Source organism: Quercus lobata, chromosome 5 (genome assembly GCF_001633185.2).
Source record: "Quercus lobata isolate SW786 chromosome 5, ValleyOak3.0 Primary Assembly, whole genome shotgun sequence".
Classification (NCBI taxonomy): domain Eukaryota; kingdom Viridiplantae; phylum Streptophyta; class Magnoliopsida; order Fagales; family Fagaceae; genus Quercus; species Quercus lobata.
The window spans coordinates 45,769,610-45,841,698 of record NC_044908.1 but is presented as its reverse complement, the minus strand read 5'-3'; the positions used below and the strand labels follow the sequence as shown (position 1 = coordinate 45,841,698).

Sequence of the window (72,089 nt, the reverse complement as noted above, 5' to 3'; positions counted from 1 at the left end):
CAATAACTGTTACTATTGGCATTTTTAAAGCTGGTTTTTGGGTGGGCATTGAAGATTGTAAAGTTGTGATTTACAACGATGTGTTTTGTTGGCTTTTATTCTGTGCCAAATTTGATTGTAATTTTATTCAATCTTTTGTACCATGTATTTATTGTGGGATTTGAAAGGGTTGTGTGATAGAGAGAGAGAATGTGAAGACTGAAGCAATTGAAGACTAAAGAGTTTTCGCAGGTAGATCATGACTAAGCATCCCACAAAGTGACCCATGTGACTTGCACATGCTGGAATGCAAAGAGTCAGAACAGGATGGAGACAGCTATGTTTCGCAAGTATCTCACGGGTAAAACCTTCCTATGAGACATTCTGTTTTGCCAGACTGTCCATTCTGATACACACTTTCTATGCCTACACTATTTATACCCACATTACCCACAAATGTAGAGGAGTGCTTCTGAGAGAAAACCCTAGTCAAACACCTTAAAAGTTAGAGATTGTTATACCCACAATTCTCTATACAATTGCTTATGGATTTTCCTCAACTCTTACCTCTCCATTTCCATACCATTGAGAGGTTAATAGCCCAAACACTTACTACACCCTTTCAAAGTGTCAAGTGAAGTTTTGGTACTGTTGGGAAGCATTGGAAGAAGTCAAGGATGGCAAATGCAACATGGAGCTTATTGCGGGATCCAAAGAGCTAGACAAGACATGGTTTCAAGAAGCCTTGTTAGAGTAGGAGCTTGGAGGGCTTAGGTACATTGGGTAGATTAGGCTTGGAGGGTCTCTTGCTAACCCATGTATCCCAACTGATTGTCTAGTGGATCAATTTCCGCTTGGAGGGCGGCGGAGAGATTTTTTGTCGAGTTCTTTGGTTTCCTCTTCGATAACACATCGGTGTTATCTTGTATTTACATCTTTCTTTCCTACTCTTTTACACTCCATTTTATTGCTGTGTTGCTTTGATTATGGATTAGAGTAGCTTGTTTGTTTATCCGCTTGCATTTACACTATTCCGCACTTAGTATTAAGTTAGTGTAAAATCAATCGAGCCATAACTTTAATTTGGGTGTCAAAATAGCTCTTGTGTTTTCAAGACATTTTCGAGTATTCAATTGGTATTAGAGCGGGTACACTCGCTATGGTTTAAATACCTGAGTGTGATCCTGGACCCCTTGGTGTGCCATGAAAAGTGATTTGGCAAAGGCCAACATGGAGCATAGTAAAGGTGTTTGTGAAAATGACTCTATGAGCATATTTGGAGACTATTCTAGTAATGAGCATTTAGAGTTATTCAAATCAAAGAAACATGCTAGAATCTTTATACACATGCTGAAATCTTTAGTTCATAGGAATCATGATATTCATAACAGCTTGTGTGAGTCTAATTCCTTAATTGATGAATATAAGAGAAGAAATAGACATTTGTGTGATAAACTTGATTTTCTGAAAAGGAAGCTACACTCATCTATGAATGAAGTAAAGAAAGATGAGTCGTGCTTTGATGGTCAAGAATGCCTATCTCATGCTTGTCTTTTTGTTCATACCGCATTGAAAGTATTTAATTCATGTTTGTGGTACCTTGACAGTGGTTGTTCAAGGCATATGACTGGAGATAAAACTTTGTTCAAAAATATTAAAGAGAAGGAAGATGGTTTTGTGACATTTGGAGATGATAGTCACTCACAAGTTCTTGGAAAGGGAACTGTGGATATTTCAGGATTGCCTTTGTTAACTGATATGCTGTATATTAAGGAATTGAAAGTGAACTTGCTGAGTATCACTCAGATTTGTGATGAAGACTTCTTAGTCCAATTTTCAAAGAAAGGATGTCTAATCCTGAATGAAGAAGGTGTTTAAGTTTTAAAGGGACTAAGGACCACCGACAATTGTTATGGGGTCATTCCTAAACCAAGCATAACATGTAGGAGTGCTCGAGTGAATCTTTTGGAGTTGTAGCATCAATGACTTGGACATGCTAATTATAAACAAGTGGCAAAAGTCTCGAAGCTTGAAGCTTTGGTTGGTTTACCAAAGTTTGGAAAAATTAAGAAGAATGTTTGTGGTCCATGTCAATTGGGAAAACAAACAAAGTCAAGCCATCCTAAAGTAAATGTAGTTGCTTCTTCTCGCCCTTTGGAGTTACTACATGTGGATCTAATGGGTTCAACTAGAACAAAAAGCATGGGTGGAAAGCATTATATAATGGTGGTTGTTGATAATTTCTCAAGATATTCTTGGGTGGACTTTCTTAGAGAGAAGTCGAAAGCATGTGACGAGATGGAAAGGCTATGAAAGAGGCTGCAGAATGAAAAGGGAGTTCCTATAGTTAAAATCAGAAGTGATCATGGGAAGGAGTTTGAAAATACAAAGTTTGAAGCATTCTACAATGAACACAGCATTAAGAAAGCATTTTTAGCTCCAAGAACTCCACAATAGAATGGGGTGGTTGAAAGAAAGAACCGAGTGATCCAAGAAATGGCTAGAGTAACGTTACTCAACAAAAACATTCCATAGAAGTTTTGGCCTAAAGCAGTGAATACTTCGTGTCACATTGGGAATAGGATTTACTTTTGAGCAGGAGCAAAGAAGACATCGTATGAAATTTGGAGAGAAAAGAAGCTGAAGGTGAAATATTTTTGAATATTTGGAAGCAAGTGTTACATTCTTAATGATAAGGAGAATCCTGGAAAATTTGATGCTAAAAGCGATGAAGGGATATTCCTAGGCTACTCTACAAATAGCCGAGCATATAGAGTGTATAATAAGCACACTAAGACGGTGATAGAATTGATAAATGTGGTCATCGATGACACTATCTCTGAAAAAGATATTGATGATGATGATGATGAAGGACCAAATCTTAAGAAGAATGAGGGTGATGACAACATGTCTCAAGGTGAGGATGCTGAGAAAGAATCACCGGAAAAGGAGTTTACACCTTCTATATCAAGAAAGGAGAGTAGATCAACTCAAGGATCTTCTAATCCACTAACCCCTCTGGAAGCTCAACCTCCAATCTCTAGTGATGAGGAACCTTCCACTTCCAAAAGACCATCGTCACAGGTAACTCTCAATCATCCCTCAAGCAATATCATTGGTGATTTAGATGAAGGACTTCGGTTGAGAAAAGGACCAGCTTATATTGTGAATCATGTGACATACAACTGCTATCTTGCTCAATTCCAAATAAAGAAAGTGGAGGAAGCTTTGAACGATGAGAATTGGGTAGAGTCCATGCACTAAGAGCTGCATCAATTTGTTAGAAATGATGTATGGGAGTTGGTACCAAGGCCCAAGGATACACATGTCATCGGCACCAAGTGGATCTTCAAGAACAAGATTGATGAAGATGGTGAAGTTGTCCAAAACAAGTCTAGATTGGTGGCTCAGGGATATACTCAAGTTGAAGACATAGACTTTGATGAGTCTTTTGCTCCAGTTGCAAGACTAGAGTCAATCCGAATTCTTCTCTCCATAGCATGCATAATGAACTTCAAGTTATATCAAATGGATGTGAAGAGTGCTTTCTTGAACGAGTTCTTAAACGAAGAAGTGTTTGTTGAGCAACCAAAGGGATTTCAAGACTTTCACTTTCCGGACCATGTGTTAAGGCTGAAGAAGGCATTATATAGGCTGAAACAAGCACCAAGAGCTTGGTATGATCGCCTCACCACATACCTCTTGGATCATGGTTTCAAGAGAGGTCAAGCCAATCGAACTTTGTTTGTCAAAAGAGATGAGAGATCTCTTCTTGTTGCTTAAGTATATGTGGATGACATTGTTTTTGGATCCATAATCAATCACCTAGCTCATGAATTTTTAGAAGAAATGAAAAGAGAGTTTGAGATGAGCATGGTGGGAAAGCTAAACTATTTCCTAGGGCTTCAAGTGAAACAACGAGAAGATGGGATATTTATCTCTCAAGAGAAATATGCCAAAAATCTTGTAAAGAGATTCGGCCTAGACTCTAAGAAGCACACTTCCACTCCAATGAGTTCCTCAGCAAAACTAAGTCATGATGCAGCAGGTGTAGAAGTGGATCCAACACTCTATCGAAGCATGATCAGTAGTCTTCTTTATCTCACTGCTAGCAGACCAAGCATTGCTTTCAGTGTAGGAGTATGTGCTCGATTTCAGGCAACACCCAAAGAGTCACACTTGACAGCAGTCAAACGAATTATCCGCTACATAAATGGCACATTTGATTATGGAATTTGGTATTCAAGAGACTCGAATGAGTGCCTAGCTGGACATTCTGATGCTGACTGGGCTGGTTGCAATGATGATAGGAAAAGCACTTCCGGTGGTTGTTTTTATCTTGAAAATAACTTGGTGTCATGGATGAGCAAAAAGCAAAATTCAGTTTCTCTATCAACGGCTGAAGCTAAGTACATTGCAGCGGCAAGTTGTTGTGTACAATTATTATAGATGAACAAGCTTCTACATGATTATGGAATTACTCAAGACACTATATGTGTATTCTGTGATAACACAAGTGCCATAAATCTGTCCAAAAATCCAATTCAACACTCAAAATCAAAGCATACTGAGATTAGGTACCACTTCATTCGAGATTTGGTGGAGGAAAAGACTGTGCATTTGGAGTTCATCAACACTGACAACCAGAAGGCAGACATATTTACTAAACCTCTTGATGGTCCGAGGTTTGAGTCTTTGTGTAAGACCATCGGTGTCGGTATCATTCCTTGAACTCTATCTCATGTGTGAACCTATTTTGATCTTTGTTACATACCTGTTGTATAGGTTTCACATGTGTAGTTAGATCATGTTTCTTTTACAAGCTTTTGCTTTGTTCTTGTTTTTGTTGATCTTCTTTTCTTGTTCTGTTTTTTAGTGTGCTCAAAAATTCAAAAACCCATAAAAAAATGAAAAATCTTCAAAAAGTTTGATCACTTATGTTGTGTATATCACATGTGAGTTTGGCCTGGTACTTTTGTACTAATGGAGTAGTGTATTTACGAGCTTAGCTTGTTTTGTATGCACATTTATCTGTGTGGAAGAAATCTTGAAAACTATGTGTGATTGTTGTAAATAGATCTTCAAGCTTGTCATGAATGATTGGTTAATAGTCTTGATGGTCTTGATACTTGCATAGACTTGTGCTTATGTCTCTTCCCACTTTATTTTTATGTTTTTAAAAATAGAGCTCACCAAATGTAAATTTCAAAGTGAAAAAGAGATCTTGAGCTACAAAAGCCTGTCTTACATACTAGTATTTGACTAGGAAAAAGGGAAAGCGATTTATGTTTTAAATTGTATGGTGCTCAAAAAGCCAAAGGCTAACTCTCAATGTTGAAATATCAAAAATTTCAAGCACTGATCTCAAAAAAAAAAAAAAAAAAAGTATTATCCAAAAAGGATCAAATGTAATGATTTATGCAGAAGCCAAATGAAAAGCTTCTAAGTTTTGTAATCATTCTCTAATGGAAGGTCATATATGCTCAATTCTATAATTGAGATAGTCCACTTGACTTAGTACTAGTTGTGCATGACTTGATTGAATTGATCATTGAAGCTTCACTTTGGTCTAAGGCTTATTTCACACTTGATACTCACCCACAGCACACAAGTCTTTGATTCAATTAATGCTTATCTCATTTGTGTGATTGTACATGTTCAAATGTGATGTGTATGCTCAAATACTTGCTGATCAAACCCAAAAAGATTTTTGAGTATTTTATATGTTTTTGAAAGTGATTTTATAATTTCATGTCTTTAGTTTTTGATCAAAATGCATTTTTGTGTATTTCTCCAAAAAATGGTTCAGAGGTTGTTTCGCGAGAAGCTCGTAACTTAAAGACTATCTCGCGACTTGTTCACGACTTAAAGCTTCTCACGAAAGCTTTTGAGCTTCAGTGGCCATTCTCACGACTGTCACACTACTTCCTAACCCACGAAAAACGCGTGTTTCCAGTTTTTATGTAGTAGATGTGACAGTTTTTCAAACACTTAGACTTTCCCTCGCACTGCCTCTCTTGAACCCCTCACAACCCAAAATCATTTTTCACTCAAACTCCATCATTTTCAAGCAAAAATCTCTACAAAATCACTTCAAGGTATGTTTTCCTAAACATTGCCTTTGTTTTTGTCTTAGATTATGCAGATTTTAGCTTAGGGTTTTAAAAATTGGGGATTTTCGAAAATTGGGTTGGGGTTCTTTATTTTGTGAAAATTTTTTCAAAATTTTGATTGGGCTGAGTCCCATTTGCTATGATTATTCTTGTGTTGGCCCCTTGTGGCATATTTAGCTTGTATTGAGGCATTTTGCACCATGTTCATGCATTGTTCATAGTTAGAATGCACTGTTGCATGTTAGGTGTTTGACAAAATGTCCAAGTGACATTTCTGTGTTGAATTGGACCCAAATAAGTTCCAATACTCGAGTTTCCTTTTGATTGAACATGTGTAATGTTTTGGTCAATAGGTGTGTGTTTACACATTGTGTGCCTCTCATTGCCATGCCATGCATCACCAGGCACACCCAATGCACCTCATGCTGCATCCTCATGCATCAGCTCATGCGCACACATGCACACACAATCACACTTACTTAAATTCATGCATTGTGTTTATGTTTACATGTTTTAATTGTTATAACATGTTGTTTTGAGTTAGTTTACTCTGTTTTAGGTAGTTTTTATCGTTGATTTGAACTAACTTGAATCTAATCAATTTTTGTGTTCTGTTTTGTGTTTTTGCACTTGTTTCTTTTCTATTCTATGTTACTTTGTGCAGATGTCTCTTACCAAGCATTTTGCAACCAAGAATTCATCAAAATGTGCACGCACTGATCCTGATAACTTCAAATCTACTAAGGCTGATATGAAGTATAATGACTACTACAAAAGAGCCATGATTATCATGGAAAGGGTTGTGCAATTAGATACCTTTGAGGACACCTTCATACCAAAGGTATTCAAGGAAAGAACCTGGACAAAGCTACTGAATCTAGTTGTAGTTGTATACTTGGAGATCATAAGGGAATTTTTCACAAATGCTAGTGTGGAAGAGGATCATATAGATTGCTGGGTGAGACAGAAGGAGTTTGTGATTACTAGGGAAAGCACACAAGAATTTTTGGAAACTCGTCCACCATCACAGCCAATCACAGTCCAATATGAGGATCATTTGGGCTCTACTGAGGAGATGGTGAAGATACTTGGTGGTACATCTAAGGAAACCTCCATGAACACAATCCCATTTAGTCTAGAGATGAGAACTCTAGCCTATGTGATGTCCATAATCTGTATCCGGTCACCAACTTGACTACGTTGTCTACTCTAAGGACAAAATTTCTGTATGATCTCTTTACCCACAAAAAGATAGATATTTGTGGACATATTTTCCACATTTTGAAAAAGAGCATCGAGAAGCAGAATTCAAGGACTGTAAAGCCCTTCCCCACTCTCATTATTGGCCTAATTGCAAAGGAGCAGCTCAAAGTTCCGAGTGGCCTCTAAGTGGTTTAGAGGGACTATCCCATTGGGGAACATACACTCACTAGGAGCACAGCTCACATCAAAGGCTCCAAAATCGGTGTGCATACGATATCACAGGATTGTGTTGAGGATGAGGGTGGAGATACAGAGGAGGAGATTGATAGATTCACTTCTGCTCCAGAGACTTCAACATAGCCATCCTCTTCTGCACCAGCACGAGGACTAGACAGACTCGATCGCCTTCTAGATAAAGTGGACTAGATGTTTATCGTGCTTACCTCCCATGTGCAGCACAAAGTGGACCAGTTTGCATACGTCCAAGGATAGATCACTACATTATCTTCACAGATCAACGACTTGTCCATGGCTCAGGGATCAGATTCAGAGTCTGATTAATTCTAGCCCTTTTGGCCATTCCAGTCAAAAAGGGGGAGAAAATTTTGAAAGGGAGCAGAGCATTGACATAGCTTAGGCTTAGAAACCTTGATTCATATAGGCGGTTTAGTTTTATTTATGTTATGGTTTAAACTGTTTCAGCATTTCTAACTCTTGGATAGTTATTTTTTATTGCTTTCTTTTAAAGCTTTAATACTCTGTTTTTAATTTCAGTTTATATTTAGTAGTTGTGTTTATCTCTATGCTTTGTAGCATTTTTTGTACTTTTAAGATATTGCTAATATGTCTTAAGTATCTCACTCTTGTGCCTTTAGTAGGATTTTGTATCCTAGATGCAAATACTTCACGTATTTTACATTGGTTGGACATGTAATTGATCTGTGGGATTGTTCTTAATTGCATTGCGTGTTTGGATGAGCATTTACTAGCTAAATGTTCATTGTAGTCATTCTTTAATGACCGTTCTTGTATGATTAAGATATGCTTACATGTTTTGTAGTGTTTACAAACTTGATCGCACTTTACTTGCTCATGTTCATACCTTGTGTTTAACTTGTCATAAGCTGAATGAAAGTTTTGTTTGTGTGCAAGTGTTTCAGGTTACAGGTATATATGTGCAAGTGCTTCACAGCTTCTAGATTAGGTGTGAATGAGTTTTGCCACTATTCCCAAACTCAGATTTAAGTCTAGAGTCTGTTTTAGGGGTTTTGTCACGGAATAACCAAAGGGGGAGATTGTAAAATTGTGATTTACAACTATGTGTTTTGTTGGCTTTTATTCTGTGCCAAATTTGATTGTAATTTTATTCAATCTTTTGTACCCTGTATTTATTGTAGGATTTGATTGTAAGGGCTGTGTGTGAGAGAGAGAATGTGAAGACTCAAGCAATTGAAGATTGAAGAGTTTTCGCGAGTAGATCATGACTAAGCATCCCACAAAGTGACCCATGTGACTTGTACATGCTGGAATACGAAGAGTCAAGACAGGATGGAGACAGCTGTGTTTCGCAAGTATCTTGCGGGTAAGGCCTTCCCGTGAGACATTCTGTTTTGCCAGACTGTCCATTCTGATACACACTTTCTGTGCCTACACTATTTATACCACATTACCCACAAATGCAGAGGAGTGCTTCTGAGAGAAAACCCTAGCTAAAAACCTTGAGAGTTAGAGATTGTTATACCCACAATCCTCTACACAATTGCTTGTGGATTTTCCTCAACTCCTACCTCTCCATTTCCATACCATTGAGAGGTTGATAGCCCAGACACTTACCACACCCTTTTAGAGTGTCAAGTGAAGTTTTGGTGCTGCTGGGAAGCATTGGAAGAAGCCAAGGATGGTAGATGCAACATGGAGCTTGTTGCGGGATCTGAAGAGCTAGACAAGACACGGTTCCGAGAAGTCTTGTTGGAGTAGGATCTTGGAGGGCTTAGGTACATTAGGTAGATTAGGCTTGGAGGGTCTCTTGCTAGCCCACGTATCCCAACTGATTGTCTATTGGATCGATTTCCTTTTGGAGGGTGGTAGAGAGGTTTTTCGCCGAGTTCTTCAGTTTCCTCTTCTATAACACATCAGCATGTTATCTTGTGTTTGCATCTTTCTTCCCTACTCTTTTACATTCCATTTTACTGTTGAGTTGCTTTGATTATGGATTAGAGTAGCTTGTTTGTTTATCCGCTCGCATTTACACTATTCCGCACTTAGTATTAAGTTAGTGTAAAATCAATCGAGCCGTAACTTTAATTTGAGGGTCAAAATAGCTCTTGTGTTTTCAACACATTTTTGAGCATTCAAAGATGTTTGTTGAAATGCTTCATAGAGTTTTAGTTTATCTCTCTGTATTCTGCCTTTTATTTATTTATTTATTTTTTTATGTTAAAATCGTGATGCTATGCGTATGGAAATTGGATTTTTTTTTTATTAGCTTGATTAATGGGTTTTCTTGTTGAGTGTAAAGCTTGATGGCTTTGCTTGAGTTTGAAAATTGGGGCTTTGCAATATGGCCAAATCTGTTGTGATTGAATGAAAATGGGTTTTCCTGTAATTGTTGTGTGTATAGCTCTATTGGCTTTTGCATTTTGGAAATGTTGATACTAAATCTATGATTTTTTCCTCTAATCCTGATTTCTTTGCCTAAGAGTATCCATTTCTTATTCCTTAGTTTCTTTCACTGAAACAGAACTATTATTCTTAGCTTAATAATAATTTCCTAGTTTGAAGTTTGTCACAATGGATTAGTTTTTTCTCATTCCCTATGTTACTACTGTGGTTTGAGTTGTGGAATGCACTGAAGATGTTTAAGAAAATATACCTACTGAAATACAACTTATTTGGTATTGGGTGTCTATGTTTCCCTAGGTTATCAATTAAGTAGAGTAGTGTATGTGTTTGTTTTGACACTTTAATGATCTAAAATCTGGTTTATATGATGGAAAACCAAATTGTGCAAGTATCTTTGTTAGTGGCTTTGTAATGAGAATGTTGTGCATCTGTCTCAATAGGTTCTAATTAATTGGAGTAATACATGTGTTTTTGTCACATTTTTTAGCCTATAGAGTAAAAATATTTCATTTAAAGTCATAGTATCAAGAAATATGTAAATGTATGTAATTATTTGGCCTAATTAAACAGCCATGTGATGCATCAGTAAGTATTGGGCTATTGATTCACTTTTGGGCTATTGATGTGGTTTACATACTGTTCATACAATTAATAGCTCAGATGCACTATTTATTTATTTATTTTTCAAAATTTTTTTAGGCTGAAGTACTGATTAGTTTAGTTTTTGCAGATAAGCAAGGCACTTGCCGGAGCTGACAGAAAAGATCTATTGAGGAAGTTGCCAAAATTTATATATGATGAGGAGAAAGCTTTGGAGGTGAGAAGCTGTTCCTGCATTTGCAATCCTTTATATTATTCATTTTGTGTGTATGCATGTTTGTTAATGCGTTCAGCTTTGAAAGTAAAGTTTTTTTGGTTACAAATAAAGGCCTAGTAATGGTTGGTTGTCATAAGACAAACAAGAAAAATATAATGGTTCGTATGTATAAGTAAGCTTTATGAATTGTGCTTCAAGAAAAAGAAAAAGAAACATTGTACAAATTGTTTGTGTTAACTTGTATTTTCATCCTCTTTTAACTATTATTGATATTGTTTTAGTTATCATTTTTTTTTTTTAAATGTTTGCAATGCATTGATATTGCATTGGTGGAGTAATGACTATAGAGAACCCGCAAAATATTAACGGAGAAGATTGCTCAGTTGAATTCAGCCATAAACGATGTTTCTGCTCAACTTCATGGAAATGATGCCCTTAATGGAGCTACAGTGAATTCATATGAAGTTGGAGCTTCAATGTGACGAAATATTTGTTGTAATTGCCATATAAACCATCACTACTTACGTGTGATTAGTACTGGAAAAACAATGTTTTGAATCCTTTATCCCTTTTAATTTTCTATTCGGTTAATAAATTCAGGCCGATTGTACTTATATAAAAAATTTACTAGAAATGATAGATAAATATGATTTATTTCACAGTAATTTTCACTCAGTAGTAATTATTTATATTTAGGTACCAATTGTTCTTTCATGTAGTATTCTCACATTTCTACAATAGGGTACTGTGGATTTTTTTTTCACACAATCAGTAGCAGATTTTCCACCTGAGATTGCACACTTGAGCTTATGAATAGTGCAATGGTTTTAACTCTCTCCCTTTCCTTTTTCTTGTTTTGTATTAAAATAAATTTTCAAAGAATCTTTAGCTGCTAGTGCTTAACTTCAAGATGCAAGATGAGCTTCATATGTTAGTAGAAAAAAGCTTTCACGTGCTCAACTGAATCATTTAAAAGCTTAAGACAATCATAGTTATAGTAATCTCCTAATTTCTGTATAACTTAGAAATTTGTCTTCAAATTCAAATTATAACATATCAAAACACTAAAATTGTGTAATTCACTCAAAAACTAAAATATTAATATCAGCTAAGAAGGGAAAAAAGAACACAAAAAAATATACCACAAATAACTTTTTTTTTAGAGATAATTACTATACCACAAATCAATTTGGTTTAGAGTTACGTTTGGATATGTATTTATTTTTTTGAATGATTAGTAGAGGTAGTGGGTTTTGATCTCACTTCAATATGTACTAATTTGATTGGGTGCATTGCTCTCTTTTACATATTTCAATAATTCAATCAAAATTGCATTTCCTAACTGTATCCTTTTGCAAGAATATAACTAGGTGTTTTTAACTCATAAATTACCATTGTTTCTTTCTCTCTAAGAATATAACCAGGTGTTTTTAACTCGTAAATCACCATTGTTTCTTTCTCTCTATCTGAAAGTTCAAATAGCGTATACAACACTATGAACGTTTAGACCTCCAATTTACAAATTACCAATTCAAGCTTAATGTCAAACAATATATGTGCGGAAAATGAACATAAGCTAATCATAGAATTGATAAACAATCTAAACCAATTAAAATAACATCCACAGCAGAAATTAAATGGAAAAGATTAAGGGAAGAGAGATGCAAACACAAGGACAACACAGCGATGTGTTATCGAAGAGGAAACCGAAGTCCTCGGCATAAAACCACTCCGCCACCCTCCAAGCAGTCAATAATCCACTAGAAAATGTAGTTGGGATACATGAACAGTGATAGACCCTCCAAGCCTAATCTACCTAGTGTACCTAAGCCCTCTAAGCTTCTTGCTCCAACGAGGTTGCGCCGAACCTTTGTCTTTTCTAGCTTACCAGATTCCGTTATAGCCCATGGTATCAACCAATATGAATTGGCCCCTTCCTAACTGCTTCCCAAAGCACTAAAAAGCCTTCTCACGGATTTGGGTATGGTGAGAAAAGGATTTGGTCAAGAACCTCTCAAGGATGTAACAATGGAGAGGGTGAGAGTAGAGGAATTTGAAGAGTCACTATGTGAAGATTAGGGATGAGTCAATCTTATTTTTCTCTAGGGTTTCTCTCTCAAAATTCTCTCTACATTTCGTGGGTATAAGGGATATTTATATTGGAGTGAGAATGGAATGCGAAGAGTCAGGTTTTTCAAAACAGAATTGGCAGGCGGCTTAGCCTCGTGACTTCACTGAGTCGCGAGTTCAAGCCGCGAGCTAACAGAGCGGCCAGGTTGGATTTTTTGTCTTGTAGTGCTCTAGTTGGTGTGACTGTTCATCTTCTCTTTACGCTTCACTCGTGTGCTGCAGTTGGCGGCTTGCCAGTCGCAAGTCACCCGCGAGTCCTAGCCACGAGTCTCTACGTCCCAGCCACGAGTCTCTGCATCCTTGCACAATCTTGAGCATTTCTTCACACTCTCTCACTCACTACCCTTACATGAATTCCACCTAAATACAGGGTTTCTAATTGCTAAAATACAAGCAAATTTGGTACGGAATAAAGCCAATAAGATGGTTGATTAAATTCAACCTTACAATCTTTCTTTCTTCTCTTTTTTATATTAAGTTAAGGTTCAATTCATTTGTGATTGTGATTTTCTTTCTTACGTGTTGGATGAAGATGGGGAAGGAGGGGAGTAATGTTGTCTTAATCTTCTTCTACTTTTTTTAGAATTAGTTTTCTTTTGAGTTTTTGGCTTTAATCTCCATATTTATATTTTGATAACTGTTTTTGTTGGATTGCATAATCTGATGTATTCTTCTCCATCGCCCAAATTTTGTGTGAGAAATCAAAAAGTAAAGCAAATTCTATGGAAATATTCCTTTGATATTGTGTATGGAAGATGTATCACATCTATTTTTGGGTTGAAAATTTTCTACTTATTGTTGGGTATTGGACATCAGTACATGGTAGATGAAGTGCATCTGTTTTTTGTGAAAAATCAAAGCTGGAAGAGGAAAGCATGGTGGAAAAAAGAAATTGGGTTGCTTTTATCCATGACTGATTAAAAGATGGAACAAATATGGAGATGATAAATATGTTCACAACCTATGTAATTTTGACCATGTTAATTTCCTTTGATTTTTTTTTTCCTCTTTTATGATTTGATAGATAATGGTAACTTAGCAAAGAAGTGATCTACTAAGACCATCTCTGTCCTTTGTAAGCTTGATCAGTTTGGAGTAAGTGTTGATTGGTATATTGCTTATAACTATTTTTTTAATGAGAAAGTGGCTACTCTTTATTGTTTGAAATTTCCTTTGTGGTTTTATATTTCAAAAAGTGATCTACCTACAGGTTCCCACTCCATCCTACTTAATTGATTATAATTTCCCCTGTATTGATTGGTTCCTGTGATTGATTTAATATTATTATAGAGTGAATTGGGGAATTGACCCTTTACTTAGCATTTATCAGATTTCAGTGAGACAAAATCTTATTAGAATTCTCTCTAGGTCGTGAATGAATTTATTTCATAGCAATGATTTTGTTATATTATTTATTTATTTATTTATTTTGAGAATCAGGACCAGGCCTACAAGGAAACTTCATTAAGAACTTGGGTAATCTGCCAAAATAAAAGAGTCAATATCAGACGGAATATCCTTCATCCAGACTAATAAAGGAAAAGATAAATGAGCTCTCTGGGCTAAGGCATGTGCCACAACATTGCCTTGCTTTACAATATGAGAGAAAGAAAAATCCAAAAAAAGAATTAACAATAGCTAAAGTGTCTCTAACTAAATGACCAAATGGTGAAGAGGACATATCCCCTATTTTAAGAGCCTTTATGATAGTTTTTGAATCACCCTCAAAGTGACATTTTTGTAGGCCAATCTCTTGTGCAAAAATTACCACTCTTCTCGCTGCCAACATCTCCAAACAGTCCATGGAATGAGGCTTCTATAGTTTTTTAGCTAGTGCATCAAGCACCCGACCCGAGGAGTCCCTCACAACCACTCCAATTCCTGCTTCCTCGCTTTCATTGAACCATGCTCCATCAAAGTTAGCTTTGAACTCCATTGCTGCCGGAGGGGACCACTTATGCCTAAGTGGCTGTTTTACCACACTTCAAACCTCACGGACCTCATGAACAGCCTTCACTTGCTGCTAAAATTTTTTTGTAGCTTCTCCAATATTACTCAATGGCATAGTCTTCTCGCTCAACCTGACTTTGTTTCAGTGAGTCCAAATGAGCCAAACAGTGATCCCAAACAATTCACCTACACGTGGTTTTGTCAAACACAGCGCCACAAGATCAAGGAACGACCTATAAGCTGTCACGCCTTTGGTCACCCAATTGAAGTCCACGCACCAGATGTTGGGGTTCATGCCCTAAAATCCAATCTATTGGAATGTCATAAATAATTAAATTGTTTAATTATATGAGACTATCTATAAATGAACTAATGGGATATTATCTTAGTCCATGAGATCCATAGTATGTGATTTATGTGAAAAGTCACAGAAAGATATAAATCACAAGTTCTTTGTAAACTCAGAATTTTAGTTCGTAGTCGGTGATGAAATTGGGCATTTCATCTACGAAGACTATAACATATCAACTAAGATGATTTGTCTTGATCATGGAAGTGGAGACTTCTGGTTGGTATGTTGATACGTTTTAAGAGTTAAGACATATTGAACTGGACTACTGTGAGATTTATTATTCTCCTAACGACTGTCAAATGAATAATAAATCTCACGACTTTTATTTACATCAACTCTAAATCCTGAGAGAATGATGGACCTAATCATGAGATGTAGGTTGCTTTGATATATCAGGAGTGAGATCTATAAGTTACGATCAAAACCTCAATATGTTGGATAGCCGCATTTAGTGTTGATGGAAAATATATTCTTAAGATGGAATTTATAATCTCTTAACAGAGATATAAAATATTCCCTTGAGATAAGTTTAATGGGTTTAGTTATTCAAAATGTTGGGCCTAACCACTTTAGTAATGAGTTACTAAACTATATATTTATGAAATTGGATTTCATAAATATATGATGAATAACATAAAGGATTAAATCGGGTACTCAAGGATTAAGATGTAGTAATCTTCAAAGTGGCAGTCTACATTCATGACTTTGTATTACTACGAATATTTTAATGAAGGGGTTGCATGTACAATAAAGTCTTGGAATATAATTTATTAACAAGGCCTAGAGTGCAATTATATTCTTATAGTGGTATTGAATATAATTAATGATAACTTTGAACTTATCAAGAGTTCACAAAAAAGCCCAAGGCCCATTGGAGTTAGAGTCTTATTTGTTCCCTTTTGGTCCCACTCCAAGCCACATACTAGAGCCCAATTGGAATGGCCCAAGAGGCTAGCCCAATTAAATAATCAGTTATATATTAGGAGAGAAACATATAGAATTTGATAAGTCCTTTTCATAAGTTTTTTCATTAAGATTATACAAAAGAATGAAATGGATTGTATGTGAGTGTTGGACACTCTTTTATTCTCTCCTTGAAAATTGATTGAAAGACCACACTTCTTGGGAATTAGTGGAATTGGAGTGAAGATTAAAAGTGTTCTCAAGTGCTTCAAGTCTTGGTTTTGAATTTCACCGCACCAAAGTACGTTTTCTTATTCTTTGTTCTAGAATTCAAGGTTATATGTTATATCTCATGAATGAAGTAGATCCATGATTGTTGCTTCCGCTCTGTGTTTTGTATGAGATACAAAACCAGATTTTCCAACACCAGACCCTCCTCACAGCCTCACAACTCCACAATGCGTGCTTTGTATCTTCAGGAAGCCTTCCACATAGGTCACAATGAGAATCATCCACGATTCTTCTTTTCATGAGATTTACCTTAGTAGGTAAACAATCTACACAAGCCCTCCACAGAAAATGAAGTATCTTGCTAGGTACCTTCAATTTCCAAATCCTAGACCATAGCTCAACCGTTCCTTCTCTGCTTGAAACCGAAGCATCTTCCTTTCTTGCCTCTTCACAAAGCAACTTATAACCTGACATCAAAGAATAAATTCCATTCTTTTCTGCACTCCAATAGAGATAATCAGATTGAGGCACCAAACAAAAAGGAATTGCCTTTATTTGCTGAGCTTTATGAGGGAGGAATAAAGAGTCAACCAGTTACTCATTCCAGCAAGCCTTATCTGATGACATCAATGCAGCCACTTTTAGATTTCCATCCAAACCAAACTAGAAAAAAAGCTACTTTTCCACCTGAAAGACCTGGTAGCTATTTATCTTCAAGAACCTTTATTGATTGACCATCCCCCACCCTTCATTTTGCCCCCATTACAATCACCTTTCTTGCCCTCAAGATACTCTTTCATGCATAAGAACCAAATTTTTGTTTGGCATCAAAAAAGGTACCATTGGGAAAATATCCGACCTTAAATACATGATAAAATAGTGAACTTGTATCATGACTAAGCTGCCACACCTGCTTGGCCAACATTGCATTGTTAAACTTTGTCAATTTCTTGAAACCCAAACCTCCTTCAATCTTTGGTTTACAAAGTGTTTCCCAATTCTTCCAATGTATCTTCCTTCGCTCCCCTCGTTGTCCGCAGCAAAATTTCCTAATTAACATTTCAATATCCTTACACAAACCAATCGGGAGTTTGAAGCATCCCATTGCAAAAGTGGGAATAGCTTGGACCACCGCCTTCAAGAGCACTTCCTTCCCTGCTTGTGATAATAATTTCTCCTTCCACCCTTGCAATTTCCCCCATACCCTATCTTTTATGTAGTTCAAGATTGCTCTTCTATTTTTACCAACTTTGTTAGATTCATATTCAATGGGACAACCACCTGTCTTCATAGATGATTTATAATATGATGAATGACCCTTGGTGTATCAATGGGACCAATTTGATCATACAAAAAATAATATAACCCATCATAAATATATGATGAATGGTCCTTGGTGTAAATTATAATAAATTTGCTTGAATGGAACTCCAAAAGTTGCTTAAAAAGTTATATGTTATTTAAAGTAGAATTAGAAGTTCATATGATTGATGCAAAGTGTCTTGCACTGTCATCTATTGCTTCATTTTTTATTTTTTTTTCATTCTCAGAACTTTGTTCCTAATATTAAAACCATGCAAAGGGATTATTTTTAAAATTCCAAGTTTATTCATTATTTTTTATGTTTGTAGGCATTAGGTGAAGCATATCAAGAGGCCATATGTTTTGCTGCAAGAGTACATGACTTATAACAACCTGATTTCACATAAGAATCCACCAATCAAGTATAAAAAACAACCTCCTCAAGATATGACCTTCATGATAACTTTTGTTGGAGCAATTTTTAAAGAACAAAGCACATTGGGAGTAGGATTTTTTATTTGAGATGATAATCGGTACCTCATTGCAGCATTGAGTTGCAAAGGGAGAGCAATTATGGATTAAGAGGATTCAGAACTAGCAGCAGTTGGCTAGGCCGCTAGGCTATTAATTTTACTATTGGGATAGGTGCAAGAAATATCATCTTAGAGGGTGATTTAGCAAAAGTTATTGACAAGCTATGATCCGAGGAGGAAGATGATTCATGCTGGGAGCTATGGTGGAGGAAGCAATACTAAGAATGAATCTGTTCAAGCCATGGAAGGTAAGCTATTCTAGGTGGGAGGCGAATTGGCATGCATATGTATTGGTATGGCTTGCTTATTGATTGGTAAACACTGATGTAATGAATATGAATAGTATTTAATACAAGTTATCTTTGATTAGTTTAAGGGAAGAGAAAAAAAAGAAAAATAGAGATCAATACCCCCAACATAAGTTCATTTATTTTTGTTGATAAGTTTTGGCTTTGGGGAAAAAAAATTCTATTATAACCGGGTTATAATTCTAAATTTGGTTGGAATTTTTTATTACTATTTGTGATTTTGAAATTTATACTAATATTGGGAGTATTCCTGTGTTTGTTGACTCTGTTTTGTATTTGTAGTTTTAGCTGTGTATCTGTATAATTGAGTTTATGCACAAACTTTGATAAATCATTGGGTTTGGAACTCTACAATGGTTGTCATTTTGTTTGATATATATATATATATATATATATATATATATAATAAAATTTTGATATTGTTAATTTTCATAGATGTTTCTTTACTTTTATTGATTCATAGAATAAGATTACTTTTATTGAGTTTCCCATAATTAAGGGTTTTAGTTTGATTCTTTGTACGTTTAGTTGCAGCTTTTATTTAGTTTCTTGCTTGCTCTTTTTTTTTTTTTTTTGGTTAGGTGTTACAAGTTTTAGATACTGGTTTGCTGTTCATGTTGATTTTCTATCACATTTGTTTGATTTCATTTCAAAAAAAATATAGATATGAAAAAAATAATAACAACACACCTACAATGAGCTTTTGTTTGTATGTCTTTTACATTTTCTTCACATCTTTACTTAAATTTCAGCTTCTACATATGTTCAAATTATTACAAAGGTCTCTCAATTCTTTACCTTGATCATTTATATTATTCCTATATTGCAAAATCTTTGAAGCTTCTTGCTTCTTTTGGCTGTCTGGCATCACTTAAAATTTTGAGTTTATAAATATTTGTAGGACAGTATTGTTAAGTTATTGTATGTCATCTTCTTTGTACACATTGCCATGAATTTTAGTGAAGGGTTATGAATTGGTTTGGTTTTAGAATTTGAGATTCCCATCTAATTGATAATGCATTTTATATGTGACAGGTGGAATTCTATATTGATTATATATTGTGGGTTGAGGGTTGTTGTTTTGTTTTTAGATTTTATGTGTATCATTGCAGCTTTTTTGGAATTGTGGATTTGGGATGCACTACAGCCTTTTCTTTTCTATTTTGTGATTAAAAAGTTGGATTCAATGTACCTTTTAAGGGTTATAAAAGTGTTATGTATTGGCTTGGCTTTAGAATTTGAGATTCCTATGTACTATTAATTATGCATTATTATTTGACTAATATTTTTCTGACTTCCTGTTTCATAAACCTGTTGCCATTATTTTCTGTTAAACTTTTTGGCTGTAAAATTTTCTCTAATCTCATGATTTAATTCATTGTGATAGATTTGCTATTTGAAATTGTCATTTAAATTTTAATTGCTTAAAGTCAAATTCTTTTTAGTCTCTCATAGTAGGGAAGTACACACAAGAAGTGATTTGACTTCAATAAATTTGTCAATGGGTTCATGTCTCGCTGCAATTGTCATAGTGCTAAGTTACACACTGTAAGGTTGAATTTAATCAATCATCTTGTTGGCTTTATTCCGTGTCAAATTTGCTTGTATTTTAGCAATTAGTAACCCTGTATTTAGGTGGGATTCTTATAAGGGTAGTGAGTGAGATAGTGTGAAGAAACGCTCAAGAGTGTGCAAGAAAAACAGAGACTCGCAACTGGATCTCGCGGGTGACTCGCAGCTGCAAGCCGCCAAAAGCTACACACGTGCCAGGCATGCCAGAAGTTGAAGTGTCATGCTAGCTAGAGCACTACAGGACAAAATAGGACAACTAGCCATTCAATTATCTCGTGGCTGGAACTCGCGACTCAGTCAAGCCACGAGGCCAAGCCAATAGCCAGCCCTGTTTTGAAAAATATGACTCTTCACATTCCATTCTCACCCTAGTATAAATACCCCTTATACCCACGAAAGAAAGAGAGCTTCCAGAGAGAATTTTGAGGGAGAAATCCTAGAGAAAAACAAGATTGATTCATCCCCAATCTTCATTAAGAGACTCTTCAAATTCCTCAATTCTCTTCCTCTCCATTGTTAAAACCTTGAGATGCTTTTTATCAAAACCTTTTCTCACCATATCCATTTCTTTGAGAGGGCTGTTTGGTGCTTTGGGAAGCAGTTAGGAAGGAACCAATTTCACATTGGTTGATACTATGGTCAAGTAGCGGAATCCGGGAAGCTAGAAAAGAAATAGGTTCGGCGCAACCTCGTTGGAGCAAGAAGCTTGGAGGGCTTAGGTACACTGGGTAGATTAGGCTTGGAGGGTCTATTACTGTTCATGTATCCCAACTACATTTTCTAGTGGATTACTTACCGCTTAGAGGGTGACAGAGAGGTTTTATACCGAGAGTTTCGGTTTCCTTTTCGATAACACATCGTGTGTTGTCCTTGTGTTTGCATCTCTCTTCCCTTTATCTTTGCCTTTTATTTTCTACTGTGGATGTGATTTAGTTTGGCTTAGATTGTTTACCAATTCTGTTTATAGTTTATGTTCATTTTTTTCACACTTATTGTTTGTCATAAAGCTTGAATTGGTAATTTGTAAATTGGGGGTCTAAAAGTTCAAATTGTTTTATACACTATTTGAACTTTCATTTGGTATCAGAGCGGGTACACTTTTATTGGTTCATTACCATAGTGTGATCCTTGACCTCATATTAAGATGGACCCATCTCAATCCCTAAATGCACTTCCATATTTTGATTGTAGTAACTATGCATTTTGGAAGGTTCGCATGAGAGCATTTTTGTGTTCCATTGATGAATCAGTTTAGGATACTATGGATATAGGTTGAACCAAGCCTGAGGCAACCAAATCCACATAGGATAAGGCTATACTCGCCGCATCTAATGCTAACAGTAAAGCACTTAATGCGATTTTCTGTGGTGTGTCTCCAGATGAGTTTCACAGGATTTCTCACATTACCGTTGCCAAAGAAGCATAGGAGATATTGGAGATCACCTACAAAGGCACAAAGAAAGTGAAAGACACCAAACTGCAGATGCTGACCACTCGGTTTGAGGAGCTCAAAATGAGTGAGGATGAGTCCTTTGACTCTTTCTATAACAAACTGAATGAGGTGGTTGTCAGCAAGTTCAATTTGGGGGAGAAAACGGAGGATTCTAAAATAGTAAGGAAGATCCTTCGGTCATTGCCGGAAAGCTTTCGTGCCGAAGTGATAGCAATTGAAGAGAACAAGGACCTTGATGACATCAAAGTCCAAGAGCTGATTGGTTCCCTTCAAACTTATGAAATGTCGCTACCCACTCAATGGAAGAGCAAATCTCTTGCTCTTAAGACCATTAATGAAAGGATGGAAGTCCATGACTCATCGGATGAGGATGTGGTTCACAAAGATATTGCATACCTTGTGAAAAATTTCTGAAAATTCTTGAAATTCAAGAATAATGGTAAATTTGGTGATAAAGGGAAATTCCAAAGTTTAGGAAGGGAGAAAAGGGAATTCAAAAAGAAAGATGGAAAAGAATCCCAATCTACACAAGGTGTCACTTGTTTTGAATGCAATAGGCATGGACACTTTAAGAAAGAATGTTTGAACTATTTGAAATCGAAAGGCAAGGTGTATGCCACGACACTAAGTGACTTGGATCATCCAACTTTGATTCTGAGGAAAGCTGTGACGAAGAAGGGAATTATTCTGCTTTTATGACTATTGCCCATGTTGAGTCTTCAGATGAGTTGAATTTGCTTGTACAAGAGCTCGGAGAACATAGTGATGAAGAATCATTGGGAGTTGTTGAAGAATTAGATACAGAAGAAGATGAAAGCATAACCAAGCTTCAAGAAAATTATAACTCACTCCTAGAGAAGTCGGGTGAGTACACAAGGGTGGCTAAGGCAGTTGTGAGAAATATGAAGAAGGCAGAGGAGGACTATAAAAGTCTCCTAATTCGCTATAAGGAGGCCAAATATGAGATAGAGATACTGAATGATGAGCTGTCAGAAGCCTACACAAATGTGAGATTTCTTGAGCAAGATGTTGTGCAAGCAAATGCTAAGATAGAAAGGGTCTCCACCAAGAAGCTAGATGATGTTATTTCATCTCAAAAGCATTTTTCAGACAAATCTGGATTGGGATATATCGGAGGAAGTAGCTCATCGGGCAATATCACCAAAGAAGTGAAGTTTATAAAGGCCAAAGAGCCATTTGAAGTTGGCCCTACTGTTGAGAAGCCTAAGATGGAGGAGAAGAGGAATGTGGAGGACCAACGGATGTTGAACAACCCTCGTAGTCAATCCGTGGGTAGGTCTGAATCCCGAGCCAAGTCTCGTCCACGATCACAAAGAGGTCTTAGATCGAACTATGTGTGTCATCACTACGGAATTCAAGGGCATACTCGACCAAATTGTCAAAAGCTGAGAGCAATGAATAGTGCAATTGCTCCAGGGTCACGAGGACCTAGAAATGACAGGAGAAATTGGGCTGGTGAACCATCAAGAAATCAAAATGGTGATCTCGGAATGATGGACGTGATGAAGATGATTGGTGCATTCACCAACTATTTGGAAAGCTTCACACGAAGGTTTAAAAGCCCTAACTCCCGTACCCAATCCTATAAGGAAATCACCCCAAACGCAAGTGACGTGTGGGTGAAAAAGGGTACTCATGCATAAGCATTACAACATGTCCATGCATCAATACTTCCTATGCTTTGTGACTTTGTTTGATTGTTTGCTTATTGATTGTGTGGGTTGAAATTTGTTTGTTTGCTTTTACATTCTTTCATTCAAAATTTTTTGAATGTTACTTTTGATCAATCTTTTCCTTCTTATATGTCAAAAATCCAAAAACCACATAAAAAGTAGAAAATCAAAAAGTTTGATTGATATTGTTGAGTTTTGTTTCAAAACTTGTTTTGCCTTGTACCTTTGTGCTAATGGCTTTGCATTTATGAGTGTAGCTTGTTCCTTTGCACTTTTATCACTGTGGAAGAAATCTTGAAATCTATGTGACTATTGTAAATAGATCTTCAAACTTGTCATGAATAATTAGTGAATGGTTATGTTGATCTTAAGACATGCATAGACTTGTGTCTATATATCTTCCCACTCTTTATTTTTTTTGCTAAAAAGAGCTCACAAAATGTAAATCTCCAAATGTAAAGAGATATTGAGCTGCAAAAGCCTGTCGCACATACTAGTATTCGACTAGGAAAAAGGGAAAGTGACCAAAAATAAAAGTGTATGATTTTTTCAAAAAGCCAAAGGCTATCTCATCAAGGTGAAATATCAAACATCATTCTCACAATGAGATGTGATTGTTTCAAAAGGATCAAAAAGATCAAATGTTATGATTGAAAGTGGAGCCAAATATAAAGCTCTAAGTTATGTAATCAAGTCTTGTGGGAGGTCATATATGCATACTTCTATAATTGAGTGGGTCACATGATCTAGTGCTAATTATGTATGCCTTGGTTGAATTGATCATTGAAGCTTCACATTAGACTAAGGACTATCTCATTGTTGATATCCACACACAACACACAAGTTGATGTTCAATGAATGCCATATTCATTTGTGTAATTGTACTTGATAAAATGTGTTTTCACATGCTCAATCTTTGTTGATTCAAACACAAAAGATTTTTGAGTGTTTTAGTTGTTTTTGGAAAGTATTTTGTTCTTACAAAAACTGAAAATTTCAAAAACAGTGTTGCCCTATTTTGGCAACTCAGTCGCGGGTTAGACAAGTCGCATGCCACAATCGCGAGCTCGCGGGTCGGTTTTGGCGACTTGTTCACGAGTGGAAGGTCCAATCGCGAGGGGTATACAGAGATTTTCGCAGCTCAACTTGTGACTCTCTCGCGAGTGAGATTTCCAGTCGCGAAAAACACATAGCAAATTTTTTCAAAACTTTTGGCTTGAAGTGTTTTGGCAGGTGAAACTGGCGACTTACCTCAGTCGCAAAAAACACGTGTTTTGCACAGTAAGGGCAGTTTTTTAAACCTTTTTCAGTTTTCCCTCGAACCTTTTATAACAATTCACTTTCTCTCTCAACTGAAACTAACCCAAACACTTCGTGTCACTCTCTACAAACTTCATTTTTGCTTCATTTCTTCTCAAAATCCTCAAGAAAAAGGTATGAGTTCTCACTTTCTCACTCAGTATTTCTTGTTTTTGAGCATTTCCCTCTTGATTCTATGAGTTGATATTCTGATTTTTAATGGGTTGGTGATTCGGTGTTGAGTTTTGTCCATGTACGACTTGTTGAGGCTCTTAGTCTATGTGAACTTATTTAGGTTGCTAGATCTGTTCTTATCATTTGTCTTCTCTATGCTTAGGGTTTGTTGACTGACTTATACCCATTTTATTTGAACTCATTTTGTTTTGTTAATTCAAAATGATTGAGTTGTGTTTGTTGGGTTATATTGATTTGATTCTGTGTTAATATATCTTGTGTGCGCTTCTGTCTTGAGTATTTTATATCATCTCATATTCATCAAGATATGTCTCATTGACATATGTTTGCCCCTTTTGTGATGTTATACTATGCAACATTAGAACTTTTCTTCAAAATGATGTTTGGCCTTGAGTGTCTACGAATGGGTACACTTATTTGAGTCATTGGTTTATGATTTGAGCCATTTCCTCTATACCTGACTTTAAGCCATCTTTGGTCTAGTTGCTCTACACTTATCCCTTTATGACACTAACAGAGTACTGATTTGTTTTGTATACATGTACTGTGCTTTGTTATTGTGGCCTTTTCTGCTTGTCTACAGATGGCTCCTTCATCCCCAAAGAAGAAAACACCTGCCAAGAAAGCAGATAAGAGAATGAAAATGGACTATAATCTGTTTAGGTCTGTTCCCTATTTTGAGAGATACAAGAATTTTTTCTTAAAGGCAGGCATCATATAAGAAAGGTATGTGGATTTGGAGGATTTGAGGGACACTTTTATCCCAAATTGTTTTGAGGGGAGAGGATGGGAAAAGTTGTTAAGTGATTTACCAGTTGTGTGTGAACCCTTAATTAGGGAGTTTTACTCTAATGCTATGATAAGGGAAGATGAGTTGAGCTGCTGGGTTAGAGGAACAGAATTCACCTTAGATGCACATGACATTGATGCTATGCTAGGTCTTGAAGGGTTAAAAGATCATGATTTCATCAACTATACGGATATGATGCTTTCTATAGAAACTGTACAGTAGAGGATTGGTGGACAGAGAGAGGGGAGATGCCTAAATAACACAGCCTTTCCAGTGGACATGAGGTGTCTCACTATTATCATGATGTTTAACTTGTATCCTATAAAGAAGTTGACTACAATTAACAATGCCAGAGCAATTTTTCTGATGGAGCTCAAGGAAAAGACATTCATTGATATCAGCTCCCACATATATGATACTATTGTGGATGAGACTAGAATCACTTCTAGGCCTAAGCTGATCTTACCTAGCCTACTCATGAGGATTTTCAGAAAGAAGGAAGTACCAATCCCTCAAGACATCAGTCCCATGTCTACAACTTCAGCCATTAACAAGCAAACCTTCAAGAGGATAAGTGTTCGTCTTCCAGGTGAAGAAGATGAAAGTGATGAAGGAGAGGGTGACCCAATGGAGATTGAGGCAGAGGCAGCAAATCAGACATCAACTTCAACACCTAGAAGGAGAGGCAAGAGGATCAGAGCATCAACTTCTTCAAATATACCTCCAGATGCATTTCAGGTCATCCTGGAAAGACTTGATGGGCTCAGAGAGGTCTAGATCGAGCAGTCTAAGAGGATGGCAGCCATGCAAGCCCAGCTTGATGTTCTTTCAGCAAAATTTGACAGCATCACCACACATCATGAGTAGTGACCCTTTGCCATTTCGGTCAAAAAGGGGGAAAAGTTTTCTTTTTTTGTAGCAACTCTTGAGGGGGAGTACTAATTTGAGGGGGAGCAGTCAAAAACAATGTTTATCTTGTTTACTCTGTTTTTGTTCATGGTTATAGTATTATGGTTTGGATAATTGTAGTTATTATGGGTTTGATACACTATGGTTATGGTTTATGTTTGGTTCAAACTTTTAACTCATGCATGGTTTTGAAACTTTGGTATTTTTATATTTTGATGATGCTTTTCAGTATATAATGTTTTTGTACCCATGTTACTTTTGTAAGCTTTTAGGGTTTGCTTTCATAGGTTTGTAGGCTTTATGGTTTGTACCATGCTTTATGCAGCCTTTATGCTTTGTTAAATCAGTACTTCTAACTAAATGTCATGCATTTTCCTTTTAAGTACTGTCACTCTTGTGCCCTTGTAGGATTGTTCCTAGATGCATATACTTAGTGTATTATGCATTGGTTGAGTGTTGGGCATGCAAGTAATTTGCATTGATCTTATTAGCTTGTATGTCCAAGTGTTCATTCCAAGTGTAAATGAGCATTGTGGTCACTACCTTGTAGTGATTGCTTGTTTGATAAAGCCATGGTTTGTTTCTTAACTCCATCTTTGCTTGATCACATCATGCCTGCTTCATATGCATTTCATGCTTTTCTGCATACAATGATCATGGTGTATTGTTTTGTTTCAGGAGATTCATGTTCATATGATTCAAGAGCTTCACAGTTTCTAGAGTTAGGTGTGAGTGAGTTATGTTCAACTATTCCTAACTCTCATATTAAGTCTAGAGTCAGTTTTAGGGTTTTGTCACGGAATAGCCAAAAGGGGAGATTGTAAGGTTGAATTTAATCAACCATCTTGTTGGCTTTATTCCGTGCCAAATTTTCTTGTATTTCAACAATTAGTAACCCTGTATTTAGGTGAGATTCTTGTAAGGGTAGTGAGTGAGATATTGTGAAGAAATACTCAAGAGTGTGCAAGAAAAATAGAGACTCGCGGCTGGATCTCGCAGGTGACTCGCGGCTGTAAGCCGCCAAAAGCTGCACACGTGCCAGGCATGCCAAAAGTTGAAGTGTCATGCTAGATGGAGCACTATAGGACAAAATAGGACAACTGGCCGTTCAGTTATCTCGCGGTTGGAACTTGTGACTCAGTCAAGTTGCGAGGCCAAGCCGTGAGCTAGCCCTGTTTTGAAAAACCTGACTCTTCACATTCCATTCTCACCCTAGTATAAATACCCCTTATACCCACAAAAGAAAGAGAGCTTCCAGAGAGAATTTTGAGAGAAAAAACTTAGAGAAAAACAAGATTGATTCATCCCCAATCTTCATTAAAAGACTCTTCAAATTACTCAACTCTCTTCCTCTCCATTGTTAAAACCTTAAGAAGCATTTTACCATAACCTTTTCTTACCATATCCATTTCTGTGAGAGGGCTATTTGGTGCTTTAGGAAGCAGTTAGAAAGGAACCAATTTCACATTGGTTGATGCTATGGTCAAGTAGCGGAATCCGGGAAGCTAGAAAAGAAATAGGTTCGGCACAACCTCGTTGGAGCAAGAAGCTTGGAGGGCTTAGGTACACTAGGTAGATTAGGCTTGGAGGGCCTATTGCTGTTCATGTATCCCAACTACATTTTCTAGTGGATTACTTACTGCTTGGAAGGCGGCGGAGAGGTTTTACGCCGAGGGCTTCGGTTTCCTCTTCGATAACACATCGTGTGTTGTCCTTGTGTTTGCATCTCTCTTCCCTTTATCTTTGCCTTTTATTTTCTGCTGTGGATGTGATTTTAATTGGCTTAGATTGTTTACCAATTCTATTTATAGCTTGTGTTCATTTTCTGCACACTTATTGTTTGTCATAAAGCTTGAATTGGTAATTTGTAAATTGGGGGTCTAAACGTTCAAGGTGTTTTATACACTATTTGAACTTTCACACACCTTTATTGTCCATTGGTGTTTTGAACTACTCCTTGAAGACAAGGCACACAGAGTGGACACATGGTTGTCCCATACAGTAAATTCAGGCATACAAAGAATTCAACTTGAACTCTCTGGAATTGAACACTTTGCCTTGCCACATTTTATTCTTAGTTGTAAATCCATGAGTTTTCTCTCAATCAAGACCAACAACAACATTCTGAAATTACCCTCTATGTCATCAGCTGGCTGTGGCATCAATACTACTTTACATAATTGAATCTTACAAGAATAAGTAGAATAAAGAGAATATCATTAGTTGGTTATGGTATTGATACTTCACACCAGACATTAGTTTTGGAAAATGGCTTTCATAAACCTGTAGCCATTATTTTTGGAAGTTCAAAAACGTGTACAAAACACCTTTGAACGTTTAGACCCCCCAAATAACAACTTAACCAATTCAAGCAATATGTCAAACAACTAGTGTGCGGAAACTTAACATATGCTATAATACGAAATTGGTTAAAAACTATCTAAGCCATAACAAAATAAAATCCACAGCAGATAATCAAAAGGCAAAGATAGAGAGAAAGGAAGATGCAAACACAAAGACAACACGCGATGTGTTATCGAAGAGGAAACCGAAGCCCTCGGCGTAAAACCTCTCCGCCGCCCTCCAAGCGGTAAACAATCCACTAGAAAATACAGTTGGGATACATGGACAGCAATAGACCCTCCAAGCCTAATCTACCCAGTGCACCTAAGCCCTCCAAGCTTCTTGCTCCAACGAGGTTGCGCCGAACCTTTTTCTTTTCTAACTTCCCAAATTCCGCTACTAAACCGTAGCATCAACCAATGAAGATTGGTTCCTTCCTAACTGCTTCACAGAAATCCAAACAACTATCTCACAGTGATGATGATGGTGAGAACCATGTTTGGTATAATACCTCTCAAGGATTTGACAATGGAGAGAAAGAGAGTTGAGAAATTTGTAGAGACTCTAAGGTATAGATTGTGGGTGAGACAATCTTGTTTTTCTTTAGGGTTTCTCTCTCAAAATTCTCTCTGGAAGCTCTCTTTCAATCGTGGGTAAAAGGGGTATTTATACTGGAGTGGGAGAGGAATGTGAAACGTCAGGTTTTTTACAAAACAGGGGTGATTCGCGGCTTGACCAAGTCACGAGATCCAGTCGCGAGATAACCGTATGGCCAGTTGTCCTGTTTTGTCCTGTAGTGCTCCAGCTAGTATGACTGTTCACCTTCCAGCATGCTTGGCACGTGTGCTGCGTCTGGCGGCTTGAAGCCGTGAGTCACCCGCGAGTCCCAGCCGTGAGTCTCTGTTTTCTTGCACACTCTTGAGCAATCTTCACTCTATCTCACTCACTACCCTTACATCAAACCCACCTAAATACAGGGTTACTAAATACTGAATTACAAGCAAATTTGGTACGGAATAAAGCCAATTAGATGGTTGAATAAATTTAACCTTACAATCTCCCCCTTTGGCTATTCCGTGACAAAACCCTAAAACAGACTCTAGACTTAACATGTGAGTTGGGAACAGTTGAACAAAACTTACTCACACCTAACTCTAGAAGCTGTGATGCACTTGAATCATATGAACATAATACTCCTGATACACAACAATACACCATGATCATTGTAAGCAGAAAATTATAAATGCATATGAAACAGGCAATGTGTGATCAAGCAAAGATGGAGTTAAGACACAAACCATGGCTTGATCAACCAAGTGAACACCACAATGTAGTGATCACAATGCTCATTCACACTTAGAATGAACACAAGGACATATAAGTTAACAAGCACAAGGCAAGACACTTATATGCATAGCACTCAACCAATGCATAACACAGAAGATATATGTATCTAGGAACAATCCTACAAGGGCACAAGAGTGACAGTACATAAACCAAAATGCAGACCATTTAGATTAAAGTACTGATTTCAACATAGCATAAAGGCTGCACTAAGCAAGGTACAAACCATATAGCCTACAAACAATGCATAAAACAATAACCCTAAAAGCTTACAAAAGCACATGGGAACAAACACAAAACATCCTGAATAACATCATCAAAATATATTAAAGATTAAACCAAGAGTATATGTTAAGAGTTAGAAACAACTTTACACCAAAAACATAGTGTATCAAACCCATAAAAATATTAAATAGTCCAACAAACATAAATCTAAAACCATAAGTTTAGAGGATAAGACTAAAAACAAAAGTATGTGTGTGTGTGTACTCCCCTTATCACTATGCACACTTCCCTTTGAAACTTCCTCCCCCTTACTGAATGCTCTCCCCCTTTTTGTCACGAATAGCTAAAGGCTCTCGTCCAACTTTCGTTGAATATCATCTAACTGATTCTCCATAGTCTCGAGACGCATTTGGACATGGTTGTTTGTGGAGTAGAGAAGTGCCACAAGCTCATCAACGCGTTTCTGAATATGCTCAAGTACACTGCTGACTCTATCAGTATGAGGAGCAGTCTGTGCTTGCGGAATACTAGCCGGTGAAGCTTCAGGAATAGCACGTGATGTAGATGTGGTATATGCAGGTGTCTCTGATTCAGGGGCAGATGGAGTTACCGGAGAGATGTGAGCACTCCTTGGTGATTTAGAGGAGTGACTTCTACTGGCTTGAAGAGTGAACATGGAAATGGGACGCTGACGGGTCAACATTTTTCCATCTGCAGGAGGAATAATGCCTTCATGAAGAATGAGCTTCATGATGAGACTGCAAAATGGAATAATTCCTCAAGCTGTAGTTCTACACGCGGTCTTCCTCAAGGTGTAGTAGATGTGAGCACATATATCAATGGAGACTCCTGTAATAAGGTCACAAAGGAATAGAGCTCTCCCAAGATTGATGAATGTAGTGTTGGACAGTGGGTAGAGATTGGTGAACATGATCAACTTCAGTGTGGTCAGCTCAGGTGCAAACTTTGCGGTGCTGATGGATGTTCCAGCACTGGATACTTCATGATCGAATCCTAGGATTTGAAGAATTTCTTCAACTTCTGGAGTTCGTTCATCATAAGGAGTTAGATTTACATTCTGAGGTTTGGTGATGCCGAGAAGATCTGCGATGGAGTCTGGGGAAACACTAAACTCTGTTCCTCTGACCCAGAAAATGAGTTGAACTCCAAGATCAGTTGCATTGGAGAAGCATTCTTTGACCAGCTCATCCATTGGATCATCAAAGTTCCCGAACAAGTTTGCCCAATCTCGTTTCTCAAAGATACGAGGGATAAAAGTGGTCCCTAAGGTGTTAAACTCTACCACCCGTTCCACTATAGTTGTTGACTTGTCAAAAACGTTTGAGTAGGCGTGTGAGTTAAGCGGAAGTCTGAACCTATCCTCATTGGGGTCTTGAGATGCCTGAGATGATAGTCGAGTCCTTTTAGCAACTGGTGTTACTGGTTCGTCAGCAACAATGTCTTTACCCCTGGAAGATTGACGAGACATCTGCAAGAAAACAAGCCCACAGCAAAGAACCAAACAACAGTACCACACAAGATAAATGTCAACAAGATTCAGAAAAAAATTTCAATATATAAATACAAACTGAAGATAGTGCAGACCCAAACAAAACTTCCAAAAATATCATAGATAGTGCAGCAAAATGGTGATAGTGCACAAAGACATAGAAAGACAAAACAAATGACAAAACTGTCAATGAGACAGGTTATCATGACCATGATATGCAAACAGATACGGCATACGAACACTTAGAGCAGATAACATAAAACACTCCACAAGAGATATGAACATGGGAAAATATTTCAGTATGAAGTAACAAATCATTCAAACTAGTGCACACGGTTGAGAGACATACATTATGTTCTCATAACAACTCAGTAACCAACACCGAAAACGAACATCAATACTCAAGCAAGTGAAATGAGCAAGTCAAATAAACACCAAACCCATTCAAGAAAAGATTTGCACACTCAACAACAGGCAAATATCAGAACAATGAAAAACACATTGTGACCGCTCAACATGAAAACATATGAGAACAATACCAAACAAGACACGCCATACCCATTACACAAAGAGAGAAGTATTTCGAACACAATATCAATCCAAACTGTAACAGAAATATCCAGGAAAAGGAAAATGAGACTAAGAAAGCAAAAACCCATACCTTTTCTTGATGATTTGGATAAGAAATGAAGCACCAATGAGGTTTGAAAATGGATTCACGGAGTGTTTGGAAAGGAGAAAGTTTAGAGAGAAGGTGAACAGTTACAAAAGTTCGAGGGAAAACTGAAAAAGATTTAAAAACTGCTCCTACTTCTGCCAAACACGCGATTTTCGCGACTTAAACGAGTCGCCAAAGAGTCGCCAGATCAAGCCGCCAAAACACTCAAGGGCAAAAATTTGAAAAAATTTTCTAAGTGTTTTTCGCGATTGGAAGGTCTACTCGCGAGTGAGTCGCGAGCTGAGTCGTGAAAATCTCTGAGTAAACCTCGCGACTGGACCTTCCACTCGCGAACAAGTCGCCAAAAATGACCAGCGAAGATGCGACTGAGGCTCGCGACTTGACATACCCGCGACAGAGCCGCCAAAACAGGGCAAAACTGGATTTTTGAAATTTTCAGATTTTTAAAACAAAATACTTTCCAAAAACACTTAAAATACTCAAAAATCTTTTTGTGCTTGATTTAACAAGGATTAAGCATGTGAAAACACATTTCATCAAGTACAATCACACAAATGAATATGGCATTTATTGAACATAAACTTGTGTGTTGTGTGTGGATATCAACAATGAGATAGTCCTTAGTCTAATGTGAAGCTTCAATGATCAATTCAACCAAGACATATATAATTAGCACTAGATCATGTGACCCATCTCAATTATAGAAATATGTATATATGACCTCCCACAAAACTTGATAACATAACTTGGAGTTTTACATTTGACTCCATTTTTAGTCAACATTTGATCTTTTTGATCTTTTGAAGCAATCACCTCTCATTGTGAGAGTGATATTTGACATTTCACTTTAATGAACAAGTCTTTGGCTTTTTGAATAAACATTTTCTTTAATAAAAAGTCGCTTACCCTTTTTCCTAGTCGAATACTAGAATGTGCGACAGGCTTTTGCAGCTCAATATCTCTTTTCATTTGGAGATTTACATTTGGTGAGCTCTTTTTAGCAAAACAAAAATAAAGAGTGGGAAGATATATTGACATAAGTCTATGCGTCTCAAGATCAACATAACTATTCACTAATCATTCATGACAAGTTTGAAGATCTATTTACAACAATCACATAGATTTCAAGATTTTTCCCACAGTGAAAACAAGCAATGCTCGAAAATGCACAAAGCCATTAGCACAAAGGTACAAGACAAAACAAGTTTTGAGACAAAAACTCAACAATGTCAATCAAGCTTTTTGATTTTCTGATTTTTTTATGTGATTTTTGGATTTTTGACACAAGAAACAAAAAGATTGATAAGACAAAATTAGAAATATGCACAAGTAGACAAATAAACAACCAACAGCAAAAACAGCAAGCAAAACGAACAAACATTGTCACAAAGCATAGGAAGTATTAATGCATAGACATGTTGTAATGCTTATGCATGAGTACCCCTTTTCACCCACACGTCACTTGCGTTTGGGGTGATTTCCTTATAGGATTGGGTATGGGAGTTAGGGCTTTCAAACCTTCGTGAGAAGCTTTCCAAGCAGTTGGTGAATGCACCAATCATCTTCATCACATTCATCATTCCGGGATCACCATTCTGATCTCTAGACTGATCACCTGCCCAAATTCTTCTATCATTTCTAGGTCCTCCTGACCTTTGAGGAGTTGCATTATTCTTTGTTCTCAGTTTTTGGCAATTAGGTTGAGTATGCCCTTAAAGTCCGCAATAATGACACACATAAGTTGCTCTAGGACCTCTTTGTGGTCGTGGGCGTGACTTGGCACGAGATTCAGACCTGCCTACAGACTGATTATGGGGATTTAACATCCGTTGGTTCACCACATTCTTCTTCTCCTCCACCTCGAGCTTCTCACCAGTAAGGTTAGCTACAACTGGATCTTTGGCCTTTACAAACTTCACTTCTTTAGTGACATTTCCAGATGAACTACTTCCTCCGGTATATCCCAATCCGGATTTATCTGAAAAGCTCTTTTGAGATGAGATGACATCATCTAGCTTCTTGGTGGTGACCCTTTCTATTTTAGCATTTGCTTGCACAACCTCATTCTCAAGAAATCTCACTTTTGTGTAAGTTTCGGACAACTCACCATTCAGTGTTTCTATCTCACATTTGGCCTCCCTATATCGGATTAGGAGACTTTTGTAGTCCTCCTCAGCCTTCTTCATTTTTCTCACAACTGCCTTGGCCACCCTCGTATACTCACCTGACTTCTCCAAGAGTGAGTTATAATTCTCTTGAAGATTTGCTGTGCTTTTATCTTCTTCAGCATCTGATTCTTCAACATTTCCTAGTGATTCATCATCACTATGTTCTCCAAGGTCTCGTACAAGCAGATTCAACTCATCCGAAGACTCAACATGAGCAATAGTCATAAAAGCTGAATAGTTCCCCTCTCCATCACAGCTCTCTTCAGATTCTGAGTCAGACGAATCCGAGTCACTCAAAGTCATGGCATACACTTTACCTTTCGATTTCAAATAATTCGGACATTCCTTCTTAAAGTGTCCATACCCGTTACATTCGAAACAAGTGACACCTTGTGTAGGTTGGGATTCTTTTCCATCTTTCTTTTTGAATTCCTTTTTCTCCCTTCCAGAACTTTGGAATTTTCTTTTATCATCAAATTTGCCATTATTTTTGAATTTCAAGAACTTTCTGAAATTTTTGACAAGGTAAGCAACATCTTTGTCAACCACATCTTCTCCCGATGAGTCTTGATCTTACACCTTCTCATTGATGGTCTTTAGAGCAAGAGATTTACTCTTCCGTTGATTAGGCAGCGACATCACATAAGTCTACAGAGAACCAACTAGCTCCTGTACTTTGATGTCGTCAAGGTCCTTGCTCTCTTCAATTGCTGTCACTTTAGCACGAAAACTTTCCGGCAATGATCGAAGGATCTTCCTTACAATCTTTGAGTCCTCCGTTTTCTCCCCCAAGTTGAACTTGCTGACAACCACCTCATTTAGCTTCCCATAGAAAGAGTCAAAAGACTCATCCTCACTCATTTTGAGCTCCTCAAACCGAGTGGTCAGCATTTGTAACTTGGTGTCTTTCACTTTCTTCGTGCCTTTATAGGTGGTTTCCAAAATCTCCCATGCTTCTTTGGCAACGGTAATATGAGAAATCCTGTGAAATTCATCTGGAGACACACCACAGAAAATAGCATTGAGTGCTTTACTGTTAGCATTAGATGCAGCAAGTGCTACCTTATCCCATGAGGATTTGGCTTCCTCAGGTCTGGTCCAACCAATCTCAACAGCATCCCAAACAGATTCATCAATAGGACACAAAAAAGCTCTCATGTGAACCTTCCAAAAGGCATAATTACTACAATCAAAATATGGAGGTGCATTTAGGGATTGAGACCTATCCATCTCAAAAGGGAGTCAAGGATCACACAATGGTAATGAAACCAATAGCAGTGTACCCGCTTTGATACCAATTGGAAGTTCAAAAACGTGTACAAAACATCTTTGAACGTTTAGACCCCAAATAACAACTTAACCAATTCAAGCAATATGTCAAACAACTAGTGTGCGAAAACTTAACATATGCTATAATACAAAATTGGTTAAAAACTATCTAAGCCATAACAAAATAAAATCCACAGCAGATAATCAAAAGGCAAAGATAGAGAGGAAGGAAGATGCAAACACAAAGACAACACGCGATGTGTTATCGAAGAGGAAACCGAAGCCCTCGGCGTAAAACCTCTCCGCCGCCCTCCAAGCGGTAAACATTCCACTAGAAAATACAGTGAGGATACATGGACAGCAATAGACCCTCCAAGCCTACTCTACCTAGTGCACCTAAGCCCTCCATGCTTCTTGCTCCAATGAGGTTGCGCCGAACCTTTTTCTTTTCTAGCTTCCCGGATTCCGCTACTAGACCGTAGCATCAACCAATGAAGATTGGTTCCTTCCTAACTGCTTCCCAGAAATCCAAACAACTGTCTCACAGTGATGATGATGGTGAGAACCAGGTTTGGTATAATACCTCTCAAGGATTTGACAATGGAGAAGAAGAGAGTTGAGGAATTTGTAGAGACTCTAAGGTATAGATTGTGGGTGAGACAATCTTGTTTTTCTTTAGGGTTTCTCTCTCAAAATTCTCTCTGGAAGCTCTTTTTCAATTGTGGGTAAAAGGGGTATTTATACTGGAGTGGGAGAGGAATGTGAAACGTCAGGTTTTTTATAAAACAGGGGTGGCTCGTGGCTTGACCTCGCGGCTTGACCAAGTCGCGAGATCCAGTCGCGAGATAACCGTATGGCCAGTTGTCCTGTTTTGTCCTGTAGTGCTCCAGCTAGCATGACTGTTCACCTTCCAGCATGCTTGGCACGTGTGCTGCGTCTGGCGGCTTGCAGCCGCAAGTCACCCGCGAGTCTCTGTTTTCTTGCACACTCTTGAGCAATCTTCACTCTATCTCACTCACTACCCTTACATCAAACCCACCTAAATACAGGGTTACTAAATGCTGAATTACAAGCAAATTTGGCACGGAATAAAGCCAATTAGATGGTTGAATAAATTCAACCTTACAATTTTCTTTTAAACATTTTGGTTGTAAAATTTTCTCTAATCTCATGGTTTAATTCATTGTGGTAGATTAGGTATTTGAAATTGTCTTGGAAGTTTTAGTTCGGTGTGATTCATTATGGTTCCTAGGAGTTGTCATGTAAATTTTAATTGCTTAAAGTTGGATTTTTTTTTTAGTCTCTCACATCTAGGAAGTACACACAAGAAGTGATTTGAAGAAACTAATTTTTAAAATTTTTAGGGGATATTGGACACTATATGCTTAAATATACTACATTTTAAAGTTTGAATATATGTAGTAGAAGTATGATAACTAAGTTTATGTTGGATGCAAAGTTCATTAATAAGTAAAATGACCTTGCGCATTGCGTGGGTTAAACACTAGTATATATAAAAGCAGAGACCTCATGTGAGAGTGAATAAGGTCCTGCCACGTGGCACTCTAATGTTGTATTTAGCATTTTTTTACCTTTTTTTATTAAGTTTTTTTTTTTTTTTTTTTAACTGTTATCCAATAAATCATAGTAACTTATTTTTACTATTATATAAATTTATCAGTTTTTTACCTCTTTTTATTAAGTATTTTTTACTGTTATCCAATAGATCATAGTAACTTCTTTTTACTACTATATCAAATATTACCTGTTCTTAGCAATTAGACCAAAATTTATTCACTACAAAATGGACTACCTTTTAAAAGTAGACTAAACCTTATAAAAAACTCAAGCCCATTTATTACCTTACATATTATGACCAAAGTTTGACCCTTCCCATGTGTAAATCAAAGCAAAAACTCTTACCCTCTTACAAACTCTCTTCTTCCTCCCCCACGTATAGATGATACTTCTAAAAAATCTCATTCTCATGAAATCATGTCTCCATTTTCCCCCAATTTCAATTCAATATGCTTTTGTCTAATAATAATGTTCTATGCAATTTATGCAGACAAATTCTCTGTCATCAACCAGTGCAACAAAAATATATATAAATCTTGAGATCCCTGAGGTTGTTGAAATAATTCAAAGTGCATATTTCTTGTATTTATAATAACAAAAAGTCTAATAAATAGCACATACTATCTCACAAAATGCCATTAACTCAATATTTTCTTTAAAAAAAATTCAATGATAGGAATGGTAAAAAATGTGATCCTATAAAAGAAATACCAAAAATACATGCAAAATAATTTTCATAGGAGGATTTATCTTTAAATAATATGAAGACAATAGTAAAGATAAAATGCATTGAATGAGATCCTACGAAATTGGTTTGTTAATCATTTCAACTTATACTCATCATTTACGTAAAAAATAATAATACATCATATTATTTACATTAAAAAAATAATATATATTAATTTCAAAGTTCATTGCAAGATGTGAATTGTTAGGGTATTGCAGCAATAAGTAACATTAATAAAAAAATGGGTTGGTGTTACATTTTGTGCATACTTTGTGAAAGGAATGTCAAACCACAAGCAGGATTATTTTGGAGTGCAAAATGTGAAACAAAAACAAATCTTTCTATCCCAAAGTTAGAGACACTCACATTAACTACATACTCTCCAAATATTTATAATATATTTATCTCACTATAACTACTATATATATACACACACACACACACACACACACACACACAATTGCAAACTATTTCAGATACAGGATTCAAATTGAAGTTTTAGATGCAACTGACAAAACAAATTTTGTGATATTTGATTGAGATGCCGAGAAAATCCTAAATAAATCTACAAGAGTTCATGCTGAAGAATAAACTGAGGTACAACTTATTGAAATTATTGTAAAACTATTGATATTGGAGAAGGAATCCCACATAATTTGAAAAAAAAAAAAAAAAAAGGGAAAAAAAAAAAGGATTTTCCTACTTCATTTGAATGAATTCAATCTAAAGGATAGTTTTGGAAACTACATAGTTGCTTAGATTTTTTATGCACCTTCAAATGACAAAAAGGTATGGAAAAATATATATATACACAATCCAATATGCTATATTAATTCTTTTTGCTGCACTATTCCAAAATTAACAAAAATAAAAAAAAATAAAAACATTTACAAAAAAACTGTCATATCATTGAAATTTAATACAAATGGAAATACCTACGAAAAATCTTAGCGACAAGTTCCAATCTTTGTAAGATCCAATCAAGAATCTCCCAGTGTCAATTCATTAGTGATTAACACAAATGATGCAACAAAAGAAAAAAGTGATGAAAGCTCAAAACTTGAACAAATATGGACGGACTAAACTTTAAACGTTGAAGATGGAGAAACTGATGATGATAACAAGTGTCACCATACCGCAATAAAAAAGCATTGAAGAAAAAAAAAAGATTTCATAATGAAGCTTTTTATTACATCACATAATAAAAATCAATAATATTGAATGAATTAACATGCTTTTATCAACTTTTATTACATAATATCACTCCAAATTTGTTTTAATTATTGCTCATTACTTGAACAAAATAATTATAATAGATAGGGTAAAATACTATTTTGGTCCCTAAACTTTAAGAAGTTCATTTTTTGTCCTTAAACTATTGAAAAGTTTACATTTCATTTCTAAACTATTGAAAATGTTTTATTTATGTCCTTAAACTTTATTAAAAGTTTGTTTTTCATCCTTAAACTATTAAAAAAGTTCTTTTTTCATCTTTATTTTTGTCTCTATTCTATTCTAAAATCTCTTTACAAAGTTTAGGGATGAAAAAAGAACTTTTTCAAGTTTAGAGACAAAAAACAAACTTTTAGTAAAGTTGAGGAACCAAAATAGTATTTTACCCTAGTAGATATATGTGTGCAATTTATAATTGTGACTTTTTATGATGAACTCATTACTTACAAAGTTTTATAATAAATATGCTATAATATATGTATAATATTTTCCAAAAACAAATTTACATAAAACATTACAACAATATCTGTACATCGCATGGGCAACTTAATCAAACAAAATCAATATTCATTCAAAAATGACAACAATGATCAACCAATAATGGCATGATCATCTGAACATGCAACCAATTAAACCTAAGAATCAAAAGATAAAAGCATGTCTAGCATAAACAAATGAGCGCTGTAATGGTCAATGTAAGCATAGAGTATCTAGAGCAAAAGAAAAACCAAAAACACCAGACATAGTAAAGGACAAAAAGCATGGAACTAAAAACACGTATTTAAATTAGTAAACTAGATAAAGCAAGTAAAGTAAAAATGATTAGCAGATCATCATTTCGAATCTGTAGTCAATCATTTCCTCCTGAATATGTGCATCTTCCCCTTTCTATGTACATCCACTAAAATTCGAGACCAAAAATGTTCTCCCCTTTTTTGTCACAAATAATATAGGAATCAAGACTCATTCTAGGGATCTACAGTCTATGTATGAATGATTTTAGTCGCGCCATCCCCCTGTCCCCCATCAGATTGGGAGTTTTTTTTTTTTTTTCATCAATAGAAAAGGTTCTTCTCTCTTTGTACTTTATTCAAGTCATTAAACTAAAAACTAAATCCAAATCAGTCCTAATACTTCTCTCTAAATGAATTTCATATCTGTGTGTGTTTTTATATTGTGCTTGAGCTGAAATATTATGGGGAATGTTAATGAGACTGTTATGTTTGAACAAGAGTGTGAAAACACAAAGAGCCATGTGGTGAGCATAAGAAGAATGGAGAGTATAGGCAGATGGTGGGCTAGCAATTTATTCTTGCACCATTAAGTTCTCCAAGTAGGTGAGCACGGTGGTGCACATATTGATGGATTTATTGGGTGATAGAATACCAATGTGTTTACCAAAAAATAAAAATAAGAATACCGATGTGGGTATTGACTAATGATGTGGTCATTTTCATGTGCACGATTATTGAGATGAAGTGGGTTTTGATCATAATGAAAACTAGTTGCGGACTCACATGTTGCGCGTGGTAATATTTTTAGGATAGTATCCCATTAATACACACACACACATATATATATATATATATATTTCAATTTTGACTAATTTAATTAATAATAATATAATTCATAATTATATTTTCATTTATTATAGCAAAAATCACAAATGTAATATATATAATTTCTATCATATCAAAATAAAAATAATACAATTTTTTTTAAGAATTCAAAAAATAAGTTAGTGAAAATATTAATTTATTAATAAAATTTCTTTATAATATTTTGTGTATCATCAAAAAGTATATAAAATATGGAAATTATTCTTTTTGTTTTAAATAAACTTTCTCAAACCAAATTTTTTGGTAACTAAAAAATTAGTGAAACTCATCAAAACTACAATTTAAAATAAAAAAGAAAGGGAAAAATAAAATATTGTAACCATTTTTCCTTAAAAAAAAAAGAAGAAGTACAATTTCAAAGGAGAAGAAAATAGAGAAATTTTTTTGAAAAAGAAGAAGTATTGTGTTAATGTTGTCATAATCTAATGTAACTTCTAATTCACTATACGAAAAATAATTTGATAAATAAATCATTTTAAACACAAAATTGATTTTTTTTTTATCAAAAATCTTAAAGAATACACTAATAAGATAAGGAAGATGAAGAATAACATAAAATATTTGTAAACACTTAAAACAATTACCCAAGCATCTGAGAACATCATATAAAAAATACATAACAATTTACTGCTAATTTGTTAAACAAATTATTTTTAAATAGTGAAAGAAAATTCCACAAAGACTATTGTCTTCAATTGATGTAACTGTTCGTTATCAGCTTGTTCAAACTATCTTGTGGTTTTCCAAATAAGCTAAAACTTGACAACAACACGTAATATAACATATTATAATATGAATTTTTTCCAAATTAGATCAACAACAAACACCATTCATTAAAAGTATTAAGAGTTGTAAATAAAATGATAACAAAAATATTTGCATCAAGAAACACATATGAATTATAATTCTAAAAAATATTTGCATTAAAGATAGAATTCAAAAAAAAACACAAGTATTCATCAATCTAAGGTAGAAATGCAAGAAAAATAATTAAAAAAATCCAACAAAAAATGAAAATAAAAATTGTGAGAGAGAGAGAGAGAGAGAGAGAGAGAGAGAGAGAGAGAGCCATTTTTGTATAGGAAAAATATGTATAGAATGGAGGAGAGTGGCAAATTTATAATAAGAGGATGAGAATAAGAAGAGCCAAAATAAATGAAGATAAAAGGGCAAAATAATATTTAAATTTAAAACCGCTCAAGAGGAATATATGTAGACAACACTTTGGTTTTGATTTTCCATTGATTTATTATTTAGTTATAACATCAAAACTAAAGTAAATGAATATGTAAAGTTAAAAATTCCTAAAATGAATTTGTAAAGTCAATATATTTATATAGTTAATATTGTAAAAGAATTGAACTTTTAGTTATAACTTCAAAATTAAAGTAGATGAATATGTAAAGTTAAAACCTCCAAAAATGTATTCGCAAAGTCAATATATTTATATAGTTGATATTGTAAAAATAATTTAAACTTAAAAAATAAATATGAAAAAGACTAATGATGTGGCAGATGAGGTGACTCAACATGAGTGTAGCAACAGTAAATGCTACCCTTCAGCTTTTAAATATATATATAGATTTGCATATACTTTTTACTATATTCATGTTGCAATGATTTAGTTTTATTAAGTTATGATTTTTCTCATAATATTTTTATTGGCATATTCCATGACAAAAAGGTGTTGTAATTTTATTAATTTATTTCCTTGTATTTTTGTGGGATTTATTTGTATTGGGCTTAGTACTAAGTGGTGGAGATTTGATCAAGACAGCTAAAAGTCACATGAGGAGCACATGTCGAAAGCTGAAGAGTCAAGTGCCAGCTGTGAAAGTTGAAGAGTCATGTGCTAGCTGTGCCAGCTGTTTTCGCGACTCAAGTGACTCGTGAATGACTCGCAAATTTCACTAGTTAGAGGATTTTTTAGTGTGACCTATTTGCCCATCACTTATACTATATACCCTCATTACCCACAGAAATGGTAAGGAGCCTATTGAGAGAAAAACCCTAAGAGAGGTTTCTACAACACACCCACCTTGTTAGAGAAAGAGCTACTCATTCTTAGAGAGAAATCTTTGTAGTCTCTTCTCCTTCCCTCTCCCATTGTTATACCCATTGAGATGAGATTTATACCCAAACACTACCCATACCCATTCAAAGTATTGAGAGTATTTTTAGAGCTTGGGAAGCATTGGAAGATGCCAAAGATGGCGGATGCAATATGAAGCTTATTGTAGGATCTGGAAAGCTAGAGAAGACACGGTTATGCTTAACCTTGTTGGAGCAAGAAGCGTGGAGGGCTTAGGTGCATCGGGTAGATTAGGCTTTGAGGGTCTATTGCTATTCATGTATCCCAACTAATTTTCTAGTGGATCATTGTACCGCTTGGAGGGTGGCGGAGAGGTTTTTCGCCAAGTTCTTCGGTTTCCTCTTCGATAACACATGCCGGTATTATCTTGTGTTTGCTTCTCTCTATCTCTTACTCTTTGCTTTTAATTACTGCTGTGCTGTGATTAAATTGTGGCTTAGAGTAGTTTGCATATTTGGGTATAGCTTATATTTATCATTCCGCACATATATTGTTTGAGAATAAGCTTGTATTGGTAATTTTGTAGTTGGGAGTCTAAACATTCACTAATGTTTTACACATCAAGTGAGCTTTCAAGTTCTTTGAGTTCTTTTAAGCACTTCAAATTTAGCTTCTCTAATCAGCAATTGAAATTGATTTAGGAGCCTTTACACGCCTGTTAGTTTGGGAATGCATCCGTTTGTGTTAATGACAATTTATTTGCATTCAGAGGAATTGTTCTATAATTTTGATAATTTGTATAATATATCATATATCGTTTCAAATGAGAACCAGAGAAGGCTACTACTTTTCTAACAAGTTTTATTAACAGTAAACTGGAACTCAAGATAGCTTCAATTCTTAGTAACTACCTGTGACACATGTGCCCAGAAATATTATACAGGTGAAAAGGAATATCCAAGAAAGATTACTAGGCCTCTCAAGAATTGGATCCGCAATACCTAGCTATTGTTATGGTTAACTGTTTATGCCTAGGCAAGGCCATCCATGAACTAGTAATTCTCCTATCATGTTATAAACGTGGGGAAAAAACTTGCAAGACAGTTATGCATACGAAAGCTTAGGGGCTGTTTGGGTTTTTTTTTTGTCATCACTCATCACTCCATTTTCATCACTCATCGATTAAAATACCCCAATTTCCTATATATACCCACCCGTTTGGCACACTTCACTTAGCTTCTCATAACTCAATTTTTCTACTTTTTTATGGGACCCACGGATTGACTTGGTGCAGTTTTTTTTTTTTTTTTTTTTTTTTTTTTTTTTTTTTTTTTTTTTTTTTTTTTTTTTTTTTTCCACCCCCAATACCCAAACTCACTGAACCCAGTCAAAGGAAAAAAAAAAAAAAAAAGATGAGGAAGACCAAACCAGACCAGACTTAGCATGAAAGGGAAAAGAAGAAGCCGAACCCAGTGAAAAAAAAAAAAAAAAAAAGTCAAAAGTGTGACTGTAAGTCCCTCAATGTGTGTGTATTTACAAAAATGTCATCATAACTCTGTTTCCATAACTTGAAGACACCTAAAATGTTTTTTCAGTTTCCATAACTCGTCACTCAAAAATCAGAGAATTGAGTGATGGAAACAAAAACAAGAAACACAGCCAAACAAGCTCTCTTGGAGTGGGTCTCACTTATTTTGAGTTATGGGTGATGGAAACATAAAAACCAAACAACCCCTTTGTAAGGTTGAATTTAATCAACCATGTGTTGGCTTTATTCCGTGACAAATTTGCTTGTAATACAGTACTTAGAAACCCTGTATTTAGGTGGGTATCATGTAAGGGTAGTGTGTGAGAGAGTGTGAACAAATGCTCAAGACTGTGCAGTAAAGCAGGGACTCGCGGCTGGATCTCGCGGCTTGCTCGCGGCTTGTAAGTTGTCAAAAGTTGCACACGTGCAGAGCATGTAGGGGAGCTAAACAGTCGTACCATCTGGAGCACTATAGGACAAAAATCCAGACTGGCCATTCAGTTAGCTCGCAGCTTGAACTCGCGACTCAGTTAAGTCGCGAGGTCAAGTCGCCAGCTAGCCCTGTTTTTGGAAAAATTGACTCTTCGCATTCCATTCACACACCAGTATAAATACCCCTCATTCCCACAAGATATGGGTGGCTATTCAGAAAGAAAAACCCTAAGAGAGGTTTCTTCAAAACACCCACCCAATTAGAGAGAGCTACTCATTCTTAGAGAGAAATCTTTGTAGTCTCTTCTCATTCCCTCTCTCATTGTCATACCTATTGAGAGGAGATTTCTATCCAAACACTATCCACACCTATTTAGAGTGTTGAGTGTTTTTGGAGTTTTGGGAAGCATTGGAAGATGCCAAGGATGGCGGATGCTATGGATTATAGCGGAATCCGGTAAGCTAGAAAAGAAAAAGGTTCGGCGCAACCTCATTGGAGCAAGAAGCTTAGAGGGCTTAGGTACATCGGGTAGATTAGGCTTGGAGGGTCTATTGCTGTTCATGTATCCCAACTTCATTTTCTAGTGGATTATTGACCGCTTGGAGGGCGGCGGAGAGGTTTTACGCCGAGGGCTTCAGTTTCCTCTTCGATAACATATCGGGTGTTATCCTTGTGTTTGCATATTCTTTCCCTTTATCTTTGCCTCTTATTTTCTGCTGTGGATGTGATTTATAATTGGCTTTGATTGATTTCCAATTCTGTTTATAGCTTATGTTCATTTTCCACACACTAGTTGTTTGTCATAAAGCTTGAATTGGTTAATTTGTTATTTGGGGGTCTAAATGTTCAAGGGTGTTTTTACACTATTTGAACTTTCACCCTTAATATCTTAAGGCCGCTTTCAAATCTGTGTTTCTGTTTTATGATCAAGAGTTTAATTGCATTTCAATTTATATTGGTAAGGAGGACTTAAGCTCAAGGTGCTCTGGAGTGTCAAAAGTGCTACTGAATTCCCACCTCGAAGAGCAGTCATTTACATCCATTGTGTCTTGAGTTGCATATGATTTGTCTGCCAAAGTAGTGGCTCTTCTTGGATTTCTAATATAAAAGTCTCTAACCAGTTTAACTGCCTCCTTCCAAGCAATCTCTTCATTGGGAGTTGCATCTCCTTTGGTAGCATCTTGATGTTGCTAGCGACTTATGGTTAAGCAAACTAGGGATAAAAAAAGACAAATGGTAAAAGTGGCAAAAGATAATAGATAGAGAACCCCGAAGCTTTGGAGGCCCAAGCTTTCCTGTTCTCTGGAAGTTATGTTGGTTAAGCACTCATGTGGGGGAGTCAACCATTCATCCTCAAGTAACTTTGTCTCTCTATTCTCTAATAGCTTTAAAACTGCTTAAAAAAAATCGCTTGCAATTGGTGAGCCTTTTGGGAAGACCTTGATAGGAATTAAGATAAGATATCTATTTAACTTTTTAGTAGTAGAAACAGGTTAATTTCTAAGAACATTCCTAAAAATAGGAAAAAGTAGAAAAGGTTTTAGTTTTTGATGATCCGAAAAATCAACAGTAAGCCACACAGTCCTTGTATGCTCGAAACGATCCCTGCACAACACAAAGAGAAAACCCTAAGAGAGTACCAGTGTGGTACTGGCCAATGACCCTCTGAAAGTTAAGTCAGAAAATCTTTCTACAACTCTAGAGTACCAGAGTTGGGGTGAATTATGCGTACCTGTTTTTTGAGGGTCTTTGGGTTTCTATATTAGTGTAGAATCAAACTCTCATACTTGCGCAACATTTCTTTTCCTTATAGGGAAGATCTACATTAATGCGCGTATATTCTAGAATCCTTCTCATGTTAGAATTCTATTTATATTGGGACTCTATGGACTAGGGTTAATCATGAGATACTAACCGTTTCCATTTAGGGTTTCTTCGAGATCACATAATGTCCAATTGAGCGCCACGTGGCCCTTTGATCCGTCCACCCTATGCCTGTTCACCTAGTATCCGTCCAGTTTGTCTAGTACCATCAAGTCTATCTTTGTGGATCCGTCACCTTCAATTTTCATCCTCTTCAGTTATCCCCTCGCCCCATGGGTCCGTGATCTCTTAGTGGAAGGACTCGTGGGGTGACGGTTCAATCCGGTCTCTCGAGGAACCCTCCTGTTTTTGACAGGCTGGCCTAAAATTAGTAATGACGAAGGACACGTGGCATTTACTGGATGGTCGCTCACTTGGATTGAAGCGTCCCTTTATCTTTCGTGCCGTTCCCTCTATATAAACCAAACTCTCTTCCTTTCATTTCTTTACTTTCTACTAAAATCTATAGTCAGAGCGCACCCATCATTATTGTCAGGCGATCATTCCGTTCAGTTGTTGCATCCATCATCAAAGCCTCTTATCGTCCAGTTCCAATCTGGTAAGTATTCTTTCCCCTTAAATTTTTTTGAGCACTTCCTTAATTTCTAGACTTGGTACTGCCGTCATCCATTATAGACGCATCAGTCTTAGGATTTACCGTCACGTGTAGGTCATGTCTAGTGCATCGAGTAACCAGTCATTTGTCCACGACGGGGTGGGCTATGATGAGGTGTACCCGTCAGGTCACAAAGACCCTGACAGTCCGAGTAAAGAAAGGAGTCCATCAGTCGATTCTCCTTCCTCAAGGGATGAGGGTTTAGAGATGGAAAGGCCAAAGGATGACTATAGTGAAGGATTGGATGATGCTAAACCCCCAATTCGATCTGTCGTGGGTCCTGACGGACTTAGGAAGTTCATCATGTTACCCATATGGACGATCAATGACTTTAATTCCCCAATCAAAGAAAACCACTTCAAAACACTTAGGGCCAAGTACCAAATACTTGACAATGTACCCATCCGTCTACCACACTAGTCAGAAAAATGTTATTATGACGGTGTTGAAGGTGTTGGGATTTATGAGCAAATGCTGAAGGTAGGGCTCAGATTTCCATTAAGTTTACTCCATCGTCAACTCCTCCATCACTTAGGTTTATCCGTCAACCAGATTTCCCCAAATGCTTGGAAGGTCTTCCTAGGCGTAGAGGTTTTGTATGGGGCAATGTCCGACTGTGCAAGGAGGTTAACATTGTAGGAATTCCTACATTGTTACTGTCTTGATGAGATTGCCCAGTCAAAGGGTATGTACAACTTTGTACCTAGGAGCCCGTTGTTTAGGCTTGTGTGTGAGACCCCCGACTCCAATAGGAACTGGAAGAGTCGGTATTTTTTCATGGAGGGTGACGGGTGGATGTGTCGTCTTGGCGATACTGAATACATGCCCGTCCACATAACATGGGGTTTGCCCCTAGCTTTGGTTAATACCCTCCACTTTCATGGGCTAATATATTCATTTATAGATCCGTCCACTTTATGGACTCACAATAAACTCGTTTATTTGATAATAGCCTTGGGTTAACAATAAATTTTTCCATCCAGTAATAGACCCGTCCATTTTAAGGACTAGTAAATCAGTTTATTTAATAATAAGCTTGTCTGCTTTATGGACTTAATAAATTTGTCTATTTTGATAATAGACCCGTCGTCTATTTGATAATAGACCCATCGTCTATTTAATAATGGACCCGTCCACTTTATGGACTTAATAAATCTCTCTATTTTATAATAGACCCGTCCACTATATGGACTTTAATAAATCCATCTATTTAATAATAGACCCGTCCACTTTATGGACTTGATAAATCTGTCTATTTTATAATATACCCATCCACTTTATGGACTAATAAATCTCTCTATTTTATAATAGACCCGTCCACTTTATGAACTTAAATAAATCCGTCTATTTAATAATAGACCCGTCCACTTTATGGACTTGATAAATCCGTCTATTTTATAATATACCCGTCCACTTTATGGACTAATAAATCTCTCTATTTTATAATAGACCCGTCCACTTTATGGACTTGATAAATTCGTCTATTTCATGATAGACCCGTCTACTTTATGGACTTGATAAATCCGTCTATTTTATAATTGACCCATCCACTTTATGGACTTTAATAAATCTCTCTATTTTATAATAGACCTGTCCACTTTATGGACTTGATAAATTCATCCATTTCATGATAGACCCGTCCACTTTATGGACTTGATAAATCCGTCTATTTTATAATTGACCCATCCACTTTATGGACTTTAATAAATCTCTCTATTTTATAATAGACCCATCCACGTTATGGACTTGATAAATTCGTCTATTTCATGATAGACCCGTCCACTTTATGGACTTGATAAATCCTTCTATTTTATAATAGACCCGTCCACTTTATGGACTTTAATAAATCCGTCTATTTAATAATAGACCTGTCCACTTTATGGACTTTAATAAATCTCTCTATTTTATAATAGACCCATCCACTTTATGGACTTGATAAGTTCGTCTATTTCATGATAGACCCGTCCACTTTATGGACTTGATAAATTCGTCTATTTCATGATAGACCCATCCACTTTATGGACTTGATAAATCCGTCTATTTTATAATAGACCCATCCACTTTATGGACTTTAATAAATCCGTCTATTTAATAATAGACCCGTCCACTTTATGACAATGTGGACTAAATTTGTTGGAACATATAATAGGTTGATTCTGAATAACCGCTCTTATTATAATGGTAATTTACGTGTAGAAATTGTTCTTGAAAAACAAAACAAAACTTGCCCTTAGGCTTAAATGGTAGACAATAAAAACTAAACTAGAAATAAATAAATTGGAGATGAGGAGTGTCGTTGCTCGTCTACTGCTAGTGACCCTACTGGTAGTACTTCTTTAGGTGTTCTGTGTTCCATGGGTGATGCAACTTCTACTCGTCTAGCGTCTCCAGGTGGTAGGTTCCCTTTCTATGCCATGATGCTATTCTGTATGGTCCTTCCCAATTAGGTCCTAGCTTTCTTTGGGAGGCGTCTCTTGTAGTGCCCATGACCTTTCTTAGGACAAGATCTCCTACCTAGAAGTTCTTGTGTCTGACCTTGGAGTTGTAGTGTTTGGCAATGAGATTCTGATATGGTGCTAACCTCTGCTCGGTTATTGCTCTTACTTCATCTACCAGGTCAAGCTGCAAGCGCATAGTTTCATCGTGCTTGCCTTCATCCTGGTTTCCTACTCTCTAGCTTGTAAGTCCTACTTATGCTGGGATGACCGCCTCACTCCCATAAGTTAACCAAAATGGGGTTTCTCCTATAGGTGTCCTCATTGTTGTCCTGTTTTGCCCCCTCGACCCGAGTCTTGATAATTTTGAGCAAGGATCGGTTCGTGACTTCGACTTGCCCATTGGCCTAAGGGCAGGCGGGCTATGAGTAATGGTTCTTAATCCCTAGTTGTGAGCAGAAATCTTGGAATGCGTCATTGTCGAACTGCTTCCCATTGTCAGATACCAACACCCTAGGTATACCATATCTACAAATGATGTTCTTCCACACAAAACTTCGTACATTCTTTTCAGTGATAGTGGCCAGGGCTTCCACTTCTACCTACTTGGTGAAGTAGTCTATATCGACTACAAGGAACTTTAACTACCTAGCTACTGTTGGGAACAGACCCATTATATCTAATCCCCATTGTGTGAATGGCCATGGGGCCATCATTGGTGTGAGCTCCTTCGTTGGTTGCCTAATGAGGTTACCAAATCTTTGGCATTTGTCACAAGCCTTGATGTAGGCTTGGGTATCCTTCTACATGGTCAGCCAATAGTTTCCTACCCAGATTAACTTATGTACCAACGATCGTGACCCCGAATGGTTTCCGCAAATCCCTTCGTGGGCTTCTCTCATGACGTAGTCTGCTTCTTGGGGGCCGAGACACCTTAGGTAGGATCGAGAGAAACCTCTTTTGTAAAGAACGTATTTGATCAAGACGAAGCAGGCAGCCTGGACCTTCAATTTTTTGGAAGCCTCTTTTTCTTCTAGCAGCACACCCTCCTTCAGGTAAGAGGCTATTGATGTTGTCCACTGATTCTCGGATCCTACCTCCTGCACATTGATGTTATCTATTACTGGTGAAATTTGAACGAAGGACGGTACCTGACTAGGGATGACCATAGGCTTTGCTGACATGGCTTTAGCTAGTACATTGGCATGTTCATTCTCCTCCATTGGGATTTGAATGAACTTTTCTCGGAGATTTTTGATTCGGTCCTTCACCTGTTCTAGATATTCTTCATCTGTTCACTTCTGCAATCGTATTTTCCATTAACCTGACTGACCATTACTTGGGAATCGCAATAGAGGACTAGGTTTTTAGCTCCCGCGGCCTTGGCGAGGTCCAGTCCTGCTATTAAGGCTTCATACTCTACCTCATTGTCGGCCGTAGGGAAATCCAAACAGACCATGCATTCCATTTTATCCCCTTCTGGGCTATGGTAAGCCACACGGTTCTTGTACACTCGAAACGATCCCTACACAACACAAAGAGAAAACCCTAAGAGAGTACCGGTGTGGTACTGGCCAAAGACCCTCTGAAGGTTAAGTCAGAAAAACTTTCTACAACTCTAGAGTGCTAGAGCTGGGGTGAATTATGCATACCTGTTTTCTGAGGGTCTTTGGGTTTTTATAGTAGTGTAGAATCGAACTCTTATACTTAACAAGTCTTTTCTTTATAGGGAAGATCTCCATTAATGCGCGTATATTCTAGAATCCTCCTCGTGTTAGAATTCTATTTATATTGGGACTCTATGGACAAGGGTTAATCATGAGATACTAACTGTTTCCATTTAGGGTTTCTTGGAGATCACATAATGTCCAATTGAGCGCCACGTGGCCCTTTGATCCGTCCACCTTGTGCCCGTTCACCTAGTATCCATCCAGTTTGTCTAGTACCGTTAAGTCTATCTTGGTGGATCTGTCACCTTCAATTTTCATCCTCTTCAGTTTTAAACCTTAAGGGCTAGCTTATCAACTATGAAACACACACAGAACCACATATAAAAAGTTATTAGGGGTGTAAATTTAAGGGTATATATCTATACATGTGTCTATGCTTGGTAGAAAACTTATGGTATATTTGTTTTAAGATGGTACAAGCAAAGGTATCGTTAAATTTCATGAGGTTTGGCATAACGTTTAGAGTTAGCACTCACGAAGGCCAATCCTCCAAATATGTTGGTGCATATGGTAGCAGTGTAACCCTTGCAATACTTATTAAGGAAAACTTTCTCATAGGGGAGTTCAAGAAAGGCAGCAGCTGTGTTGTTGCTTTTGAATTCACCAGTGTATTTGTCTTCATTGCTGACGTTCACAATAATTCCTGGCTTGAACTTAAGCACATTCTCCTAATAATTCCTTACAAATGAGTCACCATCACAAACAATTTTCAAGTTGTTCATCTTTAACAACTCGATATCTGTGACATTTGGTCGTAGTTTTTGCACTGTGAGCATAGAAGACAGACTAGCAGTATAGCTTGAGGTTAGGATCAACACGATAAACAGCCACACTACAATCACCAAACGTGTTAATTTGTCATTGATTTTTTCCCCTACAACACAAAACAATGTGATATGAGTTCATTCTGCTCATAAGTAAGCATAATTTCATTCAGAAGCACTCTAATTAAATTTGACCATATCTCTGTGGTGATTGACATGTTGAATCTTTTAATGATAAATAAAGAGTGCCGAGAGAATATTATACATTCAGCCAATTTAAATGCACTTTCCAATACAAATTTTCCAATGGTGGACTGAGTAATGCACATAGTTAGGCTTCTACAAGTGTAATTGCATGCCATGGATCAAATTGGTACTTACTATGTGCAAAGAACAAAGAGGAGAAGGTAAACCAAAGTGCAGTGCTAAGCTGATTCTTCCATGGGCCGCTAAATTCTGGATTGGATTGGCGCTTCAGGAATCAAACAATGAGCATTGCGTATATCATGATGGCAGCAGTCACCAACCACATGTCCCTGGTAAAAGGCTTCGTAAACATCAATGGTGATCCTCATGTTTTGTTGGAACTATCATGGCCAAAGTCCAAACCTGACTTAAGCACATGGAAGGGTAAAAATCCACGTATTGCAACTGATCGGCTAGTATGGTCATGTCACCAATGACAGCATCATAAGTCTTTTGTTGTAGTTCGACCAACATAACAAGGATAAATTCTTAATCAGAAACTTATAATTGCAACCAAATAAAGATATCTAAGCAAAAAAAGAAGTCCAGAATACTAGTCAGTTTAGCTATAGTCAATTATTCATTGCCTTTTCCTAGGAGCATATCTGTTTTAGTTTAAGATTTCTTGCTCTTCCAAGGGGCGTCTCTCTCTTATAGAAGGACCAAGTTAATTTTTGGTAAGCTATCAGAATAGTATTGCAAAATAAATGTTTTTGAATCACAAGTTACAATGAGATGTTTCAGGGTTTGTCGAAACCAACAACAGAACAATTCCAAATGAATTTCATTTACTTGATTCAACTACTTGCTACAGTTTATGAGACTAATTTGATCTGTAGACTCTCTTAGGGTATGATTGATTGGGGGATGGAAATGTAGGAAAATTGAAAATCAGAAAAGATGGAAAAGTGGAGGGATAGAAAAAATTTCAGTTTTCCCTTGTAGTGTTTGATTGGGGATGGAAAAGTGGAAGGATGAAAAATTCTTTTGTTTGATTGAGAAAAAAAATGAGATGATAGAAAATATAATTGTATAAATTTACTCTTATGACAATATTAGATAAGAAAAAGTAATAATAATAATTGTAAGGACAGAGTTTGAAGCCCAAGCCCAAGTGTATGGAATCTTGGTCCAATAAGCCTAATATAATGAATTTTGTAGAGTATGAGTCAAAGAACTGGGTCTAGAGGAATTGGGCAACGACTAACATGGAGTTAAGAATCAATCAACTATGAATAAAAGCTATTATGACCAGAGGACCTTCCGTCCGAGGAGACCATAATTTGACGTATATATATATATATATATATATATCACAATATTAGGATTGTTTAGCATGCTACAATATTCTCTCTTTCTCTTTTTCTGCCCCTTCTTCATGGAGGCTCCTCCACATTATATAGGTCCTTCCTGATCATCTAGACCTTACACTTGTTTATCACCTGGATCCCCACTTGAGTACTCATCCCATCAGACACCTCTTTCAGCCCTCTGTGAGTTGCGGTAGCCAAGACAACACTGTTCAGGGGTCTTCTCCACATTAATGCAGCCAGAAAAGTAGCTGCAATGCATTTAATGTGGTGGTGGCAGCTTTTACTTAGATAATTTGAGCTTTCTTCCCTCTCACGTGTTCAGGGGGCGTACTTCAATTGCTTGAGTATATACTTGGTCTGCGTTTGTTGTGTCCGAGGAGGAGTTCTTCCTCGAATCTTCTGCCCTTTGTCTCCCATTGATGAGACTTGTAACGTAGATCATTTAAGTCATGTTTCTCTCCTCGGACTTGTTAGTGTCCTTGAACAAGGCCCAAGGCCCAATACATTATTTCGCATATTGTTTTTGTAATTAAATACAGTAATTATGGTGAAAAGTACGCTGATGTCAACTGGGATGAACTAACTCCAACGGATTACATGTTTGAGATGAAATACTTTCAAGGAGAAGACTTTTCACAAGGAAATCTCATTCCTTATGGGAAAATTGAGCTTAGCCCAGCTGTCGCAATCTTAAATTATGGACAGGTCAGTAGCAAATGCAACTTTTACATGAAAGAATTGAAGCATAATAAACATGAACTACAACTCTTTTTGTTTATTAATCAGACGTGAAAAACTTTATCCAACTGACAAATGCATGCATGGTTGTGTGTTTAGGGATTGTTTGAAGGCCTTAAGGCATACAGGAGAGAAGATGGTCATATCGTGCTCTTCAGGCCAGAGCAGAATGCTATGCTCATGAAGATGGGTGCAGAAAGAATGTGCATGCCATCACCTATTGTCGAGCAATTTATTGATGTTGTAAAGCAAAGAGTCCTTGCCCTTCGGGGTGTACGCATAGTAGGTATGGCCCAAGGCCCTTCGGGGTGTATGCATAGTAGGTATGGCCCAAAATAGGAGCGCTTGTACAACTTGTGATCCTCTGACAGCCAGAATCGAGGGGCTTTTCTTCGTATTTTCTTGGCCTCTGATTTCTCTTCAGGTAGTACATCATCCTTGAGAAAGTTCACTATGGGATCCATCCAGCTCGGACTCACTCTAACTTGATGGATTCGAACCATGTCCTTTCTAATTACATCTGCCTTGTACAAATCCTCGACGAGGATGATTTGAGGTAAACCATGCTCCAAGGAGATGGCAAAAGTGGCTAATGAATCTGCATGTGTGTTCCCACTTCTAGAGACGTGCGTCAAGTTGAAGAATTCAAAGTCCGATTGCAAGCGCCTGACCTGACTAAGTATTCCTGCATTCTTACATCTCTGGCTTCCAACTCACCCTTCACTTGGCCTACAACCAATCTGGAATCCGTGAACACTTCTAATGCCTTCCATCTCATTTTCTGCACCATGGCCATTCCTTGCAATAAAACTTCATACTCAGCTTTGTTATTTGTAGCAGAGAATCCTAGTCTCGATGACTTTTCTATGGTAATCTTCTCAGGGGATATTAGAACTAACCCTACCCCGGATCCCCTTTGATTTGCCGCGCCATCAACTTACACTTTCCAGCATAAGGCTCCTTGTGCAGAGATTGTACCAACCGATTTTCCATCCATGTTTTCCTCCTTTGCTATTGCTTTTATTGGGAGTTCAGCAAATTTGGCTATTAAATCAGCGAGAACTTGGCCCTTGATGGAGGTTCGAGGCATGTATTTAATATCGAAAGTCCCTATAAGCATGCTCCACATGGAAATTCTTCCTGTGTAATCAGCACTCCGGAATACCAACCTGAGGGGAAGCTGAGTTAGAACAACGATCGTGTGTGCGTAGAAGTAGTGAGAGAGTTTCCGCATAGCATGCACTACTGCCAAAATTGCCTTCTCCAATGGTAAGTAACACACCTCGACCTCATGTAACAATTTACTCACATAGTTAACTGGTCGTTATATGCCATCGTCAATCCGTATTAACACCAAGCTCATAAAGTGAGGGGCCATCGCGATGTAGGCGAAAAAAACTTCGTCGGCCTCAGGGCTAGACATTATGGGTGGCCATGACAGGTACTCTTTAAGTTGCTGGAAGGCTAAGGCACATTCCTCGGACCACTCAAATCCTTTCCATTTGTTCATTAGGAGGTAGAAGGGTCGGCATCGATCCGCAGATCGGGAAATAAACCGATTTAAAGCCACGATCATTCCAGTAAGTTTCTGTATTTCTTTTGGGTTCTAAGGAGCTTGTAAATTGTGAATCGCTTTGATCTGATCTAAGCTCACCTCAATTCCCTTTTGAGTTACCATATAACTCAAAAATTTGCCAGACCCGACACTGAATGAGCACTTAAAGGCATTGAGACACATCTTGTGTTTTCTTAAGATGCCAAAAAAGACTCAAAGATCTCTCACATGCTCGGACACCATTTTACTCTTTACTACCATGTCTTCTATGTAGACTTCATTACTCTTGCCCAATTGCGGCTCGAACATTCTAGTCATCATCCTTTGGTAGGTAGACCCTGCATTCTTTAAACCGAAGGGCATCACTTTGTAGTGGTAGTTTCCAATAGGAGTCATGAATGCTATTTTTTTTTTTTTTTTTATCTCTCGGGGCTAGTGGTATTTGATGATAACCCTGAAAGGCATCCAAGAACCTCATTCGAGGGTGGCCTACAGTTTCATCTACCAACTGGTCTATTCGAGGCATTGGGAACGGGTCTTTTGGGCACACCTTGTTCAAGTCTGTGAAATCTACACAAACTCACCACTTCCCACTCTTTTTTTTTACCACCATTGTATTTTCCAACCACTCGGGGTAGAAGACTTCTTTGACAGCTCCTGCCTTTTTTAGCTTTGTTACTTTGTCCCTAACAACGTTGGCATTCTTTTCTTACGGGCGTCGGGGTGGTTGCTTTTTGGGAATGGAGGATGGGTTAACGTTTAGGTGGTGGTAAATAAAACTCGGATCAACCCCTGGGGCCTCGTAGGCATCCCATGCAAACACATCAACATTTTCTCTAAGAAACCCAATTAATTCCTCTTTCTCTCGGAGGGGCAGCTCTGAGCCAACTTGAAAGAATTTCTCTAGATCATCGTCAACAATAAACCTTTCTAGACTTTCGCATTTCACCTCCTCGATTGGCCCATCAACGGGTGTTGCTGAGGTGGTTGATTGCTATAAGTCCTTTCTTATAGAGGCCGAGGACTTTGCATTGGATTGGTGTAAGATGGTAGCCACCATGCACTATCTAGCCATGGCTTGATTTCCCACAATCTCTTTAACTCGGCCCTTCGACGAGTATTTCACCTTCTAGTGATGTGTAGAAGAAACGGCTCCCAGGGCGTGGAGCCAAGGTCTGGCCACTATAGTTGTGTATGGTGAATAGGTGTAGACGACGATGAAATCCACCTCCATCACGTCTGAACCAGTTTGTATGGGCAGTCTGATCTGTCCCCTTAGTGTAACGATTTTCCCTTCGAAACTCACCAAAGGGGAGTCATACGCCGTGGGTCTTCAGGCTTTAGATTCAGCCCCCTGTACAGGTCAGGGTACATCACTTCCACAACACTGCCCTGATCTACCAGTACTCTTTTCACATCAAACCCCCCAATCCTGAGTGTAACTACCAGAGCATCATCACGGGGTTGGATGGTTCCAATCTTATCCTCGTCCAAGAATCCCAGTACAGGCAAGACTCCCTTCTTAGACCTTTTGGGATCCCACTCGTTCTCCTCGATGGAAAACGGAGTCACAGACATTACTCTGGAGGGAAAGGAGCCAGTTCTTCCCAGAACGACAAGGATGACATTTATCGTGCCCATGGGAGGTCTTAAAGATATGTCTCTCTAAGGTTCTTGGTTTGTCTGACCCGGATGACCACTGGAAGGATGTAAAAGGTGCCGCAATTTCCCTTCTCGGACCAACTGATCCAAGTGGTTCATAGGTTCCTGCAGTCTTTGGTAGTATGTCCATGGTCTTGGTGGTACTGACAATACAGACTCTGGTTGCACTTTGAGGAGTCTTCGGCCATCTTATTCGGCCACTTGAAGAATGGCTCATTCTTGACTTTCTCCAAAACCTGTTGTACTGGTTCTCTAAATACGGCGTTAATCGTCTGCGTGTTGGCTGATCCAGATTGCCCTGTGAAATTTATGCTCGGATGGTTATTGTTGTATCGTTCCGACCCGAAATCACTCTTCTTGTGAAGGATGATCTTCTCCTTTCTTTTCCATTGTAGTTGGTCCTCTTTCACCCTTTTGTATTTGTCAATTCGGTCCATAAGTTGATGAACGCTGATAACAGGCTTCCTAGTCAGGGATTTCCTCAAACCATGCTCGATGGGGAGACCATTTTCAAATGTGTTGATGGCGACGTCGTCATAGTTGTCGTTCATCTCATTGTACATTTTTCAATATCTATCCGAGTATACTTTTAAAGTTTCTCCTTCGTGTATGGACAATGACAACAATGAACTCAGAGGTAGAGGAACCCTGCTGTTTGTAATAAAACAAGAGCCAAATGCTTGGGTGAGCTGCTTGTAGGAATCTATGGAGTCCGTTTTCAAGCTATTAAACCACCTTATCGTCACGGGTCCTAGGCTGGATGGGAAAACCTTGCATATCAAAGCCTCATTTTGAGAATGGATGGCCATTCTTTGGTTAAACTGGTTCACATGCTTCACAGGGTCTGTTCGACCATTATAAATGGTGAATGTAGGTTGGTGGAAATGCCATGGTAGTCTAGCCCCTTCTATCTTGTGCGTGAAGGGTGACTTAAAGATCTGATCCAGAGCTCTATTCATGGCATCATTACTCAGGCCCTTACCAGATGGGCTCTTGTGTCTCCGTCCATGACGCTGTTCGTCTTCATAAGAGAAGGTTTCGCTTGGGGGAGTTCTTGATCTTCGCCTGTAACTGACGTCCTCTTCCTCATTAGAGGATATGTCGAACCTAGAAAGGGACTGCCTTTGCTGTACATGGTGCAGTCTCTTTTCCAGGTCATCTATCTCTTGCTGCATGGTCTGACGGTTGTTTTGTCTTTGGAATACGTGACTACCCACTTGGGAATGGCTTTGGCTCGTCTAGGTGGCATGCATACTCCCCGTTGGGGATCTGTTTGGCATGGGTTTTCTTGGTGCAAATCTGATCCTACCATGTTTGATCGTTGCCCTCACTAACACACAAGTTCTTCCCACAAATGGCGCCAATAATTTTAAGGACAAAGTTTGAAGCCCAAGCCCAAGTGTATGGAATCTTGGTCCAATAAGCCCAATATAATGAATTTTATAGTGTATGGGTCAAAGAACTGGGTCTAAAGGAGTTGGGCAACAACTAACATGGAGTTAAGAATCAATCAAATATGAATAAAAGCTATTATGACTAGAGGACCTTCCGTCCGAGGAGACCAGAATTTGACGTATATATATATCACAATATTAGGATTGTTTAGCATGTTACAGTATTCTCTCTTTCTCTTTTTCTACCACTTATTCATGGGGGCTCCTCCACATTATATAGGTCATTCCTGATCATTTGGACCTTACACTTATTGATCACCTGGATCCCCACTTGAGTACCCATCCCATCAGACACCTCTTTCAGCCCTCTGTGAATTGTGGCAGCCAAGGCAGCACTGTTCAGGGGTCTTCTCCACATTCATACAACCAGAAAAGTAGTTACAATGCATTTAATATGGTGGTGGCAGCTTTTCCTTAGATATTTTGAGTTTTCTTCCCTCTCACGTGTTTAAGGGGCGTACTTCAACTGCTTGTATAAGGTTGAATTTAATCAACTATCTTGTTGGCTTTACTCCGTGCCAAATTTGCTTGTATTTCAACAATTAGTAACCTTGTATTTAGGTGGGATTGTTGTAAGGGTAGTGAGTGAGATAGTATGATGAAATGCTTAAGAGTGTGCAAGAAAAACAGAGACTCGCGACTGGATCTTGCGGGTGACTCGCGGCTGCAAGCCGCCAAAAGTAGCACACGTGCCAAGCATGCCAGAAGTTAAAGCGTCATGCTAGCTGGAGTACTACAGGACAAAATAGGACAACTGGCCATTCAGTTATCTCGTGGCTGGATCTCGCGACTTAGTAAAGCCGCGAGCCAGCCCTATTTTGAAAAACCTGACTCTTCACATTCCATTCTCACCCCAGTATAAATACTCGTTATACCCACGAAAGAAAGAGAGCTTCTAGAGAGAATTTTGAGAGAGAAACCCTAGAGTAAAGCAAAATTGTTTCATCCACAATCTTTACATAAGAGACTCTTCAAATTCCTCTACTCTCTTCCTCTCCATTGTTAAATCCTTAAGAGGCCTTTTTAACAAAACATTTTCTCACCATATCCATTACTGTGGGAGGGCTATTTGGTTTTCTGGAAAGTAGTTAGGAAGGAACCAATTTGACATTAGTAGATGCCATGGTCAAGTAGCGGAATCCAGGAAGCTAGAAAAAAAAATAGGTTCGGCGTAACCTCGTTGGAACAAGAAGCTTGGAGGGCTTAGGTACACTGGGTAGATTAGGCTTGGAGGGTCTATTGCTATTCATGTATCCCAACTACATTTTCTAGTGGATTACTTACTGCTTGGAGGGCAGTGGAGAGGTTTTACGCCGAGGGCTTCGGTTTCCTCTTCAATAGCACATCGTTGTGTTGTCCTTGTATTTGCATCTTTCTTCCCTTAATCTTTGCCTTTTACTTTCTACTGTGGATGTGATTTTAATTAGTTTAAATTTTTTACCAATTCTGTTTATAGCTTGTGTTCATTTTTCGCACACTAATTGTTTATCATAAAGGTTGAGTTGGTTATTTTGTAATTGGGGATCTAAACGTTCAAGGGTATTTTATACACTATTTGAACTTTCAGCTTGAGTATATGCTTGGTCTGCATTTGTCGTGTCCGAGAAGGAGTTCTTCCTCAGACCTTCCGCCCTTTGTCTCCCACTGATGAGATTTGTAAAATAGATCATCTAAGTCGTGTTTCTCTCCTCGGACTTGTTAGTGTCCTCAGATAAGGCCTAAAGCCCAATACATTATTTTGGGCCCTAGCCCCCATAATAATAATAATAATAATAATTACCTGATGGAAGTGAACCTGGTTGGGGGAATTATGAAAACAAATGAAAAAAAAAAATAAAGGAAAAACGAATGAAAAATAAACAGAAGAATACAAAGAAGAAAAAGACAACAATGTGCACATAGAAAATTCAATGGGCAGAATTGTTATGTTTGTAGTGGATGCACCAGATGTTTATATATTACTTATCAATGAATGAAAGGTGTGTAGAGAAGAATTTAGGAGTGCCTGTTTGTGTTAATAGCAATACATAAACAAAAGAGAAGAAGTGTTGTTGTTTATGTTTATGTTAATAACAATACATAAAATATACATCTAAAATACTTATTGTGTAGAATAATTTAAGTGGCATGTTTGTAGTGAATGAACCAGATGTTTATTAACTCTAAATTATCAATGAATGAAAGAAGAGAAGAAGTCTAACCTTATTAAAAACATGATAAACCAGATCATTATAGATGCCATTATAGGCCTCAAATTTGCAAGGCAAATCATACCCAAAGAGTTCTAACGCCTGTCAACGCCCGGCCTTGAAATGGAATGGAAAAATCGCCATCGGGCCTTCGTTCGACCACCCGTCGTGGCAACGCTCTAGCGCTTGTGGGGCCCGTTGGAGGTCCCTCTCGATGATGGTGCCTAGTTCGAGCGGAGCTTTGGGTGCTCTCTCTATCTCGGTGGAGTAGGGTATTTCTACCTTTGGAGGTGTGGCAAGAATCTTGGCCAAATTTTAAGGGAATTACCAAAGGTAAGTGAAGTCGCCACCAATCATTGGGTTTTTCTAAGGTGTGATTGGTCACCTGTTGCTAGTTGATTTTATTACCAATCCTAAGCTAAGAAAAATGGTGTTTTTCCTAATCTAATGTGGATGGTAAAAAATCTTGATTCTTGAGTCCGGAAGTTTGGTTACATGTGGGGAAGGTGTTAGGCACCCCACAATGCCTGTCCAAGGACAGTCCTTTGTTTTGATAAAATCTTAATTTTCGGAGATTGGCAGTAAAAAACATGATTTTGGCATTGGCTTTCAGGGTTTTGAGGTTTGGCTTTTGAACAGGTGTGGTCCCAATCTATGCTTTCGTAAGGCATTCAAGTAAAGTACCAGATTTCCATGTCAAAAATCCGGGGACATGTTACCTTACTTTCGCAGCGAAAATTAGGCGTCTCTTTGCCTTAGGTGACATGGACTGTGACAATCACACCGGAAGAGGCGTGTAGGTATATATATATACATACATCATGTATAATGCTAGCACACAAAGTAGGAAAGTAAATGCCTACATCCTTAGAGTGCGGCCCAAAATATAGGTGCACGAAAGTAAACAGGGATCGTCATACTCTAGAGATGAGGACGAATGGTACATGGCATGATATGTTGGAAATATGCATGTATGCAGTGGAAAGTTAAACGGATCTACTTCATTCATAATTTATAACATGCACTACGTAAATTTCAAAATTCAAGTATAATAAAGCGTACCTTGAAGCGGTGAATTTCAAAACAAAGATCGAAGCACTTGGGAATACTTTTAATCTTCACTCCAATACCACTAACGCCCAAGAAGTGTGAACTCTCAATTGGTTACAAAGGAAGAATTAGAGAGTGACATACACTCACATAAACTACTTCACAATGATGTTACACTTACACATATTTTTGTATGTTTTTCCCTTTGTATTTAACCAATTATCTAACTAGGCTAGCCTTTTGGGCCTTTTCAATTGGGCTTAAGTGTGTGGCTTGGAGTGGGACCAAAAGGGACCAATAAGACACTAACTCTAATGGGCCTTGGGCTTTTCTGTCAACTCTAGACAAGTCCAAAGTTACCATTAACTATATTTAATACCACTATATAAATATAGTTGCACTCTAGACCTTATCTATAAATTATATGCCAAGACTTTATTGTACATGCAACCCCTTCATAAAATATTCGTAGTAATACATAGTCATAAATGTAGACTACCACTTTGTAAATTACTACATCTTAATCCTTGAGTACCCGGTTTAATCCTTTTAAGTTATTCACTATATATTTATGAAATCCAATTTCACAAATATATACTTTATTAATTTCTTACTAAATTGGTTAGGCCTAACTCTCTGAATAACTAAACTCATTAAACTTATTTCAAAGGAATATTTTATATCTCCGTTAAGAGACTAGGAGTTCCATCTTGAGAATATATGTTCCATCAACACTAAATGTGGCTGCCCAATATACTAAGGTTTTGACCGTTACTTTAGATCTTACTCCTGATATATCAAAGCAACCTACACTTCATGATTAAGTCCATTATTCTCTCAAGATTAAGAGTTCATGCAAATATAAGTCGTGAGATTTATTATTCAATTTACAATCTTTACGAGAATAATAAATCTCACAGCGGTCCAGTTCAATATGTCTTAACTCTTAAAACATATCAACATATCAACTAGAAGTCACCACTTCCATGATCAAGATAAATCATCTTAGTTGATATGTTATAGTCTTTGCAGATGAAACGCCCAATTTCATCACCAACTACGAACTAAATTCTGAGTTTATAAAGAACTTGTGATTTATATTTTCTGTGACTTTTCACATAATCACATAGTATGCATCTCATGGACTATATGATAATGTCCAAATATTCATGTTACCATTATTTTATATAATAATAAAACAAATTTATTAATTACAATATTAAGTCATACATCATGTCATAATGTCACACATAATATCATATATAGAATCATACAATAGGATTTAAGGGCACTGATCCTAACATGATATACCTAATACAACTCATCTAAGAGAGAAAGGAGGGAGCAAGAAGGGGTTTTAAAAGAGTACATAACCAAATGGGAGAGGCTAGACTTCAAAATCTACTGAACATTGCTACTTGGCTTGTATCTACATGCTTGCATCCTCGCCCTTTTAACTTGCGCTTGGGAGACTGTGCCCTAGTTCCATGCGTTCTCGCTCCATGTGTGTACATGCAAAGGCAGAGACAAAAAAAACTAGCAAACAAGCAAAGGAAGGAAAAAGATGCAATGAGCATGTGAAAGAGGCATAAAGTAGATAAGCATGGTAGACATGGCAAGCATAGAATATGGCAGGAGACATGATGAGTCAGAAGATAAACAAACAAACAAGAAAGCAAGAAGGCAAACAGGCAAGTAAGCAAACAAGAAAAAAGAAAAATAAGCAAAAAGGCAAACAAAAGGTGGTGTCCATGAGGGACAAATGTAGGTTTGGATCGAATTTCCGTAACTTCATTGTGTTGAAGCATGGACGACACATTAGCAAGTAAGACTCATGCATGAACATGTAAGTAAGCGTGTAAAGATGCATAGAAAGCCAACGGGTGGCACAAACAAGCATGATAAGCATAACATCGCGCTGAGCGGAAAAGGGAATGGTACTCACAAAGCAACCTGGCATCCAGAGATGCCTCCCAAATGGTTACATCCAAACAAGGCCTCATGAGCATCGGATGTAACCACACAACCATAAACCTGCTAAGGGCGTCAAGCGTGGCAAAGCCTAAAACTAGAGAGGCTAACATGGAAGATAAAGCATAGAAGCAAACAAACATAGACATGCAAATAAGGATGATCCAAACCCCATTGATATGGGCCAAGATGTATGGACGATGACAAAAACCATAGGGTCTAGATTGGGTCCGAACCAATAGGCCAAAACACAAGAAAGAGAGACAAAAGTGACAAAAGGGCTACAATAGCACATGGCATGACAAACATAGCCTAGGTCTAGGCACACAAACATGGCACGGAGTGCACAAGCACATGGAAGATAGTATAAAACATGTAAAGAACATAGATCCAAGCACATAGGCATGTGAAAATGTAGGTCAAGACAAGCAGGGATAGAACATACACATCAACATGTACAAGCCTCGCACATAAACATGGAAGAATATGAATCCAAGCATATAAGCGTGTGAAGACAAGGATCTAACCATATAGCATGAAAATACACACATAAACACATAAATCCAAGCAAGGCATAGCCCACAACATCATACAAGCATGTGAGCATGTAACCCTAACATCAACATAGAGCAAAAAGAGGAACAAAGCATAGGAAAACATGGCATAAAGCATAAAGCATGTAGGAAAGACAAATAGACATCTAAAAAATCATAGAAACATGTGGATCTAGCTAAACAACAAATGGGAAAGATAGATCTAGGCATAAACACATGATATGAGACATGGAAGCATGTGGATCTAAACATCAAAAACATAGAAAAGAGAAGATCTAAGCATAGAAAGCATGGCATAAAGCATAGAGCATGTAAATCAAAACAAATAACATATAAACAAGCATGGAAGAACAAGGATCTAAGCTAAGAACATGCTAGGAGCAAGATAAAGTAAGGGACATGCTAAGGAAAGCAATAAATCATGTTATTAAGACAAAAAGAGCAAGATAAATGCTAGAAAAATATTTAGAAGGTTAGGGGGTGTGGATAGTAGCTAAAAAACTACATCCACACCTCTAAACCCCAAATCCAAGGTATGGATCCAAGGAGAGGAAGATTAGGGGTAAAAACAATACCTTGTGTTTTTGGAGAAGAGAGAAGAATCAAGAACCTTTGATGTATTTTTTTGTGTGTTTTTGGTGGCGAAATGTGTTGGGAAGAGAGAGAAAATGCCAAAACAGCTCCCAAAAACCCAATTTTCCGGTTCTAGTCCAATCTGTGGTGCCAAGGGCTATTTATAGCCCTTGGCATGTTTTCGAGGCACGGTGCACCTTGTAGGCATGTCGGCTAGGCCCCACAGCCCAACAAGGTGTGCCAGGCTAATGTCATCGTGACATTAGCAAATTCATCCTGTAGCACTTTTTCAGTTTTGACTTCAAACACACATTTGGAGGTCTTTCCAGACTTGGATTGAGGCGGTCTTGGTGTCTCTGGAAAGCTTTGGATGTCTAGCTTTCAGAAAGCTAAAGAAATTAAAATTTCAATGGTTGGATCAAAAGTTATGACCTCAGGAATCATGCTGATGCGTTTTCATAGTTTTCTCAATATCTCAATCGTTTTAACTCCAATTTCGACCTATGAATAGTCGTTGGAATGATAATTTAAATTTATTCATAACAACATTAATCTCAACCTGTTTTGATGACTAGATCAAAATTGGGGTTTCTAGGGCCCGTCGGGAGTTAACTTTAGGTCAAATTTGGTCAAACTTGCTAAAAATCTCTAAGGAGCTTGTGTTTGATATAAAACCATGAAAAATATTTTTTTGCAAGGATTTTGACCTTGTTTGACCTCCAGTCAACCCAAGGTTGACCAGGGGCATTTTGGTCATTTTAGCTGAAATAGGCACTTTGAGTGTTCCCGGTGTCTGAATGGGTTGTGCCGTGTTATTCTAGATGTTCTTGCAGCCCCATGGAGAGAAAATAATATTTTTGGATTTTTTGAAGTTTGGCACGCAAATTGAGGGTAGACAAAATATGGTATCAACAACGCCTAGTGAAGCATTTGAATGTAGAAACCATCATTATAATTCTCATTGGTATCGATCTTCACAAACTTATCAAATGTTATTCTGCATTCCCAACCTTTTAGAGTTTCTTTTAGGTTCCCTGGCCAAATTACTAGACCAACCAAAGTATTTGTAGTATCATTAAAATTTCCACTTCCATTTTTTATTTAGAAGGGCTCATGGATAACCCTAAGTCTGGTGTCCAGAAGTCTATTTCTTTGTATTTCTTCACAACCATGTTTACAATCCTTAAAATAGGAGTTTCTGAGAGTTGGTTTTCTTCAAAATGTATTTTGCCACTTAAACCATAGAAATTGGTTGACAACATATTGTGTAACAACATATCTAGACTACTAGTGTTACTAGTCATTCTTTCTATTGCTTGTGTTGGGTTCTAAGACTTTAGACTTAAATGTATTAGAACTTCAATTTGTAATGTTGGCAAACCATGATCAAAACGTTTAGTCTTGTTTTAGACTTGTTCAGAGTATGTTTAAAGTGTAAAGTTGGAATCGAGTGTATTGCAGGATTTACTGTGTAAATCATCATATCTCGATCGATCGAAAATTAGACTCGATAGATCGAAGCTCAGGCAGATTGTTTTTCTGTAGAATTTTCCAACTCAATCCAAGCTCGTTTGACGTGTAGGGTTTTATGTTTTGCCTTGAGTATAAAAGGAAAAATCCTAGTCACATTTAGAGGTTGCTCTTTATGTTGTGTGTGTGAATCTTTTGTGAGATTTAGAGGTATTTGCCTTCACATACACTTAGGGTTATCAAGATCTAGATTGATGTCAAGAGCTTGGTGATCAATTCAGTTGCAGGTTCAAGAGCTTAAAGATATATAAGCGGGAGTGCTTGTGCTTGTTGGGAATCCAAGAAAGAAGTAGTCCGTGGACTCGAAACTATCACGTGGTCGTAGTAGTAAGTTTCCTACTCGAGGTAGCAATAAGATGTTAGTGGTCTAAGTCGCTATTGTTCAAACTTCAATTCTTTCATAGTGGATTTGTTTTATCTTGAGAATAGCTAGGTTAAATCCTCCTCAGGTTTTTTACCGGTTTGGTTTTCCTGAGTTATCATATCATTGTATTCTTTATTTTTCACAGTTTACAATGATATGATATATTTGTATTAACCTAGATCTGTTTAATTTGACTAAGTAATCACTTAGCTAATTAACTAGGTTAATCTGGTTGTATTTTAAGGGGTCTAAAAATGAACAGCTTGTTTAACAACTCTAATGCTATTGTGTGCTCTCAATGCAAAAATCCCAGGTTCAAAATTATCTTCCTCGGGATATTCAGTTTTGAAAATTCTCCAGAATTGGGCATGAAAATCTTGGTACTTTGAACTGCCTTCAGAATATTAGGTTTTGATTCCTAAATCGCCTTCCATAGAGGAAATAATAGTGTTGTTAACATAGTCCAACAAACTTGAAATGCTATCAGGAATTATCCAAGCTTATTCTCCCTTTACAAGTCCCATCTTCTTTGCTTGTCTGAACAAGTGAATCACCATTGTTAATGATGAATCAAGAACAATAAAAACCCGAGATTGTATTTTCAGAAGCTTAACCAGCTCTTCACGAACAAAACATTCTGGATCAAAAAAAGAAGAAAATGGCGAAAGGATCAAACAGTACTCAATCTCTGAAACAACATTTTGAAGAACCTCAGATAAGGGTGATAACTTCCTAGAATCACCACCGTATGCTTCATCTCCATAAATTGCTACAACCCCTTGCCAATTGTATGCATGAACAATATCTGCAATGCATTTTATTTGTTCGGATTGTAGACATTTGTGTAGCGAAGTGACATTAGTGGTGGAGTGATGGCTGGAGCTGCAAAGGAAATTACCGGAACATTAGCTTGACCTCCAAGATCGGCTACTAGTGCTGCTTCATGCCATGTGTTCATGCCGACAATAACTTTCACCATTTTTTCTCTAATTTCTCTTCAGCTGCAACCAAAATATAGATATTCTATCAACTACATTGTTAAAAATCTATCTTGTAAATTGTGATATGGAATGGAGTAGGCTTCTGTTTTAAAGCTTGTCCCACATTAAAATTTTACTGTTAAATTAAGTTAAGGGAGAGAGAGAGAGACGAGATTAATATGGTTCGGCCTACGTCCACAAAGGAAGCCTTTAGTTACATTTTTATTATAATCAAGTGTTTACAATAAACTCTGAACAGGGTTTTTCTAAGAGTTAGAATTAGCCTTGCTAAGGCCTACAATATATTTAGACCTTATAGGCCACTACATACCTAGCCCATAAATTCATATCTTTAACATTCTCCCTCAAACTCAAAGGTTGAAGCTTAATGATACCAAAATATAAGCTTGTGAAGATCTCTTATAGATGTCTCAAAAGTGACCATAAATGACCACATGGTATGGACAACAAACCGAGAATAACATGGATAACATGGCACAAGGAAGAAAATGAGTCCAAAATTAGAATTTAAATATATAAATATATATATATATATAAAAGAATAGGAAAGATCCGATTGGAACAAGTCAACCTTGGTCAACTTTTTAAAATGTACAAAAAGTTAAAATTTAAGTATCAAGTCAACATAGTCAAAAGTTATGTATCAATGTAGTGGGCTGGGTTCAGTACTGATTGGTAGCCCAATGAGGCCTCTATTTGTGTTTCGGACTGGACCAAGCCATAATTGAGTTAGTCTGAAAGATTTGATGTTGTTGACATGGCAAGTGATGTGTCAATTCTAACATGGCAGTGGGGCGGTAGAGGCTGTTGACGACGCATACATGCTAACATTGGCGCTAACGTGGTTTAGGCTGATAATAATGACTTACAATGTGAAACTTGGCAAGATGACGTCCCGGAATGACATCACAGATTAGATTATATTGATTTCATGGAAATTAAAAATAAATAATAAAAAAAGCCAGTAATTTTTATATTGGTCTTGATACCATGTTAAATTAAGTGTGCGTTTGGCAAAAATTATTTTTGCCAACTTATTTTACTATTCAGTTAATTTTTATTACTATTCATATGTCTCACTGTTCTTTTTGATATTATTCATAAGTTCTACTGTACTATTTCAGTTAAAGGTACCGTACTTTTAGCAAAAAGTTTTCAATTTCAGTAAAATAAACGGATCACAAACAAGGGTTACATGATTTGACTTGACAACCAATGTCTACCAAATAAGTCCATAGCAATTATGTCTTTACTAAGGTTGCGTTTGTTTCAGAGTAAAATATTTTATGGGTGTAAAATATTTTCAGGTGAAAATATTTTTGGGAAAGGAAAATATTTTCTAGTGTTTAGTTGCATTTTAAAAATTATATTAGAAAACAATTTTCAGTGTTTGGTAACATTCTGAAAATGCTATTTTCCTACAAATTTTTCACATTTTTTCAGCCATTTTCTCAGCTTCCAAACAAATTTTATATCACAAAATCCACCATCACCCACACATCAGCACCCACAGAAAATCTCCCACCACCCACACACCAGCACCCACAGAAAATCCACCACTATCCACACAAAACCCACCACCACACAACACAGAAACCACCAAAACACCACCACCCACACCACCACCACAACAACAACAAAAAAATCAGAGATCAAAGAGAGAAAGCAGATCGGCGACGAGATCGACCTAGAGGAGGAGATAGATCGGCAAGTGGCAGATGACGAGATCGACCTAGAGGAGGAGATGATCTGACACAGAGGAGGACGAGACTGGTCAAGCGACGGCAGGCTTCATGTGGCGTGATCTTGGCGGGACGATCTTGACGGCGCGAAGTTGACGGTGTGATCTCGCCAACGCGTCTAGGGTTAGGGCGCGATCAAGCTGGTGTGTTTGGTTGCGCGAAGTTGAAGGCTCTCTCTCTCTCTCTCTCTCTCTCTCTCTCTCTCTCTCTCTCTCTCTCTCTCTCTCTCTCTCTCTCTCTCTCTCTCTCTGTGCGTGTCTGAGTCTAGAAATGGTTTGAAATGAAAATAGAAACGTAAAACAATTTTCAGGTCAAAGCCTTTATTTTACAGTCAAATGAAATGTTTTTTGGGAAAATTCTATTTTCCATGCGCAACCAAACACACAGTGAGGTGTAAAATGATTTCTTGAAATGGTTTGAAGCCAAAACAAACACACCCTAAGCTCAAGTGTGTGTACAACAAATGCTAAGCAGGGTATTTATAAGATTTAGGGTTAACTTGGTTTGATCTACAATATATTTAGGCCTCTTGAGCCATTACGCATAACCAATAAATTCATATCTTTAACATTTAACAGAGAATCTGCGGACATGTTATTCTAGAGAACATGCACACGAGAATGGAGTAGTGCACTTGGTACATGCACGTGTGATCAGGATTAAATGGTTCTTTAAAAAAAAAAAAAAAAAACCTATAAATAAGATGAGATGTTCTCTATCATAATTGGATGAAGCTACTTTGTGGTACAAAAATAATTAATTTTTAAACTTTAAAAAAAAAAAAAAAAATTATTATCGGAGTTGGTTACTTTGTTGTATCATAGAGGTGAAATTAGAGACGGGCTATATTGAGACAAAGGGGGTGAGTGGGGGGTGGGGGATGGCCTCAGCCCCTATAATGTCTAATAATTTATATGAATTTAAAAAAAAAAAATTTAAGTATTTGGCCCCCCAAATAAATGAATCCCCCCTTCAAAATAATTAATATTTTTATGAATTAAATAAAAATTCTCATGAAGAATATAAATTACAAATAAACTAGTCGCTAACCCGTGCGATGCACGAGAAAACTATTAGAAAATAATAAAGCATGCATATATTAAAAGACAATTTAAGTTCATGTGTGCTTGCAAGGGATACATACCTAAATAGTTCTTGCAGTAGAAATAAAAGCCTTATTTTTGAGATAAAAAACTGATGAAAACAAACTAACCTTACATAAAACAAATTAAAAAAAAACATAAAACTGATGTCACGGAAAATTCAGCCACATAGTAGTAATATATAAATCTCTTAAAACCTAAACCTAAACCTAAACCTAAACGTAAGGACTAAATATTTATGCGCCTTCTCTTGCTTTCCTGATGTATTTGGTTAAAAACATAAAACTGATATCACGGGAAATTTAGCCACATAGTAGTAATATATAAATCTCTTAAAACCTAAACCTAAACGTAAGGACTAAATATATAAACAAACTAACCTTACAAAAGCTGAACTTTATAAGCTAAAATCTATACTGTGAGTTGTAGATCTTAAATGCTATACCGTGCGTTTAGGGCTTCCTACATCTGGAGAGAGAGAGAGAGTTTGCAAAAACCAAAGAAAATCTCTCTATAGCTTAAGAAACACAATATAATAAAATCAAAGAGATAAAATTTTCAGAGGACAAAATATTATAGATAATTTAAAAGAA

At 37.2% G+C, this 72,089-nt stretch overlaps 1 pseudogene; it reads right to left on the bottom strand.

Moving 5' to 3' along the window:
* Positions 1-45,993: 45,993 nt before the first annotated feature.
* On the bottom strand, positions 45,994-68,978 carry LOC115990559 (annotated as a pseudogene).
* Positions 68,979-72,089: the final 3,111 nt, after the last annotated feature.